Source organism: Stegodyphus dumicola, chromosome 7, assembly GCF_044657685.1.
Source record: "Stegodyphus dumicola isolate Sdum_Otavi_A_Nest chromosome 7, ASM4465768v1".
NCBI lineage: Eukaryota > Metazoa > Arthropoda > Arachnida > Araneae > Eresidae > Stegodyphus > Stegodyphus dumicola.
The window spans coordinates 142,828,864-142,900,952 of record NC_140774.1 but is presented as its reverse complement, the minus strand read 5'-3'; the positions used below and the strand labels follow the sequence as shown (position 1 = coordinate 142,900,952).

General features: G+C 33.8%; 2 long non-coding RNA genes across 3 annotated transcripts; both read right to left on the bottom strand.

The window, feature by feature from the left end:
* Positions 1–20,525: 20,525 nt before the first annotated feature.
* Positions 20,526–43,424, bottom strand: LOC118188843 (uncharacterized). 2 transcript variants are annotated; one of them, XR_015042200.1, is made up of 2 exons: positions 43,308–43,424; positions 20,526–20,850 (listed from the first exon to the last, which is right to left on the bottom strand). It is a non-coding gene; the product is annotated as an uncharacterized LOC118188843 (long non-coding RNA). The 2 variants fall into 2 exon arrangements; XR_004758180.2 differs by lacking the exon at positions 43,308–43,424 and adding an exon at positions 32,539–32,676.
* Positions 43,425–54,474: 11,050 nt separating this feature from the next.
* On the bottom strand, positions 54,475–60,151 carry LOC118188844 (uncharacterized). Its single transcript, XR_004758181.2, has 2 exons — positions 59,993–60,151; positions 54,475–54,773 (listed from the first exon to the last, which is right to left on the bottom strand). It is a non-coding gene; the product is annotated as an uncharacterized LOC118188844 (long non-coding RNA).
* Between the last annotated feature and the right edge of the window lie 11,938 nt (positions 60,152–72,089).

Below are 72,089 nucleotides of genomic sequence, written 5' to 3'. Positions count from 1 at the left end.
ATCTTACGAGATTTAAATTGATGATTTACTAATATCCGGAAAAATCCCAAATCCAGAATCGCCGAAGTCCCGACAAGTCTGGATTTTGGACATTGTACTGTACTTATTTATTAAAATTTACAAGTTATTCTGAATAAATGAATGATTTATTGTGCCTAATCGTTACATTCATAAGATGATACTGATATGAACTAAATACAAATAAGTAACTTTAGATGAAATTCATATGTTTATACCTTTGTATGTATTATTAATAGCAAATGTCCATGTATTTTCAACAAGATGTGTAATTTATGTAATGAAGAAAATGTGCATATAAGAAATGTGTATGGAATGTTGTTATTACTTTCCTCTCTGAATAGTATTATTACATAGCTTTCATTCTAAAATTAATAAATTGATACATTTATACACTTTTTGACAACTGCTCATTAACAGTGGAACTTTTTATCATAACTAGTGATAGGCAGCTTTAACAAATTGATACCTGGTATATAGTAAATATACATCCTGAATTAACAACACTATTATGAAGAACTATAACCACATAGTAGAAGGAAAAAAGTACTTCTCATAGCTATTTTCAACAATTACAAAGAAGTGCTTAAATTTCTCTGTTTAAAGATTGATGTGAATTCGTCAATATGATTCGCCTTTCGCCTATTTGCCATCCATTATGCATATTGTGCAGTAAATTGTTGAAAACGTCTCATTAATCTGTCGAGACAAACTGGAGCTCTTATAGAATTCTAGGAAAGTTCTTGAGCAGTGTATCTGTGCAATGCATCTTGGGTGTGCTGCACGGGAGTAAGTCTTTCTCAGTTCTTAGCTAGTTTGTCCAACATTTCAGCTGACTTATGTAAGTGGGTATTGTCATCTGTGAATAGAAAATCAACTGAATGACTCTAATAAACATGGGCATGATCCTGAAGAATTTTAGTACAGTGAAACTGTGATTTCACAATTCCTCCATCAAAGATGCACAAAGAAATTCTTTTACAGCATATAATGCACACTGATACAGTTACTCCTAAGCTACAGCGATGAATTTTCTGGACAGTGATGGTAACAAGTTCATTTCTCTATCTGCTGCCCAGAATCACTTAATGGTGAAGCAGAATTTATCAAAGAATATGATTTTGACTACTCTTTCTTGCTCACCCTAGCAAACATGCTTCTTGTACCAGTGTAATCTCTGATGATGCTGCCCTTGTAGTGGAATATGAAATATTCTTCCATGCATATAAACCAATACTATCTAATCTTTTATCCTCCTCTAAGAAATATTTTTTGCAAATATTTGAGCATTGGAAACGTTTTTGCTATCTGGCGAGGAGTTGACCATTGGCTGTCTAAAGGCTTCCAGTATGTTTCTGCACAGCACTACTACCTTTCAAACAATAATTTCTTAGCAAAATATTTGAACGTATCCAAATATATTTTTTAAAATTATGTCTGAAACATAATACCTTGGTAAACAGTTGTCTAAATGATCAAACAGTTCTGTAAAAAGTTAACTGATTAATAAATACTAGTTAACAAACTAAGATTAATAAATACAAACTAAGTATCTCTGATTTTATGTTTTTAAAAAGATTGGTTCATATTCAAATGAAAATAATTGACTGCACTGTAACAAAAACTGGCATTTATCAGATTCAATAACAGTTTTCAGTCATTTGATTGTAGTTTAATTTTCTATCTTCATTCATTTACAAATATATCCAGTTGTTCTTTTAAAGATTAATTTTTCCTAACTTAAACAAATAGAGAATTAAATCAAAAAGAGAAACTAACAGTCTTCAAAACGTAAAACTACAAATTTTAAGTGATATACAGTGTTAAACATTTGTATGAATATATAATGTGAATTTTTATGGAAAATTTTCCAAATAAAAACTTCTTGAAAGACACCATTAATTTCATGTTAAATAGACTAGCCTGTTGGAATTAATTCAAATTCTAAACTTAATCTACTCAGAAGTAAAGATTAATTTATGAAAGTAATTTTGAATTTTAGAATGTGTTTTGTGTCTTGTGCCTGTTGTAAAATTTTATTTTTTCGTTTTCAACAAGGCCTTTTTAGTGCAAGTTTGGATTTATTTTGCTTTTCAGCTGAAGCTTTAGTTTTATTAATTCCAAGAATAAACCATTAAAACATCTTCAGTTAAAAATTCAAATTTAGAACAGACCTTTTTGACATACTTACTGTTCAAGCCTCTCTGCATCTCTGAATTTAAAACTTTTAATGTTTGATTATCTGTTTCCGTGATAAAATTCTTTTATCTATTTTCTCCGAAATATATAAATACGGGAAATAAAATGAATGCTGTTCAAAGTATTTATTGTTCTTTCATTCTCTCTTTTTTTTTATTTATTTTTTTTATTAGTATCTTGTATTGATATCTAATTTTCTCGCCTACTGTTTATTGTTCATTAATTTTGGGGATATACCTATCATTATTTATGATTTCAATTATCATTATTTATTATTTAAATTATATACATGGTTATTAATTAAAATTAATTTATTAGTATTTATAATTTATTTTTATATTTTATTTTAATTACTTGCAAACTGCTTGAGAAACAGGTGTCTGGGGATTTGGGGGGGGGGAATTTACATGTACTATTTATGCTTTTACTTGTTCATAATTTCTGAGCAACTTTCCGTAGATCAAAAATTTTAATTTAAAATTAGCTTCGGATGCAAAACAGAATCTGAATTTACAAAAAAAAAGTAGAATAAAAATGCATATTATGGCTCGATGGTTTAGGAGAAGCTTTCCGCTGCTTTTTGTGGGTCTTCTGCTCATGACATCACTAACCTGTCAGCCACTCGTGCCCAGGCCTTATTCTTAAATATAATACAAGATGATGTTGCCTGAGCTCGCAGTCTATCAGTCTGCTGTTACACTCACTCTTTCTTACTAACCCAATGTTTTTGTCTTTTAAGCTTTATTATTAAGCATCATTTTCTTCAAACTTATGCCATATACAGTTCAATAGCAAATTTACAAAAACTTTAAAAGCAGCATAGCAGTATACATTTAGAATGCCTGAAGCAGCATTAAGTTTTGGCATACTTTTTTATGTTTGTCTTTTCTCAGTTAATTATATCAGTGCTCAGTTTTCTTACTAAGATGGCTTTATATAAAAAAAAAAATAAAAAATTAAATTAAAAAAATATATTGTTTCTGTTTTTATTATTAACGTTTAGTGTGTTTATTTGATTTATTAAATATCACATTCTTGGCACTTATGCTACATAAGCTTTGATTCTGTAGTAAAATCACAAAATATTTAAAAACAGCGTATCTGTAGAATTTCTGATAGACAGTCTTGCATGCTCAAGATAAAAATGTTTTATTCTGTGCATAGCTGTCACTGCTCATTTTGAAATCATTGACTTTGTTAATCAAAAATTCGTTAAAGTTTTGCAAAATATGAAATAGATAATAAAACAAATTGGAATTTCCAAGTGCCCATCATGAGGTAGACTTTGTTATCTAAAATTTAAAAGCTCTAGGCTATTTTTCACAATGTGACTGCATGAATGTATGTATATTTTTCACAATGTGAAAAACATACATTTATGCAGATTCTTCCGTATTTAATTTCTGTGAATATAATACAAGGTAATATTTGCATATTACCCTGTATTATGCAATAATATTTGGTAGCAGCAACAATTTGTTAAGCGATGCAATGCATTAATGTGTTTCTAGACTAATATCTCATTCGAGACTAATGTTTCTTCTGGGCTTAAAAAAAAAAAAAACTGTTGGCATTAGCTTTCTTTGTTTGCTGTAGAACTTCCCAAAAGTAAGAAATATATCACAGAGTTTAATTACTCCAACACACAAAGAGCAATATAAACAAATCTTTACAAATTTTTATTGATGATATTTACTTTGAAAACAAATAACACTTACAATGTAATAAGAAGAGTAAATTTAATTTCACTAGTGGCCAATAGCTAACATTTTCACATATATATTTCTGTGTTTCTGTAGAAAATTGTGTGACATCTTATTGTCTTATAATACACTGGTGTGCAAAACTTAAGCAGCGGGTGTTCTTTTTGCCTTAACTCCACAAAAAATCATCTGAGAGACATGAAATTCAGAAATGAGAGACAGCATTTTGTAGTTAAACGATGACGAAAGCATGGTTGCGCAAAAATGAATACAGTATGGACTCAAACAAAAAAAAGGCTTTATTGAACTCATAGTACCCTTACACATGATTGTACAAGAGGAAGAACAAACAACAAGCAGATGTTCCTTGGTATGGGATATGCCCTCCCCTTACTGCAATGGTTGCTTCGCCTCGTCTCTCCATACTCAGCACAGGATTGTCCAAGAGATCAGTAGGTAAGAGTGCTCATTCCTCAATTAGCGTCTATTTCCGTTGTTGGGTGTTCCCCGGAGGATGTAATCGTGCCCCAAGGTGTCTCCCCAAAGCATCCCACACATGTTCTATGTGATTTAAATCAGGGAAGTACGCTGGCCAATCCATTCGAGTGTTATTTTCACTTTCCTGTAGTTTCTGAACCGCAGGAGTTCGATGTGGCCACGCATTGTCATCCATAAAAACGAAGTCTGCTCCAATGGCACCTCGGAACAGACGCACACGGGGAAGGATCACCTCCTGACAACAGCGATATCCGGTTACAGAAGCTCCGTGGAAAACGGGGACCTCTGTCCGCTCGTGCAGCATAATGCCTCTCCAGACGAGAACTCCAGGACCACCGTAACGGTCTCTTTCCGTAATGTTATTGTGATGAAACCGAGTTCCGACCTCTCTCCAAATCAACTGGCGTTGAGAATCTCTTGTGAGAGGTGATATCAGGGCCGGACGGCGTTCAAAGACTGCTCGGGTATAGTCCGGAAACCGGTCCATCCAGAGCATAGCGTAGCGACATAACATGTTTACAACATAAAATACCTAGCGTAACATTACCTACACGACAGGTGGACATTGAATGGCGACATAACATAGCTCATCATAGATATGGCATCGCATAGCATTTCGACATGACATAGTACAAAATATAATCATTGCATAACGACGTAACATATTTACAACATTAAATGTACAACTTAATGTAACCTACACAAGTGGACACAGTATAGCGAAATAACATAGTTAAGCATAGAAGCATAGACATACCATAGTATTGCAACATAGCGTATCATGGCATATAGACATAGCATATTGAGGTTACATATTTACAAGATACAATTCACAGTGTGGCATGACCTACACGACAGGTGACATTGCATGGCGACATATCATAGCGTAGCATAGACATAACATGATACAGCATTGCGACATGTTATGACAGCATAGCATAAGGACATAACATATTTACAGCATTAAATACTCAAAGTAACTTAACTACACGAAAGGTGCATGATGACATATATATTAACAAACATACACAAAAAATAAATAAAAGAAAACCAATAAACAGCATAACATGACCTGTACACCAGGTGGACAAAAGCAATTGAACATAGCATAACATATAGTCACAGCAGCATAGCGCAACAGAGCACGGCAGATACATAACTTTGCATAACATAGCGACATGGACATAGATTGGCGAATTAGCATCATGACATAACGTATTTACAACATAAAATACACAGTGTTACGTAAACTACACAAATTTGCATTATTATTATTAAATCCTTTGCCATATGGCATTCTCTGCATGATGTATCGTACACTACGAATATATTTCAAATCATAACGTTTTGTTGTATACTATAACCTTACATTGCCTACACAACATTGCATACAAACATTTTGTGAATCAGCACATAAGGATAACAACAGGACGTCAAGCAGTACATGTGGAGCGTTACCAGGTATATAAAAATAGACTGAGTAAGCGAATATTTGGCTGCACATAACTTAGCTCACTACTTCGAGCTTCTTAGACATTATTCTGCTTGACACAGCTCTTGCCCAAGCACTTCGAGTTTATCCATTATGCATTTGATTTTCTTTGTAAATGCTGGTTGCAGCGCTTTCTGATAAAGCGCTTGAATGGGACCTCTGAAGCGCCGAAACTAATGTGTCATTTCTGTGTTAAAGGCTATAAGATTATGATCGGGCGACCCTTCATTGCCGCAGACACAGATACTGGTCGAGGAAATGCCTCGTCTTTGAAATGAGACAGGAATGGTCCATGATTCGTTATGAAGCTCGTGAGGTAAGGTCCAGAGATAACCCGGTCTATCGTCACTCTTATGTATAAAGTCATGAGTCCTGCGGCCTTGTTAGATTGTATCCCATTCCTCTTACCACAGGCTTAGGGCTGTTTCCCGCGCTTTCCATTTTAGGTGCGATTTTGGCAGCAAAATCGAAACTTCTACTTCCTGATTTTTGGCTGCCTTCTCATTACCTTAAATTCCAGTGTGTGCCTTTACACAGAACATGCGGATCTTTGAAGTTGATATGTTCTCTCTTAGCGTTTTCTGCACCTCCGTAGTAAGATGTGCTGAGCTCCGTAATTAGTGCGTAGCGTTGGCGGGTTGCTGTTAGCTAACCTACTACCTTATGCAGTTCCAGAACTACCGTCTGGAACAGTGTGTTTCCAGGGTTCATATGTCCTTTCCAGATTGCTAGTACATTTCCTTTATTATATACTACAAAAGCGCAGCCCACTTCTCCATCCAATTTGGACCCGGACCGTCTGTGTTTGGTGCGAGAGCTGGTCTCTGGTACATGAAGACTCCCTTCCCGTAAAGAAACAGGTGCGTATCCAGCTGGGAACACTTGAACTCATATTCGGAGAAGTGATAGGTGACGTTTCCAAAAGTCTTACACATTTGCAATAGGAAAACCGAGTCAGTTGCAGCCTCCTACATCGCTTTAATTGGCAGTGGTATTAGCCCTGCTAGGATTGATGCGGCCGCTGTTGAAGTCGTTCGGTACGGCCTAGTTATAGCAAGTACGAAAGGTCTCTGAATGCTGTTTAACACTTTTGCTTTTCTTGTGGTCATCGGGCAGGCCCAGATCGCCGCTCCATAAGTAATTAATTATCTTCTCTACGACTGTACAGTAGAGAATTTTTAAGATGTGAGAACGTAACCCCCAATTTGATCCCTGCATTGTTCCGAGGCTATTTGCAGTGTGGTGCGCTTTCTCACGTTGCGCCCGTAGGTGAAGTATCCAAGTGAAAGCCTCACCCAACGTGATTCCAAGGAGCGTTAGTCCTTTGACACGTTTAATTTTCCTTCCCTGCATTGAGATACGTGGATTTCGTGTGATTGTTTGCCCCGGCGTATGAAATATAATGTATTTCAACTTGGCCCCAGAGATGTTTATATTTTCCCCGATCCTTTTTACGCCGCGTTTTTCACTACTTGCCAATATGCACCCTTTAGATCAAGGATTGAAACCACTTGCTTCCAGAAAGAGGGCAGAATGTCGTCAATGATGTTAATGTTTAATTGTCCCTCGATGTGAATCATCTCGCCGAACAGAGTTTGGAAGGTAACGCAGGCGGAGTGAAAATAAGTTTACCTTCCAGTTGTTGAGCGAAATCGTTTCGGATGATTGTAACTTTGGCTCCTGTATCGATCGTCATATTGCAGGGACCTCCGTTGATATGTCCCATGATAAAGAGTCCATTATTGCCGCTATTCTTTGCAGAAATCGGAAACGCTTTAAAATGGGGCTTCTCATTATCTGGCAACCTCCGTCCCTCGAAATGGCCAATGACTAGTTTCCCTGCTTCTTGGCTGGAGCGGTCTTATTTTCCGCGGCCTGGGGTGTTCTGCAGTTCCTTCGTGCGTGGTTTTCAGTACCTCAATTATAGCCCTTTAGGGCCGGTTTCTTGTCACTCCAATTCCGCTTTAAAGCATTAACTTCTCTGGTTAATTCGTCTAGACGATCAATCACTTCATCCACAGCTCTTGAACTTGAACAGCTCTGATTGGGTGGTTGTCTGTACCAGTTGCCTGCTGGGCTGCTTCAAATTCCATAGCATACACCTACAAATTTCATAGAGTGCCTTTTAAATCCCTGACATCCGCCATTCGTACAGCCTTCTGAATTTCAAGATTCCGGATGCTGTCGATGAAGTACTGCAGTATACAAGGACAGAATTTCATTTGTTTCTGTCGGGCATTCCGAGAAAGCGAGAGGAGACAGCCTTTCATCATCCGTAGCAAGCTCCTAGAGTGTATCTGGTGGCATTCTGTTGACGGGATGTTTATTGAAGCCTGATATAATCTTTTGAACACTTCTCCCCAAAGCGCAGCTCCAGTTCGCTGGATACAGCTTCAAAGACTTGCCTTTGGCTTTCGGAAAGCGTCTGAAAGATATCCGTTGCGTCTGATCTCAGAGAAGTGGCGAGATGACAGGACATAGCTTCAGAATCCCATCCATTCCCTTCCGCCACTATAGAAAATTATATCCTGTATACTTGCCAGGAGGTCTTACCATCATGTGGGGGTAGTCTCAGAGAGGGGAGGACAAGGCGCAGGTAAAAATTTTAAACCATCAAGAATTGCTTCCTGCTGTCGCTATGCATGTCTTTAAGGTGTCAACTTCTTTGACAATAGCACCAGAAGCATCGTCTCCTATTTGTTGCTCGATTTGTTCTTGAACGGCAAAAATTCTTTCTTCAGTTTCTCCAATTCTGTTTTTAACCATGTCAGTTCTGTCTTCCGTAGCTTCAAATTTCCTCTCTATTATGGAAGTAATTTCTCTTTTCATTTCTTCTCGACCTGCTTCAATCTTTCTTGGAGCGCTTTCATCTCTTTTTTGACGGAGTTGAAGTCCCCTTCCATCTTTCTTGAACGGCTTTGATCTCTACTTTAATGAATTCTTGACTCGCTCCCATCTCTTCTTTAAGAATGCTTGGCCAGCTTTCATCTTTTCTTGGAATGCAGCAAAACCAGTCACCAACTGTTTCAGTTGCTCATCCATCGCTTTTATCACAGGCATTCAATCCCACTTCTGACATTAAAAAGTGTTACGTGCGTACGGGTTTGTAATAGATTGAATACACAAGTCCGATAATAGGTTAATAAAATTTATCTGATCAAAAGAAATATTTCAGAGCTCTGGAATTTTTCACAGAAATACTCGTACAGATGTCACCGTAACACACAGTACAATCAGTCGTTACGATTGAAACTATTAAAACCATTAAACAGAAAACAATGCAAAACGCGTCTAAAGAGAAAGCTAACTGGGATATAATTAAGATACAAAAACGCGCCGAACAAGCATTAATTCAGAAGTCAAACAACAAAAATCAGCGTTATATTTTAAAATTTTCACAGGACTAATTTCGATGGTTTTACCGAACCATCGTCCTCAGCTGCAAAAGCGCAAATGAACGAGATAAGATATAGTGATTAGATAAGATAAGAAAGACAGGATAGGAGTTAAGCTAATGGCGCCATCTGTTGATGAAAGGAGAACTAAAACATAATTTTCTTAAAGGCTGAAGGCAGAGATGGATTAGAATTTTGGAAAGAGACAGTTTGGAGGAACAAGCTTGAAGTGCACGGAAAACATAGGAATAAAATGAAGCTAATTTTTGTTTAATCGGATGACATGATTTGAAGTGTGGTGGAAGGCAAACCGATGAAGGTTTGAGGTAAATCGTAGTACTGAAGTTGGATGTATTACGTGTGACCAGAATGTCGAGGAACGGAAGAGAATTGCATGTCTCAAGTTCAAAAGTGAACTGAATAGCAGGATCAATGTAATTCATTGTTGAAAGAACTTCATTTAAATCATCTTTATTACCTTCAAACAGGGTAAAAGTATTGTCAACGTAGCGGAACTATACCGGAAAGTTTAAAGTTTCAAATAATTTGGATTCATAATAATGCATGTAGATATCAGCCAGGATGAGACTGAGAGGGCTTGCCATAGCTAATCCCTCAGTTTACTTGTAATACTTATTTTGGAAGTCTTTGATGAAGTACTTGAGTTTCAGAAATGAGTACCTAGTCACGCTAGTCCATAGAGGAGAACGAAGAACCGACATATTTCAAGTGAGTGATGTGGTGCTGATTGAAACTTCGCATAAGCGCATGAACTGGCCATTGGGACTTGTTGTCCAGGTACTTCCGTGTACAGATGATCATGTAAAAGAGGCAAACGTAAAAACGGCTGATGGTAAAAAATAAGACCCGTTCGAAACTTGCATTCTTTAGAAGTGACTCGTCCTTCGGAGCTATCTCAGCATCTTCAAGCTCAATTGTCGTCATATCCAGATCAAGATATAGATCGTGGAAGATCTTTCCCACTACAAAAAGATCTGGATCGTCAGACTGATACATCAAGGATATCTGCGCCTCTTATTGAGTCCCTAATTGCTAGACAGATTTGTAACTTCCAGATTCGGAAGGTCAGTAAATTTCCTTATCGGCTCAATTTCTGAAGTGAATAGAGACTATATCCCAATTTTGGAAAACTGCAAGGTGGGAGGATGCTCAAAAATGTGAACGAACTCAATGAATACAATGTGATTTAATATGCTTATTATAATGTAGAGTTTTCTAGTAACAGCTTTTTTGTTTACATATATGCTTCGCCAGATATAATGTAATTGATGATGTTCGGTTGATATGTGTAAATGATAAATAAAATTACCATTGTTAATTAAACGATAGCTATAACGAATTCTAAATTATAAGTTAATATTGTCTCTCCTTGAGGAGAGATACTGAAACCTTAGAGAACAAGTGTATGCATTTTAGAGATGGAAGATCCGCTTCGGAAGCGGTTCAAAACCCTAATCACTTTGCTGAACAAAGGACCAGGGAGAAAACGGAACGATAATTCGTTATCAGTTCACCTAAAGCTGTTGTTGGGCAGCGTGCCAAGCATTTGATTCCTCTTAATGTAAACACTAGCATTCTTTTCTTTATCATTTACCGGAAACGTCTCTGACGTATTTTTTATCTGTATATGTATGTTATGTATGTATATACGTGCTTGATACTGTTCCATCTAGTATTTAAAAAACAAAACATTAACTAAATCGACGCATATCAGCAAAACTGACCACGCCTGTTTGCAAATGGATACAGTTTTATTGTCCCAACTAGCAACGCGAGGATCTGTTTAAAATACGTAGGTTATAGAAACTAGTTCCTCGGATTTCCAGCTGTAAGCACTCCGGCGCTAGTCGCAGATGAGTCCTTCGGAGTCGGTCTTTATTCGGTCTTTCATCACTCCTGCTCTAGCCCCAAATCTGGCTCCTGCGGAGTCTTGATTATTTGCTCTCTTCGCTTCCTCGGAGCTGTTCCTTTGAGTTTCATTTCAATTCTTTGAATGCTGTATCATAGTATAGCTATGTATATTAGGTATTACCATTTTATGAATATTACTGCAGTATTTATGTAAAATAATAAATTGTATTTTTATTTATTTACTTATTTTATTATCTTGTAGGGAAGAGCTGTAAATTTTCCTTCAATCATCTTTAGAATTAGTATATAATAGGGGGACCGGAAAGTAATGTCGCTTTCTTACATTAAATTCAAAGAATAAATTTGTAACACGTTTTTATTTTTAATCAATAATATAATCACCCTCGTTATCAGCAACTTTTTGCCATCTAGTACGCCGATTTCAATCCCAGACCGATAAAAATCAATTGGTTTTTGAGTAAAATATCTCGAGATGGCATTTTAGACATCACTCAAATTTTCAAATTTTTTATCACTAAGAAAATGTTGTAGGGATCAGAATAAATGGAAATCCGAGGGTGCCATATCGGGCGAATATGGTGGGTGAGGCCAGTACCTCCCACCCCAATTCATTATATTTTTCCAGTGTTCGTCTTGCACAGTGCGGTCTTGCATTGTCGTGTTGCAGAATGACGCCTTTTCCGTTGACAATCGCCAGATATTTTTCGATTAAAGACTGGTTCACTAGATCCAATTGTTCACAATAAAGGTCTACATTAACAGTTTGTCCAGGTTTCAGCAATTCAAAATGTACAATTCCGCGAATACTCCATCAAACACCCAGAAGCGCCTTTTCGGGATGTAAACCCTTTGTAACCCCTATTAAAACTTCCTTATGAGTTTTGGATTATCATGTAGGACTTATTTTTTTGTCTACGCTAATCAAACAATCAAAAAACGGTTCTGTATGGTGCCGTTGAAGCAATACGTTGCATGTGATGGATAGGTTGGCTTTGTTCTTTTCGGATAGATTATGGGGGACTCAAACACCTGCTTTGCTTATTTTTCCATTCTGTTTTAAATGTTCTTGGATGGTCGTCCAAGGTTGGTTAAGAGTGTTTATCATGGATTTGCTTCCACTTCTGCCCTTAGTATGTTGTTGTCGACATGCGCAGAAACGACATTACTTTCCGGTCCCCCTACTATTTATAGACATAAATTTTTTTCATTTAATGCATTTTTGCAAACTTGCAGAACAAAATGTGGACCCTACTGCATGGAAGAACCTCGAGCGATATTTGGTATCGTTTTGTCAAATTCGATTAAAAAAAAAAAAAAAAAAAAAAAAAAGGAAAATGCCGGTATTGTCAACAGACAGTTTGCTATTCTTTGGGATCAGCCTCCGATCTAAAAATTTATTTTTATACCGTGTTTTGTAGTAGAATATCAATTACATTAATAATATAATGTAATCTTTAACAGAAAAAGTTTAATTCTCATTATTTTTCGTTTTTAGCATTTTTTTATTCGAGAATTTTATTGTTGTTCTATGTAGAAAGGTTTTTTTTAGGGAATCTGAAAATTACAGTTGAAAAAAATCCGTCCAGAGAGTGACCGGTTTGGCTGACTTGGTTGCAGCGATTCCTTGTTCAATTCTTTCTGCTTCCTCCCCCCCCCCAATCTTTGCCATGGAGGTAGGAAGTAAGATGGAGTAGCCCTAAGTAAGTTTCTCCCGTATCCTGCTCTGAAGCACCGGCGATCCGTACGTGGTGACTAAAACATTGGGTCATTTACCATTGAGTTCAATGGGATTTGACGCGTTCGGATGTAAATATTTTGTAATTATTTCGTAAATATACATATAAATGTATATATTTTCTTTTTCTACAACACTTCAGAGTCCTAAGTATATGAAAACAACATATTTTTAAACAACATTTCATTCTGAACGAAATTAAATGCTATACTTTTCACAGGACAGTTTTCTCAGAATGGTTTAATTTGAATGAAATATTTTCACAAGTTTTCGTTAATTACATTAGAAAAAAAAATTAAGGTAGTTCGATTTTATTCGGTTAAGGTACAAAAATTAAGATCAAAGTTTATTGTAGTATTAATATTAAAATTATGCATTATTTCTTTTCTATTTATAGAGCTTCTTCCTAAAATACTTTCTTAAATATGACATGATTTTTTGGCTTCTTTTAAATCGAAAAATGTAAGTCAATTTATAATTAATGCTCTATTCGGTTCATTTTAAATTAGAGAATTATTAGGAAAATAGTATTTGACTTTCTCTGAACATTTCTGAAAGGGAATAAAATAAGTTGTTTTTTTTTTTTTTTTTTTTTTTTTAAGTATTATTTAAAACTTGTAACTGAGTTATTATAAAATGTAAAGGGAATAATTCTTTTAATTATACTTATCAGATTTTTTTCTTTTTACCCTTCATTTCAACAATACATATTCCAAAACTCTTTATTACGTTCTTAAGTGCGCATCTCATAGCAATTGCTTTACAATACCTTTTAACAGATTGCTTTCCAATAGGAACAATTTTTGCTTAAATAGTTTTATAACTTATTTGTCAACAGGATTTCAATTTATGTTTACAATTCAATATTAAGGTTATTCTATATTTAGACAACATTTATAATCATTATAAATTAGATACATTTAATCATTAGATTTCTTCACAGTACTATCACAGTTGTTTATAAGTGAATAAATTCTTCATTTCAAATACATTTATAAATAATTTAATGAATATTTATGTATTTTGTCAAAGGCAGATACATGCTTTTTGCAAGCACATGCATAAATACCCATACATATTTCCTATTTTTCATTTCCGGCATGTGCAAATCTTTAATTTCTGTGCATTCACTATATTTTTCGTGTAAAGTAATTTACACTAATTTAACATACACCCGAAAGTTTTACATAAAAAATATATATGAATATAATTTAAATGAAAATTATATGCATTATTTTTAATACCCACTCAAAGGTCAGTTTTTTCTTCAAAATTCCTCCACGATGGCATCTCTCTCTTTAGGCAGATAGCCCTTGCATGCGTTACTCTATTTAATAAAAAAACTTAATCTGACCTATGTGCCTAATTACAAATAAGATATATAAAATTAAAACGATGAGTTTAAAATGAGCAGCAGTAAAGCCTCTCCTTTAAAAAAATTTAAAAGGTGCATGTTACAATAATATATGGATGTGAAAAAAACTTGTTTTATTTAAAACATTTTGGCATTTGGAAAATAAAATAAAAGTAGCGAATACTCTATCAAGGGTATCGAAAGACGTATACAATTTTAAATGTACCGTAAGGTATTTTTCATTCTTTAAGCATAACATTTATCTTAAAATCTATATTTTTATAGTTCAACAGCTTAGAATTTTATAAAACAAATTCATAATCAAAATTTCTGTTGTTAGTTATCGAAAAATAACCAAGATGTCACTAAACTATACAAATTGCTGTTATCCATCACACTATGAATGTTTCTTTCATGCGAAAGTGTCCCTTTTTCGATTTGTATGGAACTGTCGTCTGTCGAAATACTATCAGAACCGTGTCAAGCGAGCTTCTGAATGTAAACAAAGAACACCCCATCTGGTGACCCAAGCTTCAAAGCAGTGCTTCACTTCTAGCGCCGGTTGGCCCCTCCTTCCTTTCCTACCTCTATGATCTTTGTGCACCGCTCTTGATCCACGCCTTTTCCGAGCGCGTTCATCAAGGTGATTGTTAGTGAGCGGTGAATCCTTAAAAGTAACTGATTCATTTCAATGAACGAAAGGTTCCGATCTGATTCCTTAAAGGAGCGGTTTTTTTTTTTAATGCACATCTTAAAAGATTTATGATCAATTCCGTTATTCAAAACGAGTCAGCTTCTGCAATTCTAAATTTAACTGATGCTACAAGTGAAGGTTTAAGATAGCTAGAATGATAAGATCAAAAATTAGATGGGGTTTCGCCCGCAATATTTGCCTATATTCTTAGCCAAAAACTTGATCAGAATACTAAGTTATGGTGAGAAAAAAATTTAAAGAAAGAAAAAATGCGAATATAGCTGATTTATTAGAATTTCTAAAAGATCACGCGAGGGCATTAAACGCTTCTAGAATTCTAGTAATGTCTAAACGAAACCTCTCTGATAATTAAAAAAAAATCTTATGAAATGTGTTATATGTGGCCAAATAACATCATACATAAAAAAAAAAAAAAAAAAAAAAAAAAATTTACCACCCACTTTTTAGGGTTTTTTTTTTTTTTTTTTTTTTCTTTTTTTTTTCTTCAATTTGCTCTGAAACAACTTTTGTTCACTGGCATTAGGACTGGTAAGATGTAACTGAGCAATACTTAATTTTTCCCATCCAACTTTTTTTGTTTGGTTTGATTTCTTTGATTACGGCAAAGCACACCAGGTTATCTGCCTAAGGATAGGTATGCCTTAGTGGAAGACTTTCTAAAGGAAACTGGCTCGTATGCACGTTACCCACCGGGAAAACCATGAAAACGCCCATGCAGCCAGCCCGTTACCCGGGATTCAAATCCACACCGTGTTCAGCGACTTATTTACTTATATTTTTATCAGTGTTCAGCGATTTTTCCCCTCGGTCGCTGGTGGGCCGTACAATTTTGTTAAAAAGCAGTATAACTGTCAGGCGTAGAATTACTTTTGTTTGCACAGAAAATTGAGTATTGCATTATATGCGATTTTCAACAAAAGTTCAAGTGACATCCGTCAATAGGGCCGATAAATTAATTAGAAGACAAAAGGCGTATTCCTTTTGCATTTAAAAATGAAACTTAGGTCCATAAGCATTTTCTTTTGAAACAGACCTTCATTGCTTTTTAGTGGAACAGACAAAATTTCATTTAGATTTAGTTTGAGATGCGTCAAATACTGCTGCTCTAGATTTCTGATACCTGTTGAATCTCCAAAATTTTGTTTAACAAAAGTCATTACAAAACGAATGTATCAAAATATTTTTATTGCGGAAATAAATCTAAATTTTTCTGTTCAGTAAATATAACATTTTTGTTCAATGCAGAATATTTAATTACAAATTGAAGTGGGTTGGATTTGAACTTCTTTGATTATATATTTTGATTATCAGAAATAAGGAAAAAAAGAAACAGATTGGGAAGGTGAATAATGTTTGTAAGAGAATAATTAACAGAAAAACGTTTCGCTGAACTATCTTCGACACAAAAGATTAAATTACAAATGTGTATTCCATAAGTACCATTTCCAGCCTCAATCAGCTAAATATCGATAAAGAAAGTATTTCAGGAAGCAATCTTCAATTTTATTTTATTTTGGTTCTATGGTTTTGTTACTGGGATTAAAATATAGCAATTCAGAGGAAGAAAGGAAGTTTCAAAGAGTAACAATAAAAAATACAAAAATTATACATTTTAGCAGTTGTAGAATGTAAGAATTAAAGGTTTCGCATTAAGAGTTCTTTTGCGCAACCGTTTTAGAGAAACGTGTGTAGTATTTCTGCTCTCTTTTACATATTTCAAAATAAAAATAATAATACAATAGTGCATTATTATAATTTTGAAATTATAATTAAGAAAATGTTTTGTTGGTGTAACTCAAGTCTTTGAATTCTTTTTACACAATATACTTTTGTGAAGCAAAATCACACTGAACGTTGAAAGATTATTAGAAGACATTTCTGTTCAATTCTCGCCGTATGATTTTTCTAAGGTTGGAATTAAATCAGATCAGTTGAATTGATATTACATTTTCTAGTCTGGCCTACATTAGGAAAATGCAGTTATCTGCTAGGGATTTAGTAAGAATTGGGGATTTTTTACTTCTGGTCTACTATTTTGAACTAATATTGCTTCCATGATATTTTTAAAAATCGCTAAGGCTGAATCGCTTTTATTTTTAAAATACGAATTTAATATTTTTAATTCGTGGTATTTTCGAAAATAGAAGTTTTGCTTGTTATATTTCACAAATTTATCCATTAACTTAGAAAGTTAAATACAACAAACGAATAAAAAATACTTTTCTTTCACTTTTGTTGATTTTTGTTAGCGGATTGAGATCTTTTCTGACTTTTACTGCTGGTCTTTAACACACATTTAAGAAATTAAGAGGTATTCTGTTACGGTTTCTGCATTTATTATCTATTAAGTACTAAGCGAAATTTGAAACTTTCGCTGAAATATAGACTTCGTTAATTACTTAAATACATTCTACATAACTTTCTCAAGAAATTTTAGTGAATTAATGAAGAGAATTAATTTGCAAATTATTTAATTTTCGTTATAAAGTTATTTTATTGACATATAAATGAGAGAGTGGTGACTTTAATTCGAGAAAATCATCTTGTCTTGGCATAATAATAAACATTTTACAAGTCAGACTTTGAGAGGAAGTTTTTTACTTTCTAAGTTATGACAATATCTTGGCTAACAGTCTATGAAAGTGAATAATTTAAAACTGAATGAATTTAATATATTTTGGTAGCTTTCCATAAGAAATAAATTGTTACTGGGGGATTTGCTGTTAACGTGAGACTTCTGTGCAGTCATATCATTGCCATTTGTAAACCGGACATTGACTTTCAGTGTACAGTAATAATTTTGATACTATTTATATTGTTTATATAACTAACAGAACTTTTTTATAGAAAGATTCTATGCACCTCATATTGGTTATAACTATATTTTTCTTATAGCAGAGTGAACATCTATTTAATAATATTTCTGTGCTTTTCGATAGCAAGTAAATTATCGCTACGGAGATTTGCTATTCATGCATCTCGCTTTCTATGCGGATATATGATTGTCATTTACAAATTTTAAATATATTTTTAACACAGATTAAACAATTACATCATTGTTTTTTAACCATTTTAACCTTAATTTCAGAATTATCAACAAAATAAAAGTTGTTTAAGTTCCACTAAGCCTAACGTCGCCACCAATTATTTACATCTGAAACTTAGTAGTATATTTAATTCAGTCAGTTTCTGCACCAACTTCAGTGTCTTTTTGCAGAGTGGGACCAAACGTTTCCTGCACCACAAAATCTGTCTCTCTGCCTAATTTTAATTGATTGAAAGTCTAATCTTAATTTTAAAAATTGTTTTCTTAACGATTTTTAAACTCTATTTTGTGTTTTAAGTTTTTCTGTGCTTTAGTATTTTTAATGGAGGTGTTTTTAATTTTTATGTGTTTTTTTCATGCCGTGAAGTGAGAACTGAATGAGAACTGTATCTCTAATGAAATTCGATGAAATAAGCTTAAATGAAATGCAGTAAAAATGTGCATAACTTAATAGGTCGTAAAGGAACTTATGCGGTATTTCACGTCAGATTTTTTTTTTTTTTTTTTTTTTTTTCCATATGAAATGAGGCCAAATAAATTTCTTAGATTTATGTTTTATTCAGTTGAAAGGAACTAATACTATTTTAACTTTACCAGCATGAGATAAATTATATAGAGAGATTAGTAATACGAAATGAGGCTAAATAGTTTCACAGATTTATTTCTCAATTGACCGAAAGGAAATATTATTATTTTAGTTTTACTAGCACTGAATCTTACGTAGCCATTCAATCAATTAGCTCTGTTGAACAACCATTAAACCCTGAAATTTTGCAATTTCATGAATTCCTGAGAACTTTCACTTTAAAAGGGAAAAAAAATCTTTCTCCAATGGGTGCTGCTTTGCCATTGTGTCCTTTGGGGAAATGAACAAGCAGACTTCCTTGCAAAAAGAGGTGCCAGCTTACAGCAACATCTTAATACAGCCATTTCTTATTGGAGGATTAAACTTATTGAAAGACTATTTTTAAAAAGTTTATTTACTTCTAATATCTTACGAGATCTTCGGACTCGTACCAGCTTTAAAAAGTTGGAGAATGCTAAGGCCTCCTCTTATTCCCGGTAGTCCAAGACGCAATGCAGTTGCGGCTTTTCGTCTGTCTGCAGGACATGATTGGCTTGCCGCTAGTGATGAGTCGGTACTACCGAACCGGGTATTTTGTAACGGGTAATGAAAATCGGTACATCCAAGTACCCGTTACGTCAGTACCGAAACGGGTACTTTTCGGTATTCGTTACTTCTGTACCGAACCGGCACTTTTCGGTATTCGTTACTTCTGTACCGAAACGGGTGCTTTTCGGTATTGGCTACTTTGTAACGAAAATATGCGTCTCTTCTCGGTATTTCGGACGGTACGAGGACAGTAGTATCTGGTTGTATTTGCGAAATGGTAATATGCGCTTCTTGTGTCCATGAATGGCCTGCTCCTCAGACAACTTGCGAAGTTGACTTGTTTTCTGATATTCAAAATCTTACTCCGTACAGATAAAATCAAACACGTGGTGACGTGGCAGAGTTCCTTCATTGCGCAAAATCGTTAGCTGCGTATTTCGGTACTTCAAATCGTTACTAGGGCACTTCGGTACTCCAAATCGTTACTAGGGTACTTTGGTACTCCAAATCGTTACTAGGGTACTCCGGTATTTCGTTACTTCGGTACTTCAAATCGATACTTGGATACTCGGTACTTGAAATCGGTTTTCGGTACTTTTCAAAGTAACGGTTACTTGAGTAACGGGTATTTTGTACCGGGTACTTGTCTTACTCTCGTACCGGGTACAAGAAAGTACCGAAGTTGCCCATCACTACTTGCCGCCCATCTGCACTGCATAAGCATTTCGAGCAATCCTATTTGCCCACTTTGTGAGTGATTCTGGAGAAGAAATGGATAGGGAGCACCTTCTTCGATGTGGGGCTCTTTGTGGTCTTACAGAAAGTCGAGATACTGAAAGGCGCAAGCGCTCCTTAGGCAATGACTTCGATCTTTGTAATCTTAGTTCTATTGTTTGTAACCTCTGTTTGTAAGATTTTAGTTCTTTGTAACATTTTGTCTAGCCATTGGAAATAATAAAAAAAGTTTTACTAGCATGATATAAAACACATGTGGAGATTAATCAATTTTTTAAAAAGACAGTCTAAGTAAGAAGATATAAATCTGTTTGTACTCGTGTAATTATAACTTGTTTTGTCTGAAGATTTATATTTATAGATATGTACTTATTTTTATTATTATTTTATTACTCATTACATATTTTTATTATTATTATATAACCTTATATTGTTTGTATTTGTCTGTAGACTTACCATTTAGTTAAAATGAAGCCGGGTATGCTAAAATTTGTAAAATGCGACTAAGTACAATTTGTAAAATACAATTAAATACGAAAGAGGAGCTTTTATGTAAATTTCTTATTTGGTCTAAATTAACAATTGTAAGTCTCAAAGTAAAAGGGATAGATAGAAAATTCAAATAAACTGCATTTCTAAAATTTGGCTTTTATTGTATGAGTTTTTACAATATTAATGCTAAATGGTTTGCTGTTGTTGCTTGTTGTCAGTTTAAAAGCAGTCATGATATTCATACACATATCTTTAATTCGAGATATTTATTTCCTTCTTCCAAAACCTCCCATTCCAGGCATACCACCCATTCCAGGCATACCACCCATTCCACCTGCACCTCCGCCTAATCCTGCATTAAATCCAAATCCGAAACCTGCGTTTGCACCAGCTCCACCCATTTGGGGCAGTGCCGCAGTAATGCAGAAGAGAGCTGCTAAACAAAGCACAGCAACAATAATCTGTAAAGAAGAAAAGAAAATAAGCAACCAAAAATATTAATAATTGTACAAGAATAAATATAATTAAAAATTATACTTTCAAAGTGAGCACAAAAATACTTCATAAAAATAAAAATAATTTTAAAGAAATCTTAAAATTTTAATTTCAATGTAAGTAAAATAAAAACTTCATAAAAAATTCAGGGAACCATTTTAATAGAAACATGTAGCTTATGTAGTATCATATTATTATAACTTACCCACCTACTGTATACTTTGGGTAGCACATATGAATATTTAAATATGAAATAAACAAATAGTACATTAACTGCGTTTTAAATAAGATGGTTGTCATATACATAACTTTAAAAAATCAAATAGTCTCTCTCCTTTCGTAACTGACGAGGTTAGGTTAGATTAGAATACGGCAGAGCATACAAAGGCTGTCTGAATAGAAGGAGGGGTGGCTTCGTAGAGAACTTTCTGAAGTAGACTGGTTTGTAATTATGTTACATTTGAAAAAACCCACGAAAAACAACCATGCAGCCAGTACGTTACCCTGGGATCGATCTCCCAGCATTCAGTAGTCTTAACCACTCGGCCACTGGTAAGGTTCGGTAACTAATATGAAAGGAAAGGGAAAATTCGATACAGACTTTAACAATCACCGGGATATTTCGAAATTGCTGCACGACTGCTTTCAGCTTTGAGTACATAATAAATTGCTAAAACAAACAGTTAGCACTATGTTTTGGAGACAAAATGAATCTACGAAACGATCCGTGCGGAAAGAGGTGGAATTTAAAACGTTAATCAAATTGGGAATGGAACCTTCAAAGTATTGTGTAACTTGTTTCCTTGTTACATTAACTAATTTGCAATTTGTGAAATCTTAGCTTATTGACATTCGTAATTTATTTAATTTATAGTATTTCTTAAATTAATCAAAAATTAAATAATATTGTAATTTCACTAGATTTTTGCACAAGTTCCATTACACAGGTTTCCGCATGTTACCAGATGTTTACATAAGAAGGGCTGTTCCTCTGTTACCGAATCATTCATGGTATTTAATCTGCAATAATTCTGCGTTAATTTAATGTTTCCATTTACTTAATTTTGTCATTTTCAAATTAATTTAACTGTCACCCTTTTCTGTCTAAGGTAGAGAGTTATTGTCTCTGGTAAATGGATTACATTCTTATGAGATAAAAAAAATTATTGTAAAAGTTCTTAGTTGAACCAAATGAGTAGTTATATAATTGTGATTTTTACTTTAAGTTCTGCATCTTGCGAATCACTCCAGAGAATATTGTTCTCGTTTTTCCAAAACTGTATGCATTGAACCTTTGGCTGTTTTGTTCCCTTTGCGTACCAGAGTGTGATTCGAAGCTTTGCTATATAAAAAAAAGAGGAACAATATTCTGGAGTCCTGGACGAGATATCAAGAACAAAGGAGTCCAGAGGTGAATACCGTTTACTACACGTGCAAAATATCTCACATTCTCACCTAAGGGACTAATACTTTTGCTCCCTTTTCTCCTTAGTCTGTGTGCACCTGATACTATCTGCTAAAAAAGATGTCTACATGTATATGCGAACTCTACCAAGAGTTTTCTTCGGATCGCTAGCATCTAGTTTGCCTGCCATCTGTATACCATGGAACTCCTAGTCTCAAAATAACCACGAATTTAAACTTGCGTCGTTCATAGTAACAGATAATGCCATCAGGATATAATACTTCTTTCAGCTTGGTATAAAAAATATTCCTGTTTTAGGGTCTTAGTTGTGTAGAAGTTTAAATTTATACACTTCAAATTCCATCAGACTAACAAGTGAATTATAGCTCCGTCTAAATTTATACGACCAAGTCCTGAGAAGGCTAAAATAACCTTAATGTTAAATCTTTAAATTGAACAGAAAGCCTTACTTGTGTGTACAAATAACTTCCTTTCGAGTATTTAAAATAATATAAGTTGAAATTCAAATGAAACTAGCTTATCAAAGACTCCACATTATTTATTTACGTTGGCTCAATATTTTTAAATGTCGTGTTTTTAAAATCAGCTATCAAAAATTACTAAAACTGGAATAAACTGCCAGAGTTAGCTATAGGATGTAAACTGCTGCGAGGCTACCAATTTCAAAACATTTACAAAATTCTCTACTGAAATACTCTATCTTCTAATTTGCAAATTGATGGAAAAGACAAGTAAAGCACAGTAAAGGTTTTAAGTCATAAAAATTTGTTAATTAGCGTAAAAACCCTGTAATGTACAGTACAATTGCAAACACTTCATCTCTGATAATTTTCTTATTCATGAAAAGAATTTGAAATGTTTATTTCTTTTGGGTGGTTTCCTCATGCAAAAATTTAAAAAAAAAAAAAAAATGATAAGAGTATTTCAAGCTATGTCACGTGAGATGCATATCAGTGTAAAACTCTCATAGATCAAATAAAGTAAGGAAAAATTTTACTGGAAAATTAATATCTAACTCCCTTATTCACCAGCTTAAATTATCACCGCATTTCCTCTCGTATTTTTCCCTCTAGGCTTTTAGTGTCAGGTTCTGATAATTTTAAAGTATTCCATCAATTTCGCACTTTCTCTCAATGCGTTCAGAAAATTACCAGCCCTAAGTTTTAAAATTTATTCGTGTACTTGTGATTTTTTCGTCTTACTACCAAAGAGAAACCTTTGCAAACTACCTGTGAAGGTCATGCCGAACCTTTTCTTTCCAACTGCTGAACTTTATGCCATTCTAATACAATAATAGACTTATCACAGCGAAGCAAACATGAACTGACATCCAGTCTACGATTTTGTTGATTCAGTTGCACATTCACCTATTCTAACTATTTATGGATGATTTCAGGCTTAAGGAGCAGTAGAAGCAATAGAGCAGAACGAGAGCGAGATTCAAGCTGCAGAGAAGTCAAGATATCCTAGTAGAGAAATATTGTAATGTTAATATAACTATGTACTTTAATTGGAATATAGATTTCTATTAAAGAAATAATATTGTGATGTTTATTTGCAGTTTATCTGTGACTTCTATTATTTGTTATGTTCTTACTGTAACAGCGTCTTTCGGAAACTCAGTTATTCGCATAATTTTCTCCTCTTGATTTTCGAAATATATAAATAGTAAAAAAGGGGGGTAAACTAAAAAATACGGCATACGAATTTGGAATTTCGAATGAAATATGAAATGAGTGATAAAGAAATGCCTACAGGAAAAATGTGTTTGATATATTAATTGCGTAGCCACCTGCAATGTAAATTGAAGGTAGATTTGTTTCTTCTGTACTCTAAAGATTCTCCTACCGTACTCTTCTATGAACTAGTTTCAAATGCTAAATGTCATTATTTGCTTAGTAGTTAGTTTTATATAAAAATATATCTGTGTTTAAAAAATTTTATATTTATTATATTTTGCCATACACCTATATTTTTAACTGTCGCAAATTCGGGGCTTTCACATTTTCAATGCACAGGCATACGTTTGAGTATAGATACGTTTATACTACTTTTTATTGACATCATAATTATTTTCTTTTATAAAATGAAATTATAATTCCTTATATTAATACACTTATGTCCATAAATTAAAGATAATTCGGAGTCATGCGGAAATCGAACTCTAAAATAAATATATCACCTGTAAAATCGCTACACACATCTTCAAGAATCATATGCAAATTTCAGGAAGTAACCAGATGACACCGATGGTACGTCACAATGGCGAGAGTGTAAGAGAGTGATATATAAGGAATACAGGCAAAGAAGTAAAATTGTTCGCAGGCGCTTTATAAGCATTTCAGTGCAATAACCGAATAGTTATGACACAAAGGACGCATTTGGATGATTTTTTTACGTGGTAGAATTATCGGCCGTCTGGAATGTGGGCGCACCCAACTGGAAGTTTCAGACGAACTTGGAATTGTCCAGAGTGTCATCTCGAGGCTTTGGCAACGATTCCAAGATGATGGTAATGTGAGTAGACGTTACAGCACAGGTCGCCCCAAAGTTACAACGTCGAATGAGGACCGGTATTTGGCAGTTACTGCCAAAAGAAACAGGCAGAGCACAGCCTCAGACCTGTCTCGTCAGCTCTCTTCAGCTACTGGTACGACCATTTCAAGGTAGACCGTGTACAGACGCTTGGGGCAGATTGGTCTATATGCTCGTAGACCTGTCAGATGCTTTCCACTTACTGCAACTCACTATCGCCTGCAGTTAGCCTGGAGTAGAGAGCATGCATTGTGGACACCGCAACAGTGGGCTTGTGTGATGTTTTCCGACAAGTTCAGGTTTAGCTTGCAGTCTGATTCTCGTCGGACTTTCATATGGAGAGCTCCAGGTCACCGTCACCACCAAGAAAACATCATTGAACGACACCGTTACGGTGGTGCAGGAGTGCTCGTTTGGGGTGGAATTATTCTGGGTTCCAGAACTGACGTGCATGTTCAAATTGGAACCATGACAAGCCAAATCTATCGGGACGTCATTCTGGAACAACATATACGTTTGTTTCGGGACGCCATGGGCGCACAATTTGTGTTTATGGATGACAACACCCGTCCTCACCGTGCAAACATCGTAAGCGAATGCCTTCAATCGGAGGATATCACCCGTATGGACTGGCCAGCATTCTCACCGGACTTGAATCCAGTAGAGCACGTGTGGGACATGCTTGGCCGACGAGGTGCAGCCCGTCAACCTCCTCCTACATGTCTACCGGAACTTCGGAGAGCATTGCTTTTTGAGTGGTGTAATATCCCCCAAGATCAGACTAATAATTTGATACTCAGCATGTCTAGGCGTTATACGGACTGTATTGCATCGTCTGGGAGACATACAATGTATTAACAATCATACCAACCATGTAATATTGGTTTTTTGTAAATAGGCTTTTTTTTTTTTTTTTTTTTTTTTTTTTTTTTTTTTTGTAATTTGCTCCAGGGAGAAAAAATCGCTAATTTTTTTTAATAATATCAAACATGTAGCATCTTTTTTTGCTCTTTACCTTTTTTTTAATAAATAAGCTTTACAAATAAGTCAAATTTGTTTTGCTTCTAACTCTGCCTTTGCCTGATTTTGCATTATCCTTAATTTATGGACATGAGTGTATTTATCAAAAGCCGATTCTTTAAAGAGTATTTATTTATGCATTAAGTGTACTAGTAATCTGAGTTGGTAAATTTCAGTGTATAAATTACTAATTTGCACTATGAAATAAATTTCAGCTCCGTAAGATCAGGTTGTTGTAAAGGCTTAACATGCATTTCTTTATGGAGTGTGTATGTTTACTAATAGCACTTAGTGTATTGTAAAATAATTTATATAGTGACACTATTAGTTTCATAAACTGGGAAACTTTCTAAAACGATTTTTTTTTTTTATAAAAATATATTTGAATACATGCTCAAGAACTGAATACTGTGAAACTACATCCTTTGTCAGAAAAGTTCCAGGACAAAAGTTGTGAAAAATAGAATATTGTATTAACCAAGTAATTATCCTAGCTGCTATCAAAGTAGCCCCCTTGGCTATCTATACACAACTGCCAACGTTTCTGGAGGTATTGGAAGCAAGCAGAGAAATCTTCAACTGCGATACTTGCAAGCTCATTTGTGACAGCCCGTTGAATGTCTGCAATAATCTTGATGAAGCTTTCCTTTCAGTCACCTTTTCACTCCAGGAGACAAGAAAAAACTCACAATATCTTTGACACAAATGTGGGATCTAGTTCTTTCTAATAGTCTAGCAGAAATTCTTCGTCTTTCCCCTTTCTGTTCATCTGTTAGTGTGTGAGCTGTGAGAGACAATTCTTGCATTAAGTTTCTGTTTCCCTGAATCTTCCCTTATGACACACATCATGATTCAAATTCAGTTTTTCTTGATATCATACGCACAGTTGCACGACGGTCTTCTTGCAATAACTGCCTTACACGCTGCACGTTTGCATCGTTTTGTGCTATAGTAGGTCGTGTCAAGTAAGAATACATACCAGGTAACATAAAAACAACATTTGTTCCTTTTTAGTACAGCAAGCTCAGAAATTTTAAAAAAAAAATTGTCCTGGAACTTATCTAACAAAGGATGTACTTTTCAAATGTAATGAACATCTCATGGCGAATACTCCGCATAAAGGATCTTCTGAAAGTGCCGAGTAATAAATTGCAATACTGAATGTCATAGATAGTCATGTTCTTTTATCAAATCACTTCTATACAACATCTGAGACAATGGATGGCCACGTCTTAAGAAGGCTGTACTGTATAAACTTCATATTCTACAATGCAGAATTTTAAAACTTAAACCGTTTCGGGGATTTGTTATAACTAGAAAAGCAAGGCTTTCCACATACATGTCAGAAATTATTCAAGGGCACACGTAATGTAATCGTAGTTAATGCTATCATGCGTATACTGTTATCTAATTGTTGAAGTTCCGTCGGTTGATGAAAAAAAATTGTAATCAACATTTCGGGGTTTAATTTGGCGCTGATTTTGAATAAATGTTGATTTAGATAGCGATCAAACAGATATCTTCTTCAGATCAGAGCGATCTTTTCTTTAGACAAAACATAACTGCTAATGACTTTCTTAAACAAATCCACGTACACCATATAATAAAATTTATGAAGAACATAAAATGAAATCGATGAATTTCGTATGATTGCTGATATAAGGGAAGCCCTTCAAGTATTAAAATTAGGAGTACAGCACTGGTGAAATAATTTCAAGAATTGTTAGAAACTGTTCATAAATGAACGCTTGCAAACAATCCATTAGTAACGATTTTTTCCTAGATAAAATGCTGTGAAACTAAGTATTTATCTCTTGTATAAAATTATGTAAATTATATATATATAAAGAAGAATGTCTGTGTGTTTGTTTGTTCACGATTAACTCAGTCACTACTATAGCTATCGTCACCAAATCTTTTCTGGGTCCTGGGAAAGGCCGACGCCCACTTTTTTTTCAATAAATAAATAAATAAATAAAAATAAAGCTAATGTCAGAGATATTCATTAAAAACTCAAAAAATGTTAATTTTCGCCCTCATTTTCTCGAATGACAACAGTCTCTCACGCTAGAGATAAAAATCTGCTTTATTTTGAAAAGCATTGCCACTGCTCGCTTTCGAATCGTAGAATTTGTTAATAAAAAATATCTAAGTTTTACAATGAAATAAAAATAGCATTTTCAAACATTAAATACTTTATTCCCGATTCTAAAGCCTTGTGGGAAGCCATTTTTACTGTTCCCATCTTCGTACAACTTTAAGCAGCGAGATATTAATTAAAAACTCTGAAAACACTGATTTTCGCACTCATTTTTTCGAGTGGCAACACAGTGGAGTTGGAAATAAAAATACTTTATTTCGAAAAGTGTTGATACTGCTCGCTTTCAAATCGTAGAGTTTATGAATAAAATATTTCTAAGTTTTACAAAATCTGTATACATGAAGAAGAATGTCTGTTTGTGTATTTCTTTGCTTCCAAAAAAATATCTAATGTCTCTACAGTGGCGCCCGAACTAAAAGGGTGTTGGATGATGATTTCTCCACACCCAAGATTTGGCGATTGGGTACTCTAAAAATTCCAGTCGTCTTTTAAAAGGGGCAGTGTATAAGGTATTTCTCCCGCTTTTCTAGCGTGCTTTCGTGGTATAGTGGTTCTGCACGCTGGGCCGGTATTCCAGAGGTCCGTGGTTCGATTCCCGGCGAAGGCGGTTGTTAATTTTTCATTTGTGCGGCTTTTCCAATTAACCTAATGGCTTTCCAATTTAACTGTTTACATTAATTTAATAATTTACTAAAAATGTTCATTTATTTCTTCATGTTTTGGTGAATTTTAGTTTTAATTAATTAATTGTTGTAACTGTTGTTTTAGTTATCAATTACTTTACTACTTCATCAGTTATTTATTTATTTTAGTTCATATTTCCTGACGGTCTCCTATAGGGCTCTAGTACTTCTGATTTTACAAATTAAACCCTGGCGGAATTTAAATTTGTGAGAGGAAGCAATCTAGCATTTATTTGTGTTAATTACAGTTTTGGTAAAGACAGACTGGTATGTTGGTTGGTTAAATAATTTCTTTGTTTTTCACTCTACTAGGTAATAAATCGCCAATTTTTTTTAATATTGTTCTTTTTATTGTTATTATTTGGCCCAGGTCTTTTGCAATTTACCCGAAGTCCGAGGTAAATTGTAGGAGACGAATAGTTGGATAAAATACTTTTTGCTCTACGATCAACAAAATGTTTGTTTTGTGCTTATGATGAATGAATAGTTATATCATAAAGAACGCGGTTATAATCAAAGAGTCGTAAATACATTTAAAAATATGAACTTCCAAAAAATGTTACAATTAAATCATAGCTTCCCTATTATGTGAAAGAAAAATGAAGCCATTTGGCTAACATATAGTAATGATATTTTCAAATGAAACTCAAAAGCAAAAGTTTCCGAAAACAAATGCGAGTCGCTGCATATATTTTCATGGAGTGTTAAAAATCCCATTCACAAACACACTCTTGTGCAAAATGAAGGTAATTCGCAAATTATATCTATTTTTACGGAATGCGTTGAACTAAACGTACTAATAAGGCTGAAGGAATAATTAAGCAAATATTCAGACGTAAGCGTACATGTGCGTGTCTGCAGAGCTATGATTGTGGAAAGGATATAAATGCACGATGGGTTTTGGTGATTTATGTGCTCGTACTCCTTCACGACATTCCCCTAAATGGCTAATTTTTATAAAGTATCTGGTAAAATGAGTTGTCATGAACGCATGGATGACGAGTGGATGAATTGAGAACTATCGGTAGGTTGGAGGCAGGCCAATCACAAACACAGGTGGCTGCAGAGTTCAATATAACGTCCAGCGTCATCTGCAATTTGTGGAAACAGTTTCAGGGCACAGGATCCATATCCAGAAGACATGGACGACGTCCACCAAGATAAACAACTACAAATGAGGATCGATATTTGGTACTTTCAGTGCGGCGGCACGGTACTGCTACAATTTCACAGCTTTCGCATAATCTGTGCTGACACTGGAATCCGAGTTTCATACTCTATAGTTGCCCAAAGGCTTCATGAGATAGGGCTGTACGCCCAAGACACTCTGTTTGCGATCTGTAGCATACAACAGCTCGCGTTTAGCAGAGCATTATGCTTTCTACAGATGAGTCGAGATTCAGCCTAAATACTGATTCTTGGCGTACCTGTATCTGGGGAGAGGGAGGAACACGATACCAATCCCTGACGTATTAGGTAAAATTATCATTATGATGGTGAAGGTTTGGGAAAGTATAATGTTGAACAGCCGCACACATCACTGTATGTGTTTGACAAAGATACCTTGACTGCTATGAGATATAGAGAGAAAATCTTAGAGCCTAATTATCAACTTTTCAGACGCGCAGTTTGTCCTGGATTTCTGTTAAGGGACGACAACAGATAATTCTCAGCTGGTCGATGATAACTGGAAAATGAAGATATTCGCTGAATGGATTGGCCAGTCAGATTCCCTAACCTTATCACTATAGAGCTAACTAGAGCGTGTTTCTCTGTAAATTTATACAGAATGCTCTTCAGAAGACAATTTCGTCTCAGAATCCCCCTCTTAAAATCGTCCCTGAGTTAAAAGCTGTCCTTCTGCAGGCGTGAGATTGACTGCTGGAGGATCTTCTCAACTGCCTTCTGCCCAGTATGCCACCTCGCTGAGCGACCTGTCTGGCTGTTGAGCGGTGACTATAGCCCATAATAGACTCATTTTCAGTTCTGGATCCCATCATGGATCTTGGACATCCCTACACTATCAATTTTACTGATAATCATGCGTACATAAAAGGGATTTTGTATGGTACATCTCTTTCTTTATTATAAATGAATATTCATACCGAATTCCATTAAATCTACCCATTAGTGTTTCAGAAATTTAATAGAATGTGCAAATTCTCTTAATTTTGCACCCAAGGGTATTTTTTGCTCGATATCTAGATATCTTATTTTTATAATCTAATTGTATCAAATTTGAAAAGCTTTCATGAACTGTTTGAAGCATTGTAAACGCTTATATTGCTGTTTTAACGCTAAAATTTAAAATTAGTTTGGTCATAATTACTAACTGTTACGGATAAACAAAAGAAAAAAATTAACAAATAATAAGGATACATAAAATGCAAAGAAGGGCATCTAGAAATAAATAGAAATGTAAAACTGAAAATAGTTTTAGGTAGTCAAGGAAAATGTAACAGAAAAATAAACTTTCCATTTTACTAATTCTTCATAAATTATGAAAATACAGGTTAAAAGAGAGTCCCAGACTTGGATAATTTGTTTGTATGACTCATGTGAAAAGTTATTTTCCATTCAAAATTTATCTCTGGTAGCACAATGTGTTTTTAGCAGTTTTACATTTATTTGTATTATTTTGCATAGATTGTATTGTATTTAATTATGGCAAAGCACACTAAGGCTATCTGCCTAAGAGGAGAGATGCCTTTCGTGGAGGACTTTCTAAGGGAAACTGGCTCGTATACACGTTACACATGGGGAAAACCACGAAAACACCCATGCTGCCAGCCCGTTCGCGGAATTCGAACCTCGGACCGAACTACCAGCGTTCAGCGACTTTACCGCTCGGCCGCTGGTGGGCTATTTTGCATAGAAATATTCCACATAATCAGAACTAAGAATTCATTAAAATAATTCATAGAAATAAAGTTTCTGTTTTATATAGACGTCACAAAAAAATTCGCATATCCTCTATAAATTAAAAACAAATCATGAATTTTGAAATTACATACTTTTTAAATGACATGTGTAGGAATGTAATAATATTTACTTACAATTGATTTTCAATTAATTTTAATTACAATTCATTACAATTAATTTTCTTTTAGTTTTTTTAATTCCCTTTGATTTTCATTCCAACTCAACCCTATCCAGAAAATACAAATTAGTAGGACATTCAAAATCTCAGTGAAGTTTATTTATTCTGTACGATGATATTTTGCCTTGCGATAATTTCTCCGCACTAAAATTTCTCATATATTTATCTAATAGTGTTTACATAAATGATTCCTTTTGAAAAGCATCAAGAAAGCATGCAATGGTTAAAACTCATGCAAAGTTTAAAAAATATATATATAGCCTCCTTAAAAACGCTTATTAAATATAATTTTTAAATATAAAGGTCTCCTTTGAAATACTGTAATATGTTTCACATTATTTGGTTTTATTAACTAAGAAGTAACTAAATATGATTCATTTGACCGTTGAATAATGATGATACATCTGGTATTCAGAGTTAAATTTCGAAGTGTTTTTAAAATAATACTCCATATGTCTCAAAAGACAAGACCAAATTGTCATGCGACAATATATTAGAAGAATATTGTAGCATATTAGATATTCATGGAATATAATAAAATTGTTAACACAGAAATAATTATCAAGGACGAGAAATAATTTACCATTTTTACAGCATTTAATCTTTGATTTTACAGAGAAAAAAAAAAAATTCTAAGATTTTTTTTAACATCTTCGTTAAGGAAAAGTAGAATTTCCCGGCATTTAAAAGACAGTAATGTTCATGTTTTGATAATGATGTTCGAATAACAAATTTCACATGTATCCTATCAATAGTTGTTGGAAAATGTTTACAATGAAATATACTTACTACTCTACTCATCATTGTAGTTTTCCAGGGTACTTTTCAAACGAGTCGAATTTTTAATTGCCGCTGCTTATATTATTCGGCCTTTTATACAAGCGCAATTTTCGATGCGTGACTACTGTCAAAATAAATCGTTACAAAAGATGTGACATCATTCTATCATTTTCCTTGAAAAAAAAAATTCTTATGAAGGAAAAATTTCTGTCTGAATAAATTTCGCGTGCTTCGTAACCCTATTATTATTATACCAAGGTTAAATTTATATCACGAAAGCATTCCATTGTGTATACATTTGGGTACAAGAAAGTCAATTTGAGACATTCGTAATGAGAAATAAATCTCCGTAAATGACACATTTGAAATAAAGGTCTAAAACACATTTCTGAAATAAATGAAGGACAGTAAACGCAATAAGACACATGCATTACAACAAATAAAGCTCACGTTTGCAGTCGTTACATAACATTTTCACACACGCAAATTCAAGCTGAAAAAAAGTTCTTTTTATACATGCATCTGAACATTTTCTGTACATGTAAATTTTGAATATAAACATTAACTTATAAAAATATAATTAAGTTATAAATCCATTTATATCAACATATAAATGGATTTTGTATGCATACTTGTCTACATACCTATGTACATTGTTAACAGTTTTGCATACATTTAAATAATTTTAATGAAGTAATGTTTAAAATTATAGTACCTTTTATATAATGTAACAGGAAAAATCTGAAGAAACGAAGCTGTGCCAAAAAAAATAAGTGTACAGTCTATTTAACAGGGTACAGGGGTCATTACAGGGGTAAATCTATTTAACATTGAGGTAAAAGGCTGGATTTGTAATGGGTTGAATGCACGCAGAATCGATGATAGCTTGATAAATATTTTTCCCAACAGTTTTCCCACCTTTGCAGTTCTTGAACTTTTTGCGAAAGTACATCTACAGCTCTTCTCAGTATCACAGACCACAACCAATAGTTAAACTTCGAACTAATAAGAACGTCACACACAACGTAATGTAAAGAGCGAAGCTCACACAAAGATCTAACAGAACTAAAAACTGGAAACTGACGCTATCTTCGGTCTTATACAATTTCTCACCGGCCGCCTAGGAATCTCTAGTATCTTCAATTTCTCGAAATTACTGGAGGGCATATATGTACGAGTATATACGAGTAAAGTTACATATAAGGGCCGTATACGATTCCAGTTACATATAGGGATCAAATACACTATCAGTTACAGTTACACAAGGACCGGACCAAAATGTTGCAAATGGTCGCCAGGTCTGGCAACTTTTGGTGATTTCTTGGAAAATTTGGCGACTAAGAAGAATAACAAAAAACATCTCCAGCTTGGTGATATCTCGCCAATTTAGCAAGATTTAGATAGCTTACCTCAATGTTAAAAAGATTTGTCTCTGTAATCTTATTTTTCCGGCAGAGCTTCGAATTTTAAGACTTTTCATGTTATACAAAAGATACTACAATTTTAAAAATTGCTTCACTAAAATTATTTACATACATATAACGATCGTAACATTGCCACCTTCCCAAGGACTGCACCTCCCGGGCAATACAAGTACTGCACAAGGAGCCATAATTACAATTAAGGAAAATCAATCGACTATTAGAATAACAATTTGAATAAATAACTATAAAAAATCAAAAATTGAATAAATAAATAAATGCATGAATTTACAAATACATACATACAGGGCCATGATCTTAGTATACAACTTGTATTATATAGACACAATGGGGACCGCGCACTGCCACGTAGTAAGGGCTACCCTATCGTAAAGAATCGAATTTTAGGTTTGGACGATTTAGGTATCCGAACTACTACGTCGTTCAGCCTGTTTAAGACAGTATAAGGACCGTCTGAGGGTGATGGTAGTTTAGGAAATAGTCCTTTCCGTCGAATTGGATGCCATTCCATGTAATGCGATCCCTGGACGGGAAGGCATAATTACGTAATTAATTTGTTTATATTCCATTTGGTCTTTGATACCGCTTTCATTATATCATTGCTATTCATGATACATTTGTGCAGCTTCCTGTTCCACATCTGATACACAAATAAAGTCGTCATCATACATGAAGTTTTCTAACATTTCTACAGTTCTGGGATAGATGTTTTCAAATTTCTTTAAATGATGTTTAAAGCAAATGCTCAGCAAAAATGCACTTGGTTTAGTTCCAAAAATTACACGACACATATGATAAACTAAATTCTCGGATTGCTCAAACTTAAATTCTCATTCAATCTACAAAAATCGCATTGAATCCCGGTCTTCAGTAGCAACATAAATTTGTAAAAACATCTTCTGAATATCTGACGTAAATGCAATTTGATGAAGTCGAATATTTATTAAAACTTTCAAATGTTCAGGAAGATTTGGTCCTTGAAGTAGATGGTCATTTAGAGATTCATTATCTTTTCCCTTTGAAGAAGCGTCACAAACAAATCAAAGTTTTCCCGAATTATGATCATCACGGACGACAGCACGGTGAAGAAGATAATAGGTTCGTTTCCCAGATGAAATATCAGGATCGATCTTTTCTATGATTTCATCTTTAAGCTGACTGTATGTCACTTCTTTATATTATGCATAAAAGTTCAAGTTCATTCTTAAAGTTGTCACTTAAAGTCACATTCTCATCTTTCCATGGAAGTCTAATTTCTTATCTATCATCTTTTCGGGTAATCGAGTTTTAAAATATTTGTAAAGCCACTTCATTTTGTTCCAAAAACCCACGTAGGCCCTTTCATGTTAAGTGTAGAAGGCAAAGAAAGAGTATTTTATAAAATATATATATATATAACAATGTTCATTTGTATGTCTAAGTAAGGCGTATATTTTTAGGTAGTGTCTCGTTTAACAATTGGAGCTTTAATTGCAACTTTGAAATGGTTTTTTGCACGACGATGCAAAAGTTCCGTAATTTTCACTTATAATGCATCCAACTTCAAAGGAGTTTATACGGAACTGAAAAGTTTACAAAATCTTGTAAAAACTCCCGATGACATTCATCAGGTTCTTTGGGTTCGGAGAAAGTACTGTGGAAATTCCTTCCTCTCAAAGTTCCAAACTTCGGACGGTTCTGAGAAGCTGGTAATAGTTCTTTCAAATAACAGTTAAAAAAAAAGAATAATTGGAAAAACCAAGCTAAACTTAGGAGAACTGCTAAGACTTTCTTGTTAGTAATCGCGTTCATAAATATTAATTCAAAAGTGTAATCTTTAGATGATACAGAAATAATTGAGGAAATTGTCAATTTGCTATCTCCTATGTTCAAAATATATTCAACTTCTGTTACAGTTATCATTGAAATACTTTCACAAGTTTCACTTATTTTATGCCTAGGTCAATCTTAAATCTTTACAAATTATTCTAGCATTTACCTTAACAAACTTTCCTTTTCTAATTATTATAAACTTAAGATACACTTTTTGTCTGTGCTTTATGTATCTACAAAAATAAAAAAAAAACAAGGGAGAAAAAGAAAAAATTAGGTTATATTGAAAAGTACTCACAAAAAAAAAAAAAAAAAAAAAAAAAAGAGGAAATAACTGAGAATATTGTAAAAATAAAAATAAAAGAATGCCTGAATTGAATTATTTTCTGATTCGCATTGCCAAGGAAGTAGGAAAATTATATTACCTTTCTAAAATCATGAAATCACGAAAAGAATGAACCTGGTTTCAGAGTAAATGAGGTTGTGAAAATAAATACTCAAATAAAAGATAAGCACTAATTTCTTATCTGAGTCATTTCAGTACTTTATCTAAAGTTGACAAGCATGGTACAAACATAGCATGCGACAAAAATAAAAAGCACAGATATTAATTCATTAGACGATAATGAAATGCTTCTCCTCCAGAAATAATTCTTCCAAAATATCTGAAAGACACAAAATTAAAATTTCTTTATTATATTAACAAAATATTGAAATTTTTGAGAAAGACTTTAAGACAGCCATTTCCAATGACTATATTAATATATTTCTGTTGGCTCCTGATCACGTTAACCTAATAGAAGATTGTCATTTCGTGACATTTATTATATCTAAAAGAAAACGCTATAAGTTGATTTTAATAAAGCTAGACGCACAATCACTCGCTGCACGTGGTTTTAACATCCAATACAATAAGTTGCAAATCATAAAGTCTGTAAAGCTTGTATCAAACATTCAAAGCATTTCGTAAGAACAGCAGTTGAATACAATTTTTCTGCTTTGTCTCATGACACAAAACAGCAAATCATCACGGATCACTTTGGAGTTACCATATGAATGGAAAACTTGTTCTGGATTCCAAATGATGGTTGATGATTGGCGATTCAATCCTGATATGAATGTAATGAACTGTAAGTTCAACACGAAGAACTTACATTCTTTTGCGAAAGAAATAAATAAATCATATGTCTTTCTTTCAGTGTTAAAGCAAATAGAAAAAATTTTTGAAACTGTTGTTCGTTCGAAACAAATGGATGTGTGATAGCAGCCTTACAGCTGCCACAATAAACAAACAATACATATCTTAATGAATAATTAATAAAAAATATACAGTAAATAATATTCACAAAAATGTAAGTATATGCAAAAGTATGGCCTTATTAAGAATTAGTGGTGTTAACTTTACAGTGCTATAAATGTTTTTTATTTCTACCTGCGATTTATTGTTCTAGTATTAGTGGTTTGAATTGGACATGTTCTCTCAGAAAGTATATGCAAGCGTAATGATCTTGTATGCTCAATAGGGTATAAATGGGGCCCGTACAGTACCTAGAAATTAGTATTGTTTAGTACCTAGAAATCGCGTAAAAATAGTAGAATAAATTTAGCGATTAATTCTACCATTCTTAGTTAATTCTACCATCTTTACGTGATGAAAAGATTGCGCAATTCTTCGAGAACGAATAATCTGTGTCAAGACAGTTAGTCTTCAGCGTACTAATATTCTAACGCAGCATGTTTCACACCATCGTAAAGCACCCATGAATGAGCCTGCACGATGTCTTTTTAGAAATTTAAATCAATAGCTGACCAGACTTATGTGACTTTATGTTTGAAACTACTGGAAAAATAAGTTATCTAATCAAACAACAATTCTAGTCACTCGTGATAAAATCACGATACTCTTTTACCCAGGTAGGATGTATTACCTGAAGTCACCATGGATATTTAGTAAATCCTTCCCAAGCGCGGATATGCGGAAAACGATTTCGCATATAAGCGCTGTCGTAATTCTCTCTATCTAATTTGTCTAACGCTAGAATTTTCAGCCACATTTGGGTCAATTTCATTCATCAATATTGATTGCTTGATGACATCAGATCCGGGCAGAAATTATCAGCAGTTTTAAAGGATTTCCATCGATTGAAAATAAAACTAAATAATCGTCCAATACATTATGAGAAGCATTGGAAACTTTAGCGTTCCTTAAACGAAACTTTTAAACATTTGAGTCAATCAAACCTTTCCATGCAAAAATCATCAGCTTGTAACGTTGCGCGCCTCCAACTTGCACGCAACCAAGGGGTGACTGTGAAAACTGGATAAAACACAGAGTCTTGTGAAGGGTTTAAGTCCCTTTTTATTCAACGTAAAAATTACAATTGCGTGCTCTTGACGCTCACAGACTACGCCAACTCGGCGGTCAAATAAAAATAATATCCTGAAAAGAAACTAAAGACAAGACTCTAACTACGAGGCTCTCTAAAATATCTAACTCACCGCGTTTTACAATACCGCTGCTAATTCAGCAGACTTGAAGCTCACTTGAACGATTAACACTACTTCCCGCCAAGCACATAGGCCGAAACGCGGGGTTCTTCAATTTCTCGCTAACTACCTCCGCGCTCGTGAAGTAAGAATATCACACACCGAACTCGTTTCCCTTCTATTTAAATCATAATACTTCCGCTGATAATTTGAATCCTTGCGCGTTCTACTCAAATTTACATATTCTGGCATTGGCAGTTCCAGGGGAAAGTAAGGCTTGACAGGAAAGATAGTTTAAACTTAAAATAAATGTTAGTTAAAATAAATATAAACCCTACAAGCTTTCTAAAAAATTGTCTCACATACTTATTAAGCAGTACTAAAAGTTCTTTTTCTGAAATATTTGTTTCGTTTTTTCTTTTCTTCTAATTACAACAGTATTTGAGTTTGTTTAAATTATACATACTTTCTTAATCTGCAATAAACTAACGCAATTTTTCATTGAAAGTTAATTTTGAGGAACGGGATTTTGCCGTACGCACAATGTATTAATGATATAATTTCTGCTTGCGGCAAAGATTTGTACCTTGATTTATTTAAAGATTATTAAGAGGTCAAGTTTCTTTAAACAGACCAACAAAATCAAATTTTGTTTATGCTTTTATATTAAAATTCGATTTCTCGTAAGCGTTTTAAAAAAATTAACTGTGAAACCAATATTATGGTAGAAAATAATTCTATGCTTTTGCCTTTTAAAGAGGCAGATTGTTTGCTTACATTTGCATTTCAGAAACTTCTTCGTATTAAATCCTTTAAACTATCCGTAAATTACTTCCGTCTGTGAAGTAACGTTTAATTTTCTTGGGTGCCTGGGCTGAGCCTTATCCTAGCACAGCAATTTTAATATTGATTGCATTTCAGGAAAAGAAGTTTCGGCATTTCTATTGATAAGCAATAGTTAGATGAAGTTGACGTGGTTGTAATTAATGGCTTTGATGCAGGATTACAGTCGTGGCAGAAGATGAAAATGTCCGACATGAGTGCTGTGCTGAGGTAGAGGTCCGAGACTGAATGAAAGTTCGTGAAAGTTGTTGAGACTGGAGCAGGAAGCGTTCTGATTGGTTGTGCAGGAGAAAATTAGCTACTGGCTGTGACGATGCAGCTGATTGGGTAAAGTATGATCAGTAGCGTGCTAGAAGGAAAGCGGGATTCTTTTTTCAGTCCATGCTAATTTAGAGGGGTAGCCAAATGTAGAGAAGGGAAGGAGGTAGGGGATATAAATTTTAGAAATACTTGCCTACTCTGATAAGAGAACTAAGATTAAGTACAAACTAAAGTCAGAGTGAACTCTGCGAAGTAGCAGGTACATTTAGAATAGATTTCCATACAAAACAATAATGCAACTTTTTTTTGTCTTTTGATTTTTTTAAGTAACATAACAAAAAAAAAAAAAAAAAACTAAGACTGGTTACGTAGAATGGCCTTTGGCCTCTTCCTGTTTTCCTCGGAGTTGATGTTCTAATCCAGGATGAGAACAGTAGGATTACTGACTTTGATCATATCACTTGAGAATTTTTCGAGAGTTTGGTCATTACCTCGATTAGTTGTGGAATCATACATTCATTATGATGTATGATGTGTCGTTTCTGATGATCTTGATGCATCGTCTCAGGCAGTTTGCTACTTGCCTGAGAATAATATTTTGCTGTTGCTAGATTTTTAAAAACGTGCCGTTACATAGAAAATCCCAGACTGATAAAGCATAGGTTAGGATGGGTCGCAATATGGTCTTATAAATGAGTAGTTTTTGGTCTATTGCTAAAATGCTGTTTTGAGCAATTAGGGGGCTAAGTGTAATTTTACCGTCTCGAAACTTAGTATGTGTTTAGTGTGGGGCTTCCATGTTAAGTGGTGCACCTAAAATAACACCAGAGTATTTTATTTCCTTGGCTCAGGAAACAGTAGTATCATAAGGTAAAAAAATGTGAGGCATAAAAGATGAGGCATCAGTAGAAGTTCTTTTTTTTTTCTTTTTTTGTTTTGGTGTACGTCATTGTAATTTTTTATTTTTTTTTTTCTACATTGATTATCTTTTTCCCGTGTTTCTGCCAGAACTCAAGTATGCATTTTATATAAGGACAGCAGTATCATCTGCGTACATAGTGAGTGCTGTGTCATGAATATGTGGAATATCTTCCGCGTAAATAGAAAAGTACAGGCGCTAATAACGACACTTGTGAGACGCCAGCATAAATCTTTTTTTTATGGAGTATGTATTATTGGCACGAACGATAAAGTGTACATCTGAAAGATAGTAATATAATGTTATTATGATTGTTCTGTGGAGCCCAGAGTGATTAACTTTTAAATGAGGCAGCTCAGCCAAACGCGATCGAACGCCTTAGCTACGTCAAGAAAAATGGCAGCTGTATGAATTTCTCGTTGAAGTTCTGAAGAGATCACCTCTTTCACTATATATGCATATTAGTTTTAAGAAAGTAATGTCCTTCAAGTTAATTTTATTTTTCCATTACGATTTCGTAAAAATTTAAATTATTCTTGTTAGCGTGCATGAGTTACCTGAAATGATTGATTATAATTTCAAGAAGTTTTAATATATTACATAGATACTGTATCTGTGTGAAATGGCCGATTGTTGTGTTTCTAATGTCAGAAATTTCTTAACTGTAATAAAATTTGAATCCATAAAAATCAATTAAAATTATGATGATTATGTATGCAATATCGTTTAAATATATTATAATCCATATTACAAACCTTAACTTATACATTAATTTTTATATTTCTTTATTAACGTTAAGAAAATAATGTGCATTCGTAGCATTTGAAACTAATTATATTTTTATCATTTCTCAAAACTATAATTATCCTGCTTGCACGGGTGGTTTTTCTGAAACCATCGATCAAAATTTCAAGAACTTTTGACCAATTGCATAAATCTCACATAGATATAAAATTGTCAACAATTAGGTTTGAAGCATAAAAATTTTACCTTTAATTTTATGTTTAAATATGTTCTTCGATGTCTCAATAATTTAAATTTTTTTTTTCTTTTTTAAATTCTCAAGAAAATATAATCCGATTATATTTAATTGTAATATCAATATACATTATTTAATGCACATTACTTTTTTAATATTAACACACATTATTTTTTTTATTTGGAAAGGATGCAAATAAGAATAATGTTCATCCATAATACTGTTCGCGGCAGGTGTCACAAACTTATGTCGATGAAAAGAAATATTAACATTTTTTGATTTATTAATATCTGAAACATTAAGTAAAAAAAAATGCAACATCATGCTATCGAAATAAGTTTGTAATGCACACTAGCCGCCCTTTGCGAAGACTGCCATTAACACCAAATCATCGATGCGAAAGACTACGATGATGTCGTCAACGAGCCATACAAGACATTTAAATGGCACAATGCGATATTCATCGATGAGTCTCGGTTTTGTTTGTCTGATGACAGCCATCAGTTAAGAGTCTGAAGGCATCGAGGAAATAAGAGCCAAACCGACTACTATTGCTGAACGCCACACCGCTCGTCAGCGTGGCATAATGGTTTGAGGTGCCATCAGTCAAAACAGCAAGGTGACCCCTGTTACGAAACAGAGACATATAGACATATTAACGGCATGGCAATATGTTGATGAGATACTGCAGCCGGTTGTCGGGCATTTCCTTTCTGCAGTTTCAAAAGGTATATTCCAGGAGGACAATGCATGCCATTATCGGAGAACGAACTTAAGAGGATGGTTCAGAGCATATGGGTTTCTATCCACACACTAATCGAATCTGTACTTCGTAGACCTCCAGCTTGTATCGCCGCGGGAGGTGATCATACATCGTAATGATTCCTTGTACATTTCAGCACTGTATAAAATTATCTTTCTATAGATAACATCGCTTATTTACATATGCATGCTCTGTTTGTGTATCAATTGACATCACATTCTGCCCAATCTTTCACGGTTTTGCATTTTCTATGTCTGGCAGTGTATATGGATGTAAAAAACCAATAATTAAACTTTTTCGAGCTAATTCGTCCCCTTTTTTTAACCAATCAAATATTTAATAAATATTTTATGAAATTGTTAATTTTTTAATTTTTGTGCAATTAATCGCTTTTTATGTAAAGGATTAACAGCAGAATACAATGAGGTAAACTAATTACAAAAGTATATTAAATGGAATGCGAAAATATTGGATGTGATTGAGCTGGCTGGAGGCCAGGGCTGCCTGAAAGCTAATTTTAGTACAGTACATATGCAAACAACTGAATGTCTGCTTGAATTTATCCTCTTGATATTAAAAATATACTTTTATAATAGTGCTTCAATAAATATATAAGTAAATCATTATAAAATTTTTAAACATCTTATAAAGCAAAATCACTTACATTAAGAATATGTTAATTCTTAGTAAAAGGAATTTAAATATATATTTTTTTATATACACTAAATACTAAACACAATTTTTTCTCCAATTTTTTGTATAGAAAACTTATTTGATCCTAGAATGCTTTGAAAAATATCACTTATACGCTAGCTAAAATAAACTTCGATTATGAAACACATCACATTGAAAAGTACTTTAGACGAACAGCATTTTCATCCCGATAGTGCTCAAAAGTCTATTATTTGAGATCCTATTTTATCTATCCTTATTACTAACAGATCGCGAAGAACTAAATTATTTTTGTAAGCGTCCATGTGTTGCGAATCTACTAAGACTTAAAAAGAAAACTGAGAATGTTATTATTACAGTTCATTATAATTTGATGTATTTCTAAACTCACAGATAATGCAATTAATTAACAGTTTGGATACATTTCAAAATAATTAATACTTTTTAATGAATTTATTGAAAACAATCTAGTCCAATTCAATATATTTTCTGAAAAAGTATACGATTCATTCTCCCCCCCCCCAAAAAAAAAATGTGAAAAGATAAAAAAAAAAATTCTCTTGGCAATAGGAATAATTTAAAATTTAAATCTACACTTACCAATCTTTCAGATATAGTCATTTCAGGATGCATCTTTCAGATATAGTCATTTCAGGATGCATCATATGAGTAGCTTACCCTTGAATATCAGTACCTGCGCAGTATTTGCCTTTCAGAGAATTTTGCCAGAAAGCAGTTTTAAAATATCGTTGTAGATAAATTTTTCAGAAAACAAACAACTTTTTTTATCTTTTGATGCGCTAAAACTATGAGAAAGAAAGCATTTGTTAGAATAGGTTTTTCTCATGCTATTAAGGTATTATTATTCTATTATAAACTGCAGAGTTTCCGAGAATTTTTCCTTCTTTTTGACTAGATACATAATATGTAGTCAGAAAAATGTAATAAATTTTTACAATGAATACTTAAATAGACCTTGAATATAAAAAAGCTGAATACATGTTAACCAGAGTAAAAAATAAACCTTTTTTTTTTTTTTTTTTTTTTTGTTTGTTTGTTTTGTTTTGTTTGTTTGGCGTGGGTGTGTATGTGATGATGATGATAATAACAACGAAACAGAATTGTCTAGGAAAACGCATAAAAAATTTATAAAAATTAGCCTTAGACTAGCATAGGAATTTAAATTTTTGTTACAAAGCAGTGTCTTTGCATTAAGTCGTCCAATATTAAAAGTTCCTGGATAAATTTTTTCAAGCCTTCCTTAGTTACCTTTCGCATCATATTTTACGAAGCTATTATTCAGTTCTGGTTTTGCATTAAAGTATATATCATTATCCTGTGTTATCAGAAAAAGACAGATAAGAAGTTAGGATAGATAGAATAAGAATAATAATATATACTAGATAACTTGAAAAGAAGAAGTATTGATAGGTAACATAAGAACAAGAAGAAGAATTGATGGGAAACATAAGAAGATAATAATAATAATGTATAGATTAGATAAGTAGAAGTTAGGATAGATAGTGGTATGAAATTTACGCTATAATTTGTTGATTAATTTTTCCATCTGCGTGTTAATAGTCACAGGCTAAGAGAACAGCTACTATTTAAGTAAACAGTAAGTTAATACTTAGCAAAAAATAAATTTTATATATATATACATTTCCTCTCAATGACGGTCACTTGCCTATAACGACATTGCTAATATTTGGAGAGATGAAGTACTGATATATCTGCTATATCAGCTATAAGCAGTCAGTCCAAATTGAGTATTGCAATAAAACATATTTCTTTATAGCTTACTGTTAATTTTAATTATATATACTGCTGTAATCCATAATTTCCACAATAGCCTTCGCATACGAAAGTACCGCTAGTAATGAACTAATTGTTTTTAATGATCAAAGAATAACTACTCCATTTCAAGGAAACTTTCGTTGCTTTGGATTCTTTAGTTATTGCTTGTGATTCTCATTCCGGTTTAGTTACGGATTCAGATATTTAAGCGATTAGACCACTGCCAGGATTTTGTTTTTCTACTTTTATTTGTAATTTTTAAACGTTTAAAATCTTCTTCTTAACATAAATAAGTGAGGTTTTTATTTGAAAACTTAACAATTAGAGGGCTTGGTACAAATTATTATATGAAAGGCTCTGTGGTTACTGATAATTTTTTTAAAGCTACAAACCAATTCCACAAATATCCAAGATCTAGCCTACATGAATGTATTTACATTCATCTCCTACTAAATAATTTTCAGCCAGGGTTCTAGAAATTGTTTTTACTTTGAACAACATGCCTCGGCAAAAGCGGGTCAACATTACGTTCATTAGCATTTTTAAGTTGCAAAACTTTGTCTAATTTATTTCAATAAATAAAACAGTGAATCAAGACTTTGTTATGGATGAATTTAAATTTTGAATTTGCAATTTATTTCTGCGTCAATGAATTTTTTTCTTGTTACAATGATTTAACATCAGAAACATTACAAGCTATACGTACCTTTTTCGAGTATCCGTTCGGAATCTTCTATATATGTAGAAACAATGTGACGGTTTTTCTTTTTTGGATTAATCATGTTTGTTTTGCCCTTAGAAATTCCAATACCATGCACTTTATAACATTTTTGAGTTATGAATAGTAATATTTCTCTTCGCAAAGCGCAGAAACATGTCCATGAATTCAAAGCTTGTTTATATGCGGCATTTTGAAAGGAGAATAAATTTAAAAGAAGCAAACGATATTTCTCATTTCAGATAATAAACTGTTGATAAAAATGTTTCTTCCAAAGCATTTTAAATGTTTTTATCGAAATCGTTCTAAAATTGTGTAAATACCCTCTGTAGAAATCTAGAAGGAAATATTGTTCTTCCTCAGTTAATAATCGTCGATAGATATAACCATTATAAATATTTACTTCAATCCTAGTGGCGACACAAGAGAATATATCTGTTTTACTTACTCGACACAAAATAGTAAGTCAAACAGATATAAGAGTTTCTTTCATAAGAGAGTCGGAGTTCATTCATAAGATAAAATGAAATTTTAAATAGCAAAATCGTCTGAAAAATACTGCATTATTATCCATAATACATCTAACTGAAAACGTTCAATATTTTTATAGAATTACATTACATATTTTTTTTTCTTTTCAAATATATGGAAGGTACGTAAGGTTCTCAGGTTAGTCTCAATGTATGCTCATCTAGTACCCTATAAAATGTTTCACTAAATCTTCGTCATATCGATAATCTGTACTGATAAACCATATTAAACTTTAAAAGAATTATTTTTGATGATCGCTAAAATCGAAACCCTTTCAGATTTTTAATCTCCTATTCTACAATATTTCCTGTGATTAATTTATAATTTTATATAGTAATAATTTATAATTTTATATTTTTATTTATATACAATTTTATATATTCTATAATACCCATCACAAATAATCATCTTCTATTAGACGATAATTTCCGCACGGAGCAAGCATTTTGCTGCAACATGAGCGATCATCAAGGCTCATTGTAGTGTTTAAAATAATCACAACTAAATGTGCTTAATAATAAGATGTACAGCGAGAAATTTTACGATGTTATTTCTTTATCAAATTCAGGTAGAAAAATTAACACCATATTCGTTTGAATTCTAGTAAATGATAACTGTCCTTTTATTTACAGTTCTTGTCATTTATTTTATTTAATATCTATATATTAATCTTAAAGTGATAATTTTGTACTTAATATTCATATTTTGATTTCTAAACGAAGCAATTATTTTATTATATTTGAATTTTTATATTAGTTGACACTGCAACACTTTCAATATTTTTAAAGCACAAAGCTTATATGTGGGAAAGGAAAAAAAGAGAGAACGAAACAAAATCTCCCTGCAAGTTGTATTTTAATTACATGGGTGAAACATCATAAGTTTTAATATTACATCAAATAAATATTCATATATTAATATTAAAATTTATCCGGTTATTTGAATTATCAAATATCCGGATTCTTCTTTAGATATCTTTGGCTCGGATTCCGATCATTTACTGTTCACCTTCACCTCCACCTCCAGCTCCACCTTCAGCTCCAAATCCTATACCTGCTCCTCCATCCGCTCCTCCTTCTCCTCCTCCGCCGCCATCGTTAGGAAGTACTCTAGGATACGTTAAGGAAAGAAAAATGCTAATAATCTAACAGAAAGGGAATAAACATAATCCAGGCAACAGGCAGTGCATGTTCAAATTAAAAATACATTTTAAAATTAAACCAAAAATTATGAAAATCAGTTATTCGTTTACAGAAGAAAAAAATAAGTATGTCATGCTTTGATATGGTAATATCTCGTTCTCTTTTTTGTAATTACCTTTCAGTAACAATGATGCGACATAAACAGATCTGTAATCTTTTATTAATAGTAAGTATGTCATTATAAAAATAAATCTTGTCTGAAAAACTCAGCGTCTGTTCTAATAAATAAGTTTAATTAAAAACCTATTTATTATATTCTGTTGAAATAATGGGAAAGATATGTTTGAAGAAAAAATAATAAATATAATTTTATATTGCATTAATTCAGACATATGGGTGCTTTATTGTGATATTATATTTCATCAGAACTTGAGCAATGGCTGTGCTGCACTCCAAGATTATTCGGGACACAAGAAAATGGTCCGTATTGCAATCAGAATAACACAATTCAGAAATTTAGGCTACCGGCAATCTCAGAGCATCACTTGGAAAAGAATGGAGTCTCATTTTATCAAAACAACAACACACTGAAACAGTGACTTTTAGGACTACCTAAAAGAAATCCAAGTTCCCATAATTCTTCAGTAAATGATTGAGCAGTGGCATATAAGTTTCCAGTTCTTTGACCCTAGCAGAGTAAAATTTTACGATTAATTACAAATCAGTATCCACAGGTGTTCCAAATAGTGCACAGATATATTTGCAAGTTACATAAAATGCATTGACTTTGCGTTTGTGAGCAAGAATTAGAAACTAAGTGATAAGTAGCCTTTGAATATTCTTTAAAGATAGGAACATTTCAAGCTGCACAGTTTGGAAAATACCTTCACATGTTGGTACATAAATGCATTACATGATTTTCTTCTACAAAATGCAGATATCGTAGTCATGCTACTTATCTCAAAGCCTTGAAGAACATATTGATTGGAAAATAGAACTTATTCAACCAAAACTAAATAACATCCTATTGAGGATATGAAGCCTCCTTAAGATATAAAGGATCCAATGTTATATCATAATCCGCATTAATATCAAAAGTCTGTATTTTTCAGAAATAATAACATTTTCTAAAATTTTATTGCTTTATTTTATCATTACTTGTAATCATATCTTGTGAATGCATAAAAGATTAACATATAAAAGAAAAGTATAGCAGAAGCATTTAAAGTAATTATACAGAAATTTTCTATAATTTTGTATGCCATATTTTACGGCCCATGATATTTAAAAATTCTTTCGAATTTCGAAAGTTGCATGGAACCATAGCAGTGCTCGGAATAAAATCTACACATCTCTGAGTTAGCTTCTTCTACTTTTTAGTAGTAATTCTGAATAGCATGCTCACAAACTACAATGTGTGATCATGAATATCAAAATGAAAACATTCGTCTAAATTGCGAAGGTCATCTGTAGGATTTTTTTGCTAATCTTTTGCTTTTCAGTCAAACTTGTTTCATCATTTGGCATGCCTTTAGTTTTCAATTACATGTATGAAACACGGTAGAGGAAAATGGAATTCAACATAAGAGACTGAATTCATAGGAATTTGAGAATTTTATGTTGCTCTGAATAACTTTTTGTGACTTTTAATATTCATTCTTTTTTAATATTCATTCAAAATTTTGGTCTGAAACTTATTAAGAGGATTCTTCTTTTCTTTTGTTGGGTTTTATTTAATTTAATTAGTAGTTCACTTTATTTTGGAAGCAACCTTTCCCAAAGTTCTTGTTTTCAACCCACGCTTTCTTGCCAGAATGAGATTTTAGTTTCGCGAATTATGCTAAGTAGGGTAGAAAGGTACTATTTAATCCAGTGTCTGAGTTACTTCAGACGAAGCGTGGCCTTCAGACAGAGCGAAAGTTATTTAAGCTTGCTATTTACGATTTTTTTCTAAATAGCTCCTTGAAAACTCGTTGCTGTTGTCTTTTCCATAATACATGGAACAATGGTTGCCAGAGCCTACTCCGAAGAGAGATTGGACTTCTATTTTCCACCCCAAATTTTGTGGTATAGCGCCCCAGGGAGGGAAATGCGGAGGTCTCCCACTCTCTTTCCTTCCACCAACCCACAGGAGAGGACTTTCAGCTCGCCGCATATTTTGAGTGCCGCCATTCCGTACGAACACATTCTCTTATCTGCATGCATCACCAGTGCCTTTAGACAATTTCGAGACTTTTAACGTAATACGTTTAGCTGCATAATTCACCAATAGCCCGACAAATACAAACAATTATCAATTCCAGCCAAAAGAACTTCGTTCTTACATGGACGAAAGGTCATAGCAATTGCGCCGGGAATGAAATAGCGGACTTCCTGGCAAAGCAGGCATCCCTCGAACAGTCAGGCACTACCATCCACATCCCATGGCCACGCTTCACACTGAAGTTTACGCTAAAATTGATGGCCAAAGAAGGTAGCAGAGACAATATGCTCAAGAATCGCAAGGCAGAAGGACGCATTCACTTTTCCCATGTGTCGATACTGAGCGCACCATTTATAATTATTATCTCTCTCAATATATCTATAGTCATGGACCGTACCCAAAGTACTTCTATGAGCGAAACCTTTCAGAGACTGAAATATGCGTTTGTGGCAATCCGAGGGATCCAGACGATTATTTATTCCAATGTCCAATAACAGCAGACTATCATATCCGCCATCCCACAGCACCAGAAACAGACTTCGAACACTTTCTGATAAAGCACCGGAAAATCCACATTAGTATCAAAAACATAATTGACACACTCCATCGACATGGCTGTACACTGTGTGCTCCATAACTGTTATAAGCGCTTCTTCTTCTCTAGTGAGAACGCCAGTTTTCCAATGGGGGTGCCTTTATAGTCATTGCAATAGTTTATCTTAATGTATCAAGGTCTGTACAGATTTAGCACCTAGACAATACGACCACAGTTATGCACATCAAAATGGCATAACTGGAACTGGTGAAGTCTACTGTATGTATGAACTCTGACTCAATCCATGAATTTTTATGATCAATATTAATGAGATAGGGAACCATCTATCAACTGCTACACTGTTCCAAAAACATCACATTAATATCACAATAACTTAGCCAAGATAATAATGTTTAATCTTTTTCCATTCAATTATATTTGTTTATTTGTGTACGTATACTTATATTTATATTTATAATTTCACCATCAACTGTAATGTATGGTATTGTATTTGTAATGTCATTGTCATCAGCAACTGTATCTCCCGTACCACAAGTCCTCTATGCCCTAATGATTAACGTTTCAATTAACACCGATGCGTGGCATAAGTACGCCCTGTGGAGGTGTTCATCTCAAGACAGTTAGTGTGAAGGAGCGACACCAGTTTTGCTAATGGCGATGTGTTGGTGCTTCCCAAATATAGTCGTGTCCTGTCCTGCATTTAGGTTTTTACAGAATTGTCTCAGTACCTGTTTCACTTGTATTTCGGAAATAGCACGCCATTTAGCACACTCTGAGAACTGCTTTCTCAACGATATATTCCACTTTCCACTCACGGAAATTCATCCAGCTACTCGTGCAATTCTTGAAATCAGAAGCACACTCTTGCACTCCATTCCACACGTGATGAAAGAACGGACGCAAAGTTTTGTATGTTTCGGTGTAGCGAAGGTGAATTCCATTGCACTATATGATCACGTTGAATTTGAACTACCAATCAACTATATTTTACTGGAATTTAATGAAATTAATGTAAAACCTTTTTGTAATTTTTTCCTTACTTTTCCACGCCATTATATTTATTCCGCCTTCATAAAAATATAATATTCCGACCATTTCGAAGATTCAGTCACATAAGCCTTACAAACGCAATTCATATAGTAGAAACGTAATTCAAATCATAAAAAACACTCGTTTATAGGAATATCAGTTAATAATTCAAGATAGGACGAAACGAAACAATTTCTCATCGAAGTAAGTTTCCTTTTAGTTCAAATTAGTTAATCAGTTGCTGTTGCACTCGAAGTTTCATAATCATCGGATAATAAAGCGTTGAGCTCTATCGTTTTCATCAATTCGCAACACGTTCTTTTCATATTCTGGAACTTTTAGAGTACTCTGTTTTATGTTTTTACGTATCATATTTTGATATCCGTCCTTAAAATAATAAATGGAGAGTGATCAAAGACAGCATTTGCTGACCACGTATTGATTTTGGTGTATCTGTTCCATTAACCCTGTTACACTCAAGGCCATTAGAATTGCTGCATTATGAAGGAAAGTAGCTAGCAGAATTATGTTTATTTTATAAATTTATCGTACTAGAAGAATGAAATAATTAAAATTTCAGGTATTTTTGAGTACAGAGAAAATATCAGTATCTCGAGCATCCGCCTCTAGCAGGAACATGAGTTTATATATTATATATATATATATAGGCGGCATATAATCGAACAGATTTCAGTTCAATTTTAGGAAATTGCAGTTCATGCGGCTTCATTCCTATGGAACTGTTCATCACTTGTATTGGCTGGAGGAAGCTGCTGCGCGAAAGCGTTTGGAAACATTTTCTAGATGTTTCTAAATTCTAATAGTTATGGAAAATACTCCGAAAAAAGCAGAGTAGTGCTGCGGAAGCCCCAAAGTTGTGGCACAAATACTGGCATATTTCCTCAAAGTTGTTTTTTGTAAATTTATTAATACACTCATGAAATAAATTTCTCCATTTGTTTCCGAAAACTCAAATTAATAATTGAAATAATCATAATTCATTTTTGGTCATTTCAATTAATATCATTGATAACTGATTGCTTTCTGAAATTTAACAAAGGAGTTCTGCTTTTGCAGTAATTAATTTATCAATTTAGGATTCGAAGCGCCAGAACTCTTTTCAAAAAAATTTTTCATTTTATGTTAGAAATAAAATTTTGTGACTGGTAATTATTATACAGCTTTAAACTTGTGTTTGTTTTATGTGTTCGCTATTGATTATCGTAATTTTCATTAATTTTCGGAAAAGATTTAACTAGAAATTTCAGTAGGCACGTAATAAATTATGTTTCAAACGTAAGTGTACAGCATAATAATATTTTTAAAAAGTCTGCTTGTCAACAGCCTTTTACACATATTTATTAAACTTAAAATACAAAGGATATTAAGCAGTCATACTTTTTTTGTTATTGCAATAAATTCTTTCTGATTAAATATGCGCTTATACAAGGTAACAATTGTTTTAATAATTCTGCTTAGCAATTAAGAAGATTTTTACTACCGACATTTTTATTAAATATTTTAGGATTTGGTGTTAATTAACTAGTTATTATGATTTGAATCTTTACTTTGATTTCTTCTCACCATAAAACTTCTGAGAATTCAAATTAGTTATAGTGTATTTAAGCTGAAGGTTTGAATATTTTAAAGCTTCTGACAACCTCGTTTTGCAGTCACACTATATAGTCATCTGCCAAAGTAATTTCGGCTTTATCCTCCTGCTAGCCGACGTTTAAAATACACATCATTAATTATCTTGAGCAGCTTAAGTAATTTATTAATTATTAAGTAATCTGTGTAGTCTCAGACTACGTAACCTACATTTGAAATTAATTTCATCTTATGCTATTTCAGTTACCCGCAATTAGCCGAGGTTCTTCTGTAGCACTAATACTGCTAAATAAAGGTTATTTTAATCTTCTTACGAATTTGTCGTGTGCTTCAGATTAAAGCAATAACTCGGTTTTAAATCTAGTAGGGTCTGAAGGACTTCCAGATATAACAGAACTCTACGTTTTAATCTATTTGAATATTAATTTTGGATTTGTTTTAGAAATAAATAATTATCAAAGACAACTGTGTAATTCATTAGCGAACGTTTATTTTTTCTGACTCTAATTTAAGTAAGTCTTTTACCTTCTATTATTCTATGTATCTGATTTGTATGGCTATTTATAACTGTACTGAACAGCTATTTAGTTTTAAATTTCATTTTAACTCCTATGTAAGATTATTCTATTGCCATTTTAGTAACATACTTCCATTTTCGTAAGCGAACGCTTGTGCAACATTTTGACTATCATATTCAGTTTCACTTACAATTAATCTTCAGTTAAAAACTGTCCTATTTTTACTTTGATTCACGTAACTTATGCTTATTCAAACCAGAATATTATTTAAATCAAAATGACTAAATAATAAATAATGAACCTTTCAAAGCTGAATATGCTGTGATGTATATCTGTCCTAAAAATTTGCAATAAACAGAAATAAAAATCATGAAAATAAGAGTTGAGTACTAAGTGTCCAGTTTCAATATATTTAGTAATTGAAATAGATGGTATTTTAATAAAGTTGAAAACCATGCTTGTGAAATAAAACTGTAATAATTTTTAAGTATATTATGTGTCATTTGTTATTGGTGTCTCTAGTTCATGCCTATACAATGGCATAAAATATAGAAATACAGCGGCGTATACATTGGATCATATCAGCTGATGTTGAGTTCTGAACTGATGTTCTGTTCAGCAGAACATCACTACTGTACACTGTATGAACTAGTAATGCTGATACATGGGAAAGTTACCTAATTTCAAAGCACAACATTTCAGTTTTATGAATAACCTGAAACTTCTCTTTTACAAATTATATAAAAAATAACTGATTAATAAATCTGTGGATTAAAGAAATATTTAAGAAGGAATTTTACTGAGATTATATCAATTTTTGCACAATGTGATTACAGCTTTTGTTACACAAATTGTTAAAACTATGTGTAACAAAAGCATGCATTTTTCCATTAAAAATAAAATTCTTGACCAGAAAATGAAAAATTCTAATTTTTCAAAAGATTATAATTTTCATAGTCTTTATGAAGAGTTTTCCATCCTATCCACACATTTAATATTTTCCCTTTAAGATTTCTCAAAATGTAGGAATTATTAATGAATAAGACATTTTTTTAAATATCCAGCATATTCTATTTTTTTTTTTTTTCAGTTTTACTAATTTATTTAAGTTCCTTTAATTACTGTTTACTATTTTGTTTCAAACTGTCATTTCTCTATAACTTTGTCTTTCTATTTGTTTCCTCAGACATCTATAAAATTCTTTGCTTTGTTACTTGATCTTGCATTCATGCTATTGCTTAATTTTGCTACTGACACTGAGAGTCAGACCTCTTGAAATATTTTCATTCTCGTAGCATCCAAGCAAATAAAATATCGCTCATTAGTTAAATTAATTTAATTTTCCTCAGTTTTTCAAGCTTCTTTAAATATTGAAAGGAAGATCAATTAATAGATTGTAGCGATAAGAAATTAGTCATTTTCTTTTTATAAACTGATCCGGTTTTATCGTTTACTATGATTTTATCATCAGGTACGCTAACTTGATGATATTTAACAGAAAATACCCTGCACCAATTTTCAAAAGAAATCCGTAAACAAAATGCATATATTTCGAATATATTTAATATCTTAACAGTTGAACATACAAGATGAAATGTTTCATATAGTTACGATTTTATTAATATAAAAACTTTCGTGAAAGAGTAAAACAGATAAATGCACTTAGGGAGAAGACTTTTATTTCTTCTTAGGAAGAAAACTTTTACGGAACTCAATGTCGTAAAATTGCTACAGAGAATCTTTCGCATTAATAGAAATAAAATTATGATGCAGCTTAATGTGCATTATGTTATTTATTTTCGACCTCCAAATCCACCTCCATTTCCACCAGCTCCAGCTCCTCCACCAAAACCAAATCCAAAGCCTGCTTGTGCACCTGCTTCTCCTCCTGCACCAGCACCTTGAGGAATTGCCTCAGCAGTGGACATAAATGCTACTAAGCAAAGAAAAACGGCAACAATCTGCGAAAGACGAAAAGAAATATTAAAAGAAGACAAAAAAATATTCAAAAACAATTTTATAAGCTATGTACACAAAGATTGAAACAAAAGTCATAATCCAATGCGTTTTAAAATTATTGTACTACTGAATATACCTGGAATAGTCTGCCGTATAAGCATGGTTCCAGTTTTAAAAAGGAACTACGCTAAGTAGGCTTTTAGGCTTGCACAAAAGTCTCACTAAAAAATAATAACAGTTCAGAATGTGATTTTTATAATCAATGTAGTTTAAGGAACGAATCGTTGCATTATCCAAATTACCCACGATGCTGGTATTAAAGATTTTTGCCATCTGTGAGAAAATATCCCGCTGCATTAAATTTGCAAATTTATGCGTCTAAAATATACATTTTATATCAAACATACTTTGATAAAATAATACCAAATTTAATTTTTGCACGATTTCTGATTTCATCAAAAAAAGGTCTTTCCTTTCATAGAAAATATAGAAAATGGTTTAAACCCAATGATTCAATCAACTCTTCATCGAAAACTTTTTGTAATGCAATATAAATCATTGGGCATCGAAAATCAAGAAGAACACATCCAAACAGCAAGAAACTTGTATCATGAATGTACAGTGATAGAACATGCAGGTGATTACAGTTTCAGTGCACGCGCACACCATTGTCGATCATTGGATGCAGAAGGGAACAACTAACGGATAGGAGCATTTGCAGAAGCTTTGTCACACCACTTCACAAGAAGACAAGCATATTGTGCGCATGGCACTAATGGAGCGCACTGCCACATTCGCAACCATATCATAACGAAGGCAGTCTGTAACATAACAATCGGTTTGTGCACGAACAGTTCACCATCGTTTACAGTACAATGCTTTAAGACGTTTGAGTTTGCAATGGTGCAATGTGCGGCGGAGACAGACATCCAAATAGCATGATAGAGTATTTGCGGACGAATTAGGTTTTTGCCTGAAGCACCACGATGGTCGGATTAAAGTTTGGAGACACCACAGAGAGCGCTGCTTGAATGCTGTATTATGCATCTTCATGCTGGTTCTGCATTCAGTGTTATAATGGTGTAGATTTCACTCCCTCACCCTCCTAGTACACATTATCGGTGGACTTCTACCAGCCAACGCTATATCTCTGAGGTTTGCAGCCTGTTCCCCTTCCTAATCTTCAAGATCTGTCTGCTACCATATTTCTACAAGACAATGCTTGACCACATATTGCACGCAATATTCAAGCTTTTTTCTTAGCTCAACATATAACACATTAACCTAACTTGCCCGTTCTCCAGATCTATTGCCCATTGAACATGTCTGATCAATGATTAGAGAACACTTAGCACAGTATGCTGCGCTACACCAGATGAACTTTGGCTACGTGTGGAGGCAGCACTGACTATTCTTTTCTGACCATTTTTCCAATAGCGCATTCAAAGCAATCCTTTTTCGCTCTCCTGCGGCATGCAGCAGCGGTTATTGACAAACGTGGAGGCCATACTCATTACTGATTTTCTCGTTTTCCTCACCTGAAAGAAAGCTGTTTTTCAAATTAATTAACATTGATATTATGTGTAATCTCTGAAATAAATTTGGTTTTGCTATCTCTTGTCCTTCTTCGTGTTGCGTTTTGGATTTCGGATGGCCACAAATACAGTGCAGGTTTTTCTTTGCTGAAAGATCCTCTTTAAGGTAAAGAAAATCATATAAATTGCGAACGTTGTACGCTATCCACTTTATATATATATATATATATATATATACACTTTCTCTAATCAAACTGATTGTTCAGTTTATAAACTTCCATCGCATTAAGAAGGTAGAAGAGGGAAGTGTGGTTTCAGATATGTTACCTTCTGCTTTTATATGAAATAGAATTTTTATACCATAGGTCGATTTATTTTTATCCGATTTTACAGAGCTATAGGGAGAAATGCAATTTAACATCTGAAAAAAGAAATGCGATTCTACAGGAGCCAGTGAGAAACTTTGAAAATGAAAGACCTAAGAGTGATATTATAGGGGCTATCAGTAAAAAACATGAGGTGTCGCCCAAAGGTATTTCTAAGATATAATTATTCTCTCAATAGCTCTGACATTTAACATCTTGAATTTGGGATTCTTTAATATCATACACAGATTACAATATCACCATCTACCAGCATGTACCAACTTATTCACATTGTTTATACTTCATCCAGTGGGTTAAATATCGAAACATTAAATCATGCTTTTTTGTTTTTGCAGCAGGTTATGGAATATATGACGCAGGTTAGTGGACGACGTAATAATTAGCTGCCACGCATGAAAAAAGCTTTGATATCAAAACACGCTACCTGAATTCATTACTTGTGCCAGAGAATCTAATAATAAGCTCATGAAACTATAAATAATTTTTAAAATTAAATAACATATACTTAACTTGTATAAAATGAAAGTTAAATAAATCTTATATTCCTATAACTGTGTCATACTTAGTAAATTACACCTGCAATTTCAAATTAGGGACAAAGCAGGGAAAAAACTTTGTCTTTCATGGTCTTCTGATTGGTTGACTTACTCAAGACGCCTTTGGTGAAGATATGTGAAACTGCAGCCGAAAACTTTCCCCAACATCGCCAAATATACTGTGTACGTATCCGCAACACATCGTCAAGCACAAGCTGTTTCGGCTAAGAAATTCCCGTTTAAAATAACGCTGAATGTAACGGCTTTTCGGAAAAGTTTTTGCAGCATCATGCGTAGCTATACGTTATTAATTCCTCCATTAATTCATGATTAGACATGTCCATGATTACTAAGCATCGCAAAACTGAAATTAAATAAAATAAAAAATAAATAAGGCATATGTTTATAAACTGTTTGTCAGACGTTCAAAATCACATAAAACCAATAAATGACGACTGAATAAAATTGATTTGATCTAGTTGTTTCTTACAGTTTTCAGACTGCAATGTTTTACTTTCTATCAGGATGTGTTCGGACCAGCCTGCATTTATTCGTCACAGAACACACCATTGCACGCATAAGTTACGCTATTTATTTTATACATTAAATTTCTCTCGGTTAATGAAAGGAAATTAGAAGCAATTTTCTAAGTGATTTTCGAAAGAGGGTGAAGCATCTCAAAATATCGAATTATTTTTTATTCGAAAATATCATTCTTAAAATAAAAGTGGCATTCTTCTGAACTGAGTAGTTACTTTCCTTAATATTACAAGATGGTTCAAATACGACCGGGACTTATTTTTTTAACTCAAACCTTTAGTGCGAATAAAAGAATTGAACATGTCACCCTTCAATATATTCCCTTTCCAAGTTACTTTTCTAACGTTCTGGAGGCATCTGTCTACCACCCTTTTAATTCAGGGGCAACCTGTAGAGTCGTTAGGATTTCTTTATGCCGGAGATGTGAAAACTGAGCAATGCCTTCGCCAGGACTTGAACTTTGGACCTCTCAAATAAGCGCTATGTGTGCGTATTTGATAAGCGAAAATTTCACTATGAAGGCATGCTGGAAGGAGGGAGAAAATACCATATATACTCTCTTTTTTTAAAGATAACTGAGGATTAGGGGATCCAGAAGCCAAATCCTAATGGTGTCGAATTATTGTCCACCACCTTTTCAGTTCGGGGGCCACTGTAGAGTCATTAGGTTTTTTTATTATTATTATTATTTATTTTATTTTATTTTATTTTTTATTTTACTTTATTTATTTTTTTTTAAATACGGGAGATGTGAAAAATGAGTAATGCCCTGGCCGCGACTCGAATATTGGACCTCTCGAATATGCCCCGAATGTGCTACCGTTACACCACGAAGGCATGAGAAAAGGAGAGAGAAAATACCTTAATAGCCTTTTACATAAACGTTTGCCATTTGACTGTGAATCCACTCCTAAACAATGACAGTGACGACATCTTATTATAGACTTCCGAAAGACATTTCCTTCGTCTTCTAACCGTAGGAGAGAGAAGCTCTTTGGATGAGCATTACTTCCTTGTAGGACAACATGCGTGGAATTCACCAGACATACACCTTGTCTAGTGCAAATCTTTTTCACAATCTTTTTAACCCTGCCAACACAGGCTGAAACGCAAGTTATTTGATTATGATGAGCCTTGTTCACACGAATAACCGCATTCACACAATCTATGTTTTTCGGAATAACTCATGTTCTCCACGCGCTCTCGTGCCTCAGTGAAGCACTTACACCATTCAAACTATGCATCCTAGAGAATCGCTGTTTCCCATACTGTGCTTGGAATCTCTGCCAAATTTCGGACGACGGGACGTTTCGTTGAACGAGAAATTTGATCACACTGCGTAGTTTTACGGTCCGAATTAGCTGTTGTTCGTTCATCACGCTCACGATTTAAGACACGACTGAGCAAGTTCTAATCTGCACCGAGAGGTAAAGCGAGGATAGTGGCTGTAGTCACTTAAGGACCCATAGTGATGTGCATGGTTATTGGCGTGTAATAGCAATCCCGGCAATATTTGATTCACTTTGTAATTTTCTAACAGGAATTCCGGCAATATTTGTGTCCCTTTGTAATTGTCTATGATCTAGTTTCAAAAACACAAAATTAAAAGTATTCTGTGTTTGACTTCATGCTAATTTTGCTTCAATTTTTTGCAATAAAATAAAAAACAACTATGACTTAATTGATATATTATTGGAATATTCCTAAATATTTAACCACTATTTGAAATTCCAGGTGATTCGTATATTCAGTCAAGTCTTAAAATTTTAACAGCTTCTTTTATTTTCAAATGCCAGAAATGTAATTTAATATCAGTGCAGAATTAAAATGAAAAATTACTCACAACCAAAAGTTCACTTTCTTTATCAAAGTGAACCAAAAGTTCACTTTCACTTTGACTAAATTCTATGGTCACCAACAAACTGATGATTATAACCGTCGGCAAATTTATGATCACAAATAAAGCTAAAATAACCGAAAAGTGATAGCAACTGAAATCACAGATATAAATTATATATCTAATCACAGATAAATAATATCAGGCAAATGGATGAGGGAAAAGTGAACCATAGGAATATAAATCAGCCTAAAGAATTTGATGAGCATTTAAGTAACTTTTTGACATTTTCAAACTCTGAATTTAATTATTAATTATTATGCTAGCATAAGCATATTTTGTAGCCTTTACTGTCTTTAAACAACTAAGAAAGAAACATATGCTTACCAGTTTTCTCAACATAGCCATATTGAAATTCATCTTTATAGCAAAGAAGGCAACTTTAGATTTAACTGCCTGCCATAACCTTTTATACAAAAATTACTCTAAGGTAATGATGAAATTGCGTGCTCGCACTTGAGAGCTCATACAGAAAAAAGTCACAATTTGTATCTAGAATTTTCTAAATTTCCTGTCTCCAAATTTCAAAATGATAAATGCTATTATTTGACATAAAGTTGTTTATGCATTCGTTTCCGTTGCTATTATCAGTTCAAGGTTAAAACGAAATCAGAAAAATAGTTCTTCACGAAAGGTTGCTTGCAATGTACAATGTTCGATCCTTCAGCTGAAAACAAAATTAATATGCGTGCAAGCAGTTAGCTATGTTATTATTCTAATTTCTTTTGATTTAAATTTAATAATATTATGCATTAATGAATAGTTAAGTAATCGCATCGAATAGTAGATTGACTCCTTGCTTTTTTCATAATTTTTTTACGTTCATAAATTTGATTCTGACTTTCAAACTTCCTACAGTTTGCATAAAAATTGCATAATAAATAAATATAGCAATTTCTGTTAGCAAGTGTTTTGAAAAAAATTCAAATTTGCAGTGGATATATGATAAAAGAAAACATTCCAATACCCTATGTTTTAAATGTGCTTAAAATTTAAAAAGTTAAAAAGGGTAAAGGTAAAATGTTTGAAGTTTGTAAAATTCAAATCACAAATGTATTTTTTTGCAATTTTAACATTATTTTTTCGGAATTTACATTTAAAATGTATTATATTGCAAAATTTTCTTGACGATTAGGAAAAGAATATTTTCATCTGATAGATTACAAATTACCAAATAACATTTCATAGGAAGACAAGTCAATAATATATATATAACAAGAAAAAAATCTCATAAATGAATTAAAAAAGGATTTAATAATTCACATTAAGATACGAATATTACATTAGAAATTACAAGCCAAAATATACAAGGTAAGACGCCGGATTCGAACCCACGTATCCACTCTATGTCAGATGTCGCCAACCAAATGTGTCGCTGTACACGGCGGGCGTATTCTCACGCGAAAATCACTGGGAAGCACTAAAAATCACACATAAGAACTAACATATCAGTCTTAGATTGCAGATGGGCTTCATGCATTCGGACTGTTGACACTAACACATTCGGACTGTTGACACTGAGACTACATAACACTGAGAGATAGTCATATGGCCGGCTAGGTGGACTGGAAGCTGAGCCCGTTAACACTAATACTAATGCTGAGAGCTATTGCATAGAATTGTGGGAGACGTAAGACGTAATTACTGAACCTGGATTGCTGACTATGGGCACATTTCAGAAAGCCTGGTTTGCAAAATAGGTCTGATGCCATAACCTCTCGGCAACTCTAGTTCCAGTGGCAATGATGACTTTCTGAGTCACCTTTTTTAAGTGATGCAGCGGATTGCTGCCATCATTGAATGACTGCAATAACTTCAATTGTGTAAATATGATATTTGTTATGTGAGTTCTATGCTTTCGTTATTCTATCCAGATGAATTATTATTATTAAATATGATTATATTATTTGCCCGAACTGTGATTTTTGCATACTACTCGTATAAACATCTGAAGAAAGTTTCAAGTTAGGATCGGAAACTATTACTTTTCGGCTAGATCATAATACTCCTTTTTTTAAGTATTTCAAGAATCAGACCTCAGACCATCAAGCTTTGACTTACACATAAATGAACGTGCGGAATCTTTTGACATGTTCATTCCAAAATATATACTAATGACGATTGTCTTAATCCAGTAGCTGGTTCCTCGGCATGCTGACAAATTTGAATATTAGATACCACGGGTTGCAGGCTAAGTAAAATCAACTTCGATGCTAATAAATGCAACAGTTTTCTTCAACATTTTCGAGACGAATAAATGAGTGAATATCGTTATTAAAATCGCAGCAAATTCTTCCCCAGGCGTTAACAATGCAAGATGTCTTAGAGTTATTTCTGACCCGAAGTTTCTCACTACATGTGGACTGTAATCCCGAGAAAGTAAATGGAACTTTGTAAACTAATCGACTGTAAATCCAAACTGTACATTAAAATCATTCATTATTTTATTGCTACCCGCCCAGTTTTGATTTACATAATTAGAAGATGAGCAGTGGCTTTAAAAATTAAACGTCTAAAATAATTTATAGCTTCCAAAACAAAATTTTGCTGTCAATTAAAAAAGCTGCATGGTTTATTCGGAATTCCAAAATTAATCGTGATCTGAACATCGACCACATTCACTATTATATCCTCAGCAGTAGTTCATAGTTTCTTAATAATGCGACGAACACCAGTTATCAGGAAATTTCTAGATTCTCGGAATATGATACAACAGTCAGCATAAAATTCAAACCTCATAGATTAATATACAAAAATACTTACTTATAAAACTTTTATTTCTTATATGATCACGTAGGTAAGCCAGTCTTATCTTTATTTAATTACTCGAATCTCTGTTTTGCGTGTGTTATCTCATTTAATGCATTGTCTTTCTCTATAATCGCAGGACTAAGGAATAATCTCATACACACAGATCAGATCCATTTTGCATATAAATGTCTCTCGAAGGATCTTGATCAACGATACACTATCCTTGAATAAGTTCAATGAAAATTCAGACAGTTCATTCTAGTTAAATTACAAACTTATTACAGTTTATTAATCTTAGTCGCTTGAAAACTGTATGTTTTATATGGAAATAAAATTATAACACTGCAGCTTAAAGAAGTTTATTTTGATATTTGCTTTTTTAATTTTAATAACAAACGTTAAAAATTTCTTCAAACAATCTAAAATTTGTTGAAATATTTTTTTAAATATTAAATTTCTTTTTTAAAATGCAGTACCTTATATAAAATTATATCATGTGCATTCAAAAAGGCTCAATGATTTTTTTAGCCTAAATGGGCATTATCCCAGAAGTGTTATTAGCCTCAAGACGGCCTTTTGCGTTGAATCACTTTAAATGCCTGAATCACGTTTCAAATTTTTGCCACCAAATATTATCGTGCTGTATTATATTTAAAGATACTAAATAATGAAAGATCTACATGAATGTGCGGCGGACTAAACAGAGAAGAGAAAATCGTGTGCGCGGTCCCCGCAAGTCACTGTTTCCAAGCTTTTATGACGTGCCAGATGACACAGTCTGACATCGCAGACGCAATAGTTCGTTCCAGTTGAAAGTACAAAAGATATAACTTCATGACCGGTGACAAGAGATTCTTAGCATTCTGCACTGTGTCTGTCGTCAAAGCCTCTCGATTTCAGGAGGGCTGACAAACCAATGATCTTGTTTTTCCTCTGATATCGTTCCAGGCATAACGAATCGGAGGATGTAAAACACTACTGAAAAATTAAGGAAGCATGGGTAAATCAGTCTGAAGATTTTTGCCATCGGAACAAGACCTCAGAATGCTCTTGAACTCTCGGCAGAGACACTCTCGCTGGCAGGCTTCTGAAGTCACAAGGGCTATAATTCACTTTAATAACTGTTCTATGCTATTCATGAATTATACATATTTGTAAAGAGCTTTTCGTAATTGTAATAAATATGTTTTATTTTCAATAATGCATACGCAAGTATAAGTACGCATTAGTATTACGCAACCTCACAAATGTACTAATCATTATACGGAGTCAGATGCGCTACCACCTGCCATCTCCACCGCAAATGTATGTATATTTCTCGCATTCTGAAAAAAAAAAAAAAAAAAAAAAAAAAAGGTACCTGGAGTCATCAAATTTTCAATAATATAGTCCTCCACCCGAATATGGGAAGCCCGAATTTGGAATTTGTTTTATTGTCTATTCCATAATGTTAAGGAATTTGTACTTAGATAGGTAATTTTAATATAATTATCAGTAAAATTGTTGTATTTTTCTGTGTAATGTTACACGAGACAAATTTCAAAAGATATCTCTGCCGGAAAAGTAAGAATACAGGAGTAAGTGCATTTAACATTGAGTAAATGGGTATCTCGGTAATTTTGCGAGATATCGCCAAGCTGAGAACGGCTTGGCGACTTATTTTGTCTCCAAAAAAAAAAAAGTTACTAATTTGTCCTTCGTGTTGTTAATCTTAGTTGCTGATGCGCTCTCTGGCAGTTTATTAAAGTCTATCGCTGATGTAGGTGGCTGTTAGTTTTAAGTAGTCCAGTACTACTCTTTGTCATTTAAATTATTGTTAAATTATTCTTTAGTTTCGACCAAAAGTAGTTGTGATATTGTGAGTACGAAGTACGTGCATATTTGTTAGAGCTTTAATCAAATAGGAGGGCAATTTAAACCCTTTTCCTATGTTCTAGTTCTTCATGCCTGTGTGACAAGGTGTTTGTCTTATTACTAAGATCGTATCTTTGCATGACAGCTAGAAGAGTTCGATCCCACAACCTCTTTCTTTTGCTCTTGGAGATTGTTGACACATTGGTTTTCAACGTGATGTAGAATGTATTAGCAAATCGAAAATTGATGAAATTTTCGTTTTAAATCTTCCCGCGGAAAGGTTTGTATTTGGCTTTCTTATGAGCATGCTATTTGTAAATACTTTTCCTCGTACAATGCGCAGCTTTATTTGAGTATTTTCCGTCCAATTTTAAACTACGTAACTTTACTATGTCAATGGCTCTCGAAAACTAAAGGGAGATATGTTATAACTTCCAAAACAAAATTTTTCTCTTAATCAAAAACACTTCGTCGTTTATCCGGTATGAAATTAGATTAATTTTTGTGCTCCCCCCCCCCTGAAATGAGCATTGAGATATATTTTTATGTATTGCATATTGCTGAACATGCAGCTTTCTTAAATAATTTCCAGAGCTCTTTTTCCCCTGTTTTCCGACCAAAATGCATTGACAATGTTATAAGGTATTTCTCCCACTTTCCTAGCGTCCTTCGTGGTGTAGTGGTTCTGCACGCTGGGCCGGTATTCCAGAGGTCCGTTGTTCGATTCCCGGGGAAGGCGGTTGCTATTTTTTCATCTCTCTGGCTTCCAAAAAATCCTAATGTCTCTACAGTGGCTCCCGAACTAAAAGGGTTGGGGATGATGATTCTCCACACCCAGGATTTGGCGACTGGGTCCCCTGAAACCCTAGTCACCCTTTAAAAGGAGAGTATATAAGGTATTTCTCCCACTTTCCTAGCGTCCTTCGTGGTGTAGTGTTTCTGCACGCTGGGCCGGTATTCCAGAGGTCCGTGGCTCGATTGCCGGCGAAGGCGGTTGCTATTTTTTCATCTCTCTGGCTTCCAAAAAATCCTAATGTCTCTACAATGTTTCTTTCCGTTTGTCTACAAACTTTAATGTTAAAATGCGCACGATGAATATAACTCGCTATTGACTTTAAATTTAACTTTGTGTAATCTGATAGCGCAATGTTTATTTCTTTTTCAAAGAAACTTATTTCTACAAATTCTAAAATAGTCTCTATGTTTTAAATGTGGTTAATTGCTTTTGACTGAGAGAAAATCAGGTCAGAAATATGCATTTTTGCAAATTTACCATTACTTTTTTCTGAATTTAGATTTAAATTATATTATGCTAGAATTTTTTCATTCTGAACAGAAAAGAAATCTGGTACATTGCAGCTAAACAACATTTTATAAGTACACTAATTAATAACACATTATAAAAAAGCAATCATATGTAAAATCTTAAAGAAAAAAATCTTAGAGATGAGTTAAATTTAATAATTCATATTAAGATTCGAGTATTAAACTAGAAATTACAAACAAAATTATGCTCTCGCCGCAGGCGGGTTTCGAACTATCGCATAAACTCGTATTTCTGATATCACTAATCGAGCGTATTACTGTACACTCTTGGCGGATTGACCGGCGGAAGTCACTGAAAAATTAACTACTACGCTAAGAATCACGCGGAAGAAATGCACCAGATTTAGACTTCAGACAGGGTTAACGCAATAGTAACTCTTGACACTGAGATATATTTCACGGAATGGTAGAAGATTTTTACCGTAATTAATGAACCAATAGTGCTGGCATTGGAATGAAGCTGACAATGAATTAATGAAGCAGGTTTGTTGGGTTAACCGATACTAAACGAGACGCACTAGAGAGCAAGTCTGATGCCTTTACCTCTCGGTCACTCTTGCGGCGGTAAGAGCTTTCTAATTCAACTTTATTAAGTGATGCAGTGGATTGCTTCAATTGTAAGAACTAGTCTTGTTTGCTAACATACACTACTACTAGACCTACTTGAAAGTTTGTTTAGCCACTTATTACTCAAACTAGAAGATGAGTACAACAGGGGAATGTTATAAGAGACTCTTTTATTGAACTCACTTATTTACAGACGGCACAGTCTTACGTCATTACAATTTCACCAGCTACTTGTGGTAAGAAACTTAAAGATAATGCTAACAAACTAAATTTAAGGTATAAGCTAGTAGCTCAAGACTACACAAATCAATTTAATTTAGCAAGTTGACTCAAAAACTTACACCGGCGTGATATTAGCTTTGGCGGCAAGAATGCGAAGATGAGATTCAAAATTCAAACAGCTGGTAGAAACGTGCGCACTCCTTAGCGAAAGCACGCTCTGACAAGCCTTTTCACTACTTCAATTTAAATACACTCTCGTTCACCCTAACTTATTTATATCCTGGTAAGAAATGTGAGGAAAACCAGAAAGGACAGAAAAGACTAATAAATTAAAATAACTATTAGTAAAAATAATATACCTCACACACTCATCGATGATCGTGATTTTAGTTGAAGCTTTCCTTCGAGGGAGGTAAATATAATATTTCCTTTATATGAGTGAGTTCATTATCTTCCATATTCAATGCAAAGCTATAACTATTAAGTATTTAAGTTTCGAATGTGATTAAATTAATTGCTGTGTTGCATACTGAATGCAGAGTTTATGTATTTTTAAATTCTTGTGCGCATCGGTGGTTTTCAGGTTCAGTGGTAATCCAAATTTGTCGAAAGTGTGGTGGTTCAGCAAAACATATCACATGTCAATAAATCAAATTCAATAATCACCAATCAATAAAATATAAATGGATTTAATTAAATATAAGAATATCTCAATATCGCACAACTGCGTCACACATTCCATCGAGCTAACTGCATCAAATCTCAGTACGCACTCAATAACGCTCTCAGCGCCCTCTAGCGTTAGGCGGGTCTTACCATTCTCCTCGCTTAAACTCCCATGGAGTTTACATTTCAATTTCGAGATATTCAAATAAATTTAAAGTCACTAAAATTACACTAAACTAAATACTAATTGGTAAACTATTAAATATAAAATAAAAGTTTTTCAAGTTCATTCAGTCTTTAAATGGTAGAGGAATAATTTTGTTGATGGCTCGCCGAAGAACACCTGTAGAGGTTTTAACTTCAACTACTCTGACCAGATCATCAGCTCCAGGATACACTTGCTGAATACGACCTAGTAGCCAATGCAAAGGATTGGGGTTGGAGTCCTTCAGCAGTACTAGTTGACCAATCTGCATGTTTGGCTGCGAACTGCTCCATTTGGCACGATTCTGTAGTTGATTCAGATACTCGGAATGCCACCATTTCCAGAATTTGCCTTGGAGTCTTTGAACTAGTTCCCACCTGGAATGAAAAGAAAGAGAATTCGAAGCAGTATGGGGTTCAGGAAAGGATAACATAGCACTTCCTGTTAAAAAATGTCCCGGAGTTAAAGGCTGTAAGTCATTCGGATCGGAAGAAAGTGGTGATAATGGACGGGAATTCAGAACTGCTTCTATCTGAGTAACTAAAGTAGTTAACTCTTCAAAATTCATGATAGCTGATTCCGTTTCACTGATTTTATGTTTGCTTCCTACAGTCCGCCAAAGTGAGGAGAAGCTGGTGGGATAAATTTCCATTGGATGCCTTCTTCTGTACTAAATCCTTGAATTGGGTTAGATTTGCAAATATCATTATATGCGTTAAGAATATTTCTTGCACCTTTGAAATTCGTGGCGTTATCGCTCCAGATAACGGCTGGTTTGGATCTTCTAGAATAAATCGTCGTAAACAGGCTAGAAAAGCTTCTGTTGTTAACTCAGAAACGACTTCTAAATGCACTGCTTTAGTGCAAAAACAGATAAATAATGCAATATAAGACTTTAAAGCACCTTTGACCTTTTCAAATTAGGTTTCGTGATTATAGGTCCTGCGAAATCTAATCCGACCTTCTCGAAAGGTCTAGAAGGCACGACTCTTTTCCTAGGCAGATTACCCATCATCTGGCTTACCGTTTGATTCTTCGTTCTAAAGCAAGTTATGCGCTTATTTATTACTCTTCTAACTCGAACTTGACCAGACGGTATCCAATATAACTGTCTTATTAAAGATAATGTAGTCTGTACGCCAGAATGTAATGATGAGCCTTTGGCAAGAGTATCTGATGTTTCTGAAATTCAGAAAACTCAGAATACTCCAGTCTTCTTTCTACTCTCAGTACCTCATTTTTGTCAAAAAATACGTTCAGAGATGATATTTTACTATTTTTTGGAATAGATTGTCCGTTTTTCAAGCACTTTATTTCCCTTCGAAATTCAGTTGACTGTACAAGTTTTACTAAAATTTCAGAAGCATATATGAAGTCTGTTCTCAACTCTGGTTTTGCTTTACAGTTATTTATAAATCTCAAACATAAAGCAGTTATCCTAATTAATTTACTGAATGAGGAGTATCTTGTGATCAAATCGCTTTCATTTTGGCTATTTTCAACAGCTGCATTTACAACAACTGACTTCTTAAACTCTAACTTATCGACATCTATTTCGCTTTCTTCCATTGATTCTAAGGAGGATGGCCATGTATTATTATTAATTGTCAACCAACAGGGTCCATGCCACCAGAGCTGATTATTCTTGAGCTCACTTAAGGACAAACCCCTAGAAATCAATTATTCTTTCCTATACAATGATGCCATTCTTCTGGATTGCTGTATTTTTGTATTTCTTTTATTCTATTCTTCACGAACACCTTATGTCTATTTGGTTCACCTTTGATCCAGTAATGAGCTATTGAGGAATACGTCCAAAAATATCGAGTAACTGGAAAACTTAGTGCAGTTACAATTTTATTGCTCCTTCTTGAAGACAAAAGTGCACCCATGAGCTCCAATCTAGGAATCGAAAGGGTTTTTAACGGAGCTACCCTGCTCTTTGATGCTACAAACCTAGAAATGATATTTCCACTCTTTAATTCTATGCGAAAGTACGCAACAGTACCATAAGCTTTTTTAGATGCATCTGTAAAACAGTGTAATTGAATAGTGATTGCATGACTGGGCAAAGAATTTTGAAAATAATATCGGGGAATAATTATTTCCTTTACATCTTGGATCTCATCGCACCATTTATTCCAAGCAATTTCTAACTGTTTGGGCAATTTTCCATTCCAGTCTAATCCTAAACACCAAATTACTTGTATCAAGTACTTAACTTGTGGTGTTGCGCGGCCCCAACCTATAATAATAGTGACTGCTATGAACTGGAAAGTACACAAAACTCTTAAGAAAGGTTTAACTCCCTTTTTACTCTACTTTAGAAGTTACAGATGCGTGCACTTGACGCTCACAAACTACGCCGACCCGGCGGTAAAATAAAAATAAGAAACTAAAAATGAATAATAACAAGTTACTACCTACGAGGCTCTCTAAACGTAACTAACCTAACCGCGTACTAAGATACCGCTGATATTTCAGCAAACTTCTGAATATTAAGTTGAAAGATTCAACTATCTGCCGAGGCAAGCACACAGGCCGAAACGCGCGGTTCTTCAGTTTCTACCTAGCCACCTTCACGCTCGTGAAGCAAGAAAGCATACTTACGAACTTGTTTCCCTTCTATTTAACTCAAATTACTTCCGCTGACAATTTGAATACTTTGCGCGTTCTACTAAAATTTACATACTCTGGCATTGGCAATTCCAGGGGAAAGTAAGGCTTGACAGAAAAGATAGTTTAAACTTAAAATAAATGTTGGTTAAAATAAATATAAACCCTACATTTCCCGCTGCCAGAATTTGGTAAGCTTGGAAGCAGGTCCTAGAAACGACCTGTTGAAAAGTTTCCATATTCTGAATTAAGAGCCTCGTTTACATAAAACAAACTGTTTTCTCACAAATTAGAATAAATTTCTGTAGATAATCATTTTACCCTCTCTTCTTATAGCAACCTTTCCTGGACTTCAGCAATCAATCTGTTCTCTTCCTTCCAGCATCTAGAAGGAATAAGTATCAGTATCTTTCTAAATACATTATAATTTACACTTTCTTGACACTGAATAAAGTTTTTGTTCGTTTTATTTTTCTTAATTACTGCTTAATTCACATTCATTCAAGTATTCAAACATGAATTTAATTTTACCCTGGCTCTCCACCATGTGTGGTGTCAAACGGGAATATTCGTGTTTTAGTATTGCAACACTTCCCCTAACCACAATGATTTGTTAGAATTCAACGACCAAATAGACACACCTTACTCGACATTCTAAAACTCGATGAGCTATTTTAACATTCTTAAAATTCAAGTGTAGGTGGAGAACCCTACAAAACACATTCATTCTAACTTTCCCCTCATTCATCTTTAGACATGCAGGCTTTTGCTCTAAAGCATGATTTTATCTGCTGTTTAATACTTAAACTTTAATTCATTTCTTTCGAGTATTTACTTTTAGCATCTAAAATTTTATGCTTCTAGACTAAATTCTAATTTTACATAACTTTCAAGTATTTACGTATATTTACAAAAATTCTAATACATATGATTTTTACAATTTACCATAAAATGAATAAGAGAAAAATAAATTTTTTACTTCACGCATTCTTCGCCAAGCTGGCGGCACTGAAATTAAATTTCTCATTAATACAAGAATACGAAGTTATTTTACTTTCGGCCAAATTTTGGCTTTAACATAACAGAATTAGTCTTTCGACCAACAGGAACTGCTTGTTCTTAGATTTTATACTTAAAGAAAATAATACTTTTTGCCTTAGCTAAATAAAGTAAAACAAAACTAAGTCTCAACCGAGACAAATTGACTTCCGTCAAAACATAGAACTTCGTATTTACGCATAACATTTCGGAACAAAAGAAAAATTTTATAGAAGATTTTAACTTATCTTTGAGTTTTCGATGATTAGAACTCCGACATCCTCTTCTGGCAGAACTGCTCCCACGTTATGGAATTCATCGAAGTCAGTCGTCTTCTTTGTGTTTTTCGAGTTTCGTCCATGTTGATTTTTCTTTTTCGCCCTCTGTATGCAGGCCTCTTGGAGTGGTAGTCGTCGGGTTGCTGTCTTTTCCGTTTTGCCCCTGGACGGCTGGTCTTGGCGTCTTCCGGTCTGGAACCATGCTTGAATTTTTTCTGTTGGTGGTGGTCTTTTCGTTCCTCCTCCTGTCTTTTCGTTCTTGTGAACGGCGGCCTTGTTTGCTCCTGACTATCTGGCCCTGGAAGTGCTTTCCTCGATGCAGAATTTCTACTGCGATACGTTGTAACTGATCTTTTCCTCTTTACCAGAGATTCTTTACACGGCGGAGTTGCTTTCTTGTATTTCTTAAATGCTGGAGTCTGAACGTTTTCCTTTCTTCTTTTGGGTACCGTCGCATGACTTGTAGAAGGGCTAGGTTCCTCTTCGGTTCCCTGCTTCTTGGGTGGTGGAGCGGATGACGTTACTTCTTGACCTTCCACTTCTTTTACGCTTGAGTCCTGCAAGAAACTTTTAAGGATTTCAAAATCATTTTGATTATAATATTTTTTCACCTGGTCTGGACTTGCTTTACAGATTTCCCCTCTCTCGTTCTTAAGGTACAATACGACTCCCTTGATTTCCTGAATTACATAGGGGCCTTCAAATTTTGGAGCTAACTTTGTAGTAAAATTGTCTGGGGCACTTGATAAAGAAAATTTCCGCTTCAACACTTTATCTCCAACTTTAAATCTGCTTCGCGGCGTTTTCTATCATAGTACAATTTTTGTCTATTTCTTGCCGTATCCGAGCTTTTAACCGCCTGGTCAATGAGTTTTTGCACATCTTTTTGTTTGAACTCTTG